We start from the raw sequence: 62,700 nt of genomic DNA, 5'->3' as shown, positions 1-62,700 counted from the left end.
CCAAAGAACAGATGTGCCAATACTATAAGGTATGTGACAATTGCAAGTTTGTTCTAGCCATGACAAGGATGTGTCGATATATTACACACAACTGCAGTAACCTGGGGTTGTATGGCTATCAGTATGTCTCAGTGATAAAGGTTCAAACAGAAAATCACTTTGTATTCTGGAACATATTCAGACATAATATCAAGTGCTTTTTAAAAAAGCAACATTGTCTTTGTGTCTGGAAGTATGTTGATGTTTGATGCAAACGTAATGTTTGTTTTAAAACAATAAATTCAATACTGAATAATATATTTAATATATTTACGAGAGGAGTGGAAGAAGAAACATTTTCTACACCAAGTTAAGATTCCTTGCAATATGAAAGTCAAAGCAATATGTACTAAGACAGCTGTTTGTTCTGACTCAACTATTTTATCACATGATCTATTACTGCAAAGATGTAACTGAATATTCTTGAGCTTGTTTTAGAATTAACACTAATGTAAAAATCAATTACTGAAGGTGTTTGTAAGTACTTGCAGAAACAGATAGCCCTTTCACTGACATTTCCACAAAAGCAACAAAGATATTAATCCAAATACTTCCAGTTATAAAATTACCTCCAGACCTTTTTTCAAGGCAATGATCCAACAATTATACTATTTCAGGATGGTAATACCCCCAAGGATGACCTCATGTCGCCAACATTTCCTGACGCAGAATTTCTGATGATACAAAGTGAAGAGACATTTTCATAATATTCCAGTCTCGGGGTAAGAGCTATAATTGAACATCAACATGATGCTTCGGAACTTGCCAACCTCCAAGAGAAGACCGATACATATGCATTCACCTTTCACAGGAGGTGCAACCACAAAATGAGAGAGTTTTAGCTATGTTTATGACTTTTGCCACTTGTATAAAATCAGTGGTGCAGTAAGTAGGATGTAATGTCAGCAATCTTTCTAAATCTCTAAATTTGTTTTGAAACATCTAACAAAACCTTAAACCTGACACTTTTAAAGTGGCAGAAAATGTATTCATCTAAATAGTTTTCTAAACATAACATTTCAATCAAAACAAATACTGAAATTTACAAAAAACAAGTTTGTGTTACAAAAGTCCTATCCCTGTTGAAGAATTGGGAACATCTTAGGTTCAAGTTTTGTATAACATACACACCTAGCCAACAGTCTTGGGGGAACAGTATACCAAACTGTAGTAACTACTGGATTGTTCACAAATACACCAAAAGCTTCATCCAGGTGTAGGAGAGATCCATACTAATGTCCTTACGTTCATCATTGTTAACACTGGTCAATAGTGAAGAGGGAAATAGTATTTCAAGTGATGTGCAATAAAATACTGATATGGGACAAGGTGTTACACAGGCTGGAATGAATAATTTCTTGTTCACTCATATGGTTGAAGCAGCTAGCAAAACAGTAAACAAGTTAGTCAATACTGTAACACGACTGTACAAATCAATAAATTTTGTATACGACAATGCAAAATTGTAGAGACATGATCAAGAACTGTTATAAAATCTGTTATATAGTTACTATTACCAAAAAGGTTAAATTCATTGTAAGGGATATGACAGGGCTTATTTCATTTACATGCCTACTGCAATATATCTCACCCAACATTAGGAGAAAATAGTCTCTTAGTTTTACTTACCCCACTAAAATTTATTGATTATATATCATGGATTCAACTTACATAAGTACAATATCAAATAATTCCACGACTAGATTTCTTCTTCTGATCAAGTGAGGATTATACACAACTAGCAAACAAATAATCACTTGAGAAAACAATAGGTCAAAGCAGTACCACTAGTTAGCTGTTGTGCTTGGAATGATCCCCTTACAGGTCCTGCCAGTAGTCAATTCCAAATGCCAATGAGTATTGTGAGGACATGTAAATGGACCACTATCCAAACAGCACATGGTTTCTGAACCAAAGTGAAGAGGGAACAATGAATGTGGTCCCAACATGTCAAGATAATGTCAAGTAAGAAATGTTTTCACTTGAGTGGTTAAGGACAGCATGTATTGATTCAGGTAAGTGAGGCTTTATGCTGCTTTCAGCAATATTCCAGCAATATCGTGGCAGGGGGACACCAGAAATGGGATTCACACATTGATCCCCTGTGGGGAACCAACGCTGGATCTTCGGAATGACAAGCGAACAATTTAACCACTGGGCTACCCCACCACCCCAAGATACGACCTTATAAACGAGGAACATGATCCTTCTGGTTTCACATAACATTCTGTCTGGTGGAGAACTTCTAAAGAGGGAATTTCTATTGAATATCCTTTGCTGGAGTCATACTCTAAAGACAGTTCTTTCTGTACTAGGGATTTCCTAACGAATGTTGCCTGACGAATTAAACAGAATCTACTCAGACAAGTTACAGGAAATGTGCAAAATGTTGTAAAATCCACCAACATACATTGCTTATATTATAGTCTGATCATCAAACTGGTTCCAGCAAATGTCTGATGTTAGTTTCATACCAACCTTCACTGCCCAGAATTCAGTAGCTCGTAACTCTCAAACCAGACAATGTACAATGAAACTGTATTAATCAAGATAACATGAATTCTGTACAACCCCTTTTCTCAGAGTCCATATGTTGAAAGGAACATCACACTGTTTGGTGAATTTTTTGATTTTTTGAACTTTTGATTAATGTTATCTGACTGGAAAGTACATTGTCCATATTAATAGAGTCTACTGTCCATGTTAACAGGTCTCACTGTCCAGAATAACAGTCTCTCACTGTCCAGATTAACAGGGTCTCACTGTCCAGATTAACAGGGTCTCACTGAGCAGATTAACAGTGTCTCACTGTTCAGATTAACAAGGTCTCACTGTGCAGATTAAGTGTCTCAATGTCCAGATCAACAAGGTCTCACTGTTCAGATTAACAGTGTCTCACTGTCCAGATTAACAAGGTCTCACTCATCCTCTTATCTCCAAGTCTCCACTATACCCTGGATGCATCTTAGCTGGCTTTTTATCCAGTCAGGTCTGTACGCTGGGAAATTGAGCAAACCAATCACAGCTCACTTTCGCTTTTTAAATTATCTAACCGATTAAACTTCGCAACACAAACCATGCACAGGTTCTCTGAAAGAGGCAGGAGGAGTTTTTTGCATATTTGTTTTTTAACTGTCGGACCTATCAATGTGTCTGTATGATTTCCCCCAACTCTGGGTCGCACTGCGAACAAACCTTCACAGCTGCAACCGCTATCTTTGTTGGCACTGGCAAGTTCAGTTGTAATGGCGGCATAGCTGATTGGCTACTGTGAGAATGCGGAGCCAGCAAAGGGAGGTAATATAATTTTCGGGCCGAGTTGTAGATGCATCCAGGGTATAGTGCAGATTCATCGGAACGTATACCCTGGAGATATCAAGGATGGGTCTCACTGTCCAGATTAACAGTGTCACAATGTCCAGATTAACAAGGTCTCACTGTGCAAATACACAGGGTCTCACAGTTCAGATTAACAGGGTCTCACTGTCCAGATTAACAGGGTCTCACTGTCCAGATTAACAGGGTCTCACTGTGCAAGATTGTGGATCCACAGCATAGTAATGTCAGTAGACAAACTGGTCCAGTTGGGTACAGGAAACTAAATTTACTTTCATCAAATCAGACAAAATTCATTGAAGAAATTCCCCACTTTTCTGATATCCCATAATTAATTGCAATTAGTTACTCCATGGCTGGCACATCGATGTTTGTTACCTCTGTTACAACAACATGGAGCTAAATGTTCATCAAAAGAAAATGAACATGTGTTTAAATGATACAGTTCATCACATCAGCACTATTTCCTGAGGAGGAGAAATGACTCCATATGCTGCCACGGTCTCATTACTCTGTCAAAAGCTGATGATAAAACAACAAACAAACATACAATGACAGACACAAAGAAGATGAATTTTACATATTTATCCTACAATGTAGCTGTAGCATCGTATCATCAGACTGATAGAAAATTACTCATTGGCATTTGCAAAATGGTTTCGTTGAGCAAATGTGACACTGCAGATCTGACTTGCAAAATGACACACAATAATCACACACGTCTACAGATTTGCCTCAGTTTGAATGCTACAGCTGGTGACTGACCGGGTAGAAACATTTTACAATGTGTCACTGAATTCAGATTTTGATTCTAACTAGGTCTTACTGAAGACTTCAGAACACTTCTACTCCAAGAGCAATGTGTTATTTTCCTCTTTGCAAAGTGAAAAAGTGATGAGAATTAAATGCTCGGTAAGAGTTCACACATTTGCATAATATTCACACTCTGGTCTTCAAAGAAAACTTCAGGTTCACACAAACATCCACACTGTAAAGTCTTCACACACAAGCACATTTGATTAATACCACACGGTAACCAGTTGGGCGTACATTATGGCAGTATTTTGAGCGAAGTATCCATATCATGCACCACTGTAAAGCACTTAGATGAAATGCCCTTCCATACATCAGTCTCCCATCAGACTAGCTCTGGCACGCGGTGTAAGTTTTCGTATACGTCCCCTACTACTCATAGTAGTCATGTCTGGAGATGACCGGTTCTCACTAGAGTCTGAGTCAGAATCCACCATTCCATTCCGACCATTTGCTCGCTCATTGTCACTCTCATCTTCTTGATACTGAACTGTCCTCCTCCCTTGATTTCTGGTCTTGATTCTGGATTTTCTTTGTTGTTCGTACACAAACATATTGTCTTGTACTTTCCGCCGTTCTCTCGCACTATGACGCACAATTTCCACTTGTTTTTGGATTGACCTGGTGGCAGGTTTTGCTGCTCCACGTTTGGAAGATCTGGTAGAGTTGGCATAGTCACTGTGCTGTTTGTCATCTTCATCATCATGATCCTCGGTGCCACTGTCACTGTTGTTGCTACAACTACTATCGGATGATGATGTTCTGCCACTGGGCGATGTGGTTGATGATGTGGTTGCAGAGTTTGATTCTGATTTAGATACTAATGAGCTACTTTCATCAGGCATGTACTTGGCAGGTTTAACTTTGCCCGTAGCTGCCCGCGTTCTGTAAGAAGGTTTGGAGTGGCCGTTTGAAACACCTCCTTTACCTGCAACAGAGAGAACAGAATTGGATGAAAGACTAACATCTGTATACTATCATCTCACATACTCACTGCCTCCCATGCAGACAACCACACAAAGAGTAAGCAAGAGAGAAAGAATGCTATAAAGCAATGCTTCTTAAATGTCATTTTATCAACATCACCAAGAGACATAAAGAAAAGAAGGCATCTGCTTAAGTTACTTTTTGTCTCAGGACTGACTTGCAAAGAAGCAATTTTGTTTTCATTATTTTGCTGTCTCACACAAAACCACCATACATGGCCTTAACATCTCAAATGTTCAAACATTCAAGCAAAACCCAGTTTCAACAACACTTCATACTCACATGCACACTCCAACAATCTATACTCACACACATAAGAAACTCAAGTTTTTTATCCAAAAAGGAAACAAACTCGAAAGCCTTAACTGACATGAGTTTCTCGCTTATAATGAAACCTGATGGTGATATCAATAATATCTGTTGCACTTTGGAAGACTTGACTAAAAACACATCAATAGAGGGAAGAATCAAAACGCACCATACAATGAACATTTGGGTATCATGCACACACTTCTCAAGAAATCGAACATGCACAAATTATCCAAAATGTTGCCACTCACATCAATATATACATAACCACGATTTACAGCCTCCAGCATTGATACAACGCTACACAAACTATCAATGACCTTCCTTGGAACAGTCGTTCAAGGGTTTAATCGCCACTTCTTGTCAACCCCTTTTCCTTTCAAAACCTTAATAATGTCATCAGTCTTGGTAGCCAATGAAATCTCTTCACAAATTTTTCTGTCTACCTGACCCTGTTTGTATTTCTTTTATTTAATATTGAAAATTACTTACATAGATTCTTTATATATGACCAGTGGTTACTTTTGCATGTGAGTATATTTTCTCTGAATCTGATACTTGTCTACTGATGGGCAACACAGAGTTACACCTGAGTATGTACAGCATCACTCACTTCTCCCACCTGATGCCCGGTTTGTGCTACGTTTTGGCTGGACCTTTCCCCGTGGTTTTGATGCTACCTCCTCCTCTTCATCCTCCTCCTCCTCCTCCTCAGATTCATCCTCAACCAGGACTTGGCGGCGAGACACTTTTCGTTTGGTTCGTCGCACCTTCCCAACTTCCTCTTCTTCTTCATCATCCTCCTCAACATTTACCTTCACTTCCTCCTCAACCTCGGTGTCTTCATCTTCCTCACTTTCTCCATCACTCCTAATCACCTTACGGGCTATCAACAAAACATTTTACTTTAGACTTGACAAGAAATGAAAAACACTTAATCACTGACTAAAACTCATTCACAACATAAATTGTCTTCAATACAGTAAACTAATCCTTCCTATCACTTGGTATCACACAAAACTTTACACCCATAAGTTCCCTACAGGATGTTCAGTTCCACTCTTTAACTGTCTTTCCATCAAAGCAGGAATGTTGCTGTATTTGCCAAATATATGAGTGCCTGAACTGCAAATCCTACCTGTAAGTATCGCCTAAAGATTATTAAACCAACTTTACTGTCAAGTCTTCTTTATGCTGATCACTATACATGGTTGCTAGATAACTGTTCAACTAGTGCCACCATGACCAGGTGAAACATGACACATAAGATCATAGTACCTCAATATGAATGCATGAGGTATTCCTCTGAACTGCTATCACCATTTGAAAGTATTTTCTTCCCCCAAAAGGTCTAAAAAGATTATTGTAAAGATATATATAATGATGTCAGAATAGGCTGCTGAAGCTGGAGTTTGAAGTACCTGACACACGTGAAGTGTGTGCAGTTCTCCGAGACCGGGGGTTGGGGGCTGGACCACTGCTGTAGCCATCCGCCGAACCCCGCTCACCCCCTCCCCCATGTGACCTCGTCACTCTGACCGGTGTGTTGCTGGAGCTGGCGCTGGATGACGGCTGGCTGCTGTCAGTTGATGATCCTGGGGCTCTGTCACGACGGCTTGCTGATGACAAGTTCCCATTTGTCTTGACACTCGTACGGGACAATTTGCTGTTACACAATTGAAATAAACTTTGAGAAACTTTTGAAATTTATCAAATTTATCAATTACCCCAATTAACTGCTGATATCATTTACCCTGTTACAAACTTGTCAATGACTCCATGTTTTACAAATACAATCTCTTAAAATACCTTTACCAACTGGATTCAATTCCTTCTATTACAGTTCCAACAACAAAACTAGTACAATGGAAAAACAAGAAGTGACAACTTTAAATAACCAATATATTTAGGAAATGTTCTTCATGTGGGCACACTTGAATCCTACAGGGCACACCTGAACAAGTGCTCTGAGGCACCCATGGCACAACTGTATTCTATTCCTAGCATTATTCTTCACAATGCATAAAACATGGTATCTCAATAGTTAACTATCACCATCCAGTTCCCTAACAATAATTCACATGTGCATACCTGCCAGATGGTTTAGGCAATTGTCTGGTTTTAGTGGCATACTTCCAATGGCTGGTAATCTCCCTGATCTGATCTTCAAACATGGCTGACAACCGTAAGGTCATTGCATATATCTGCAATCACAGGAAAAACTTGTGTATGTTGGAAAACAAATATCAGTCAAAGCGTTGTTGCTATTTCATTCAGTTCTTCTACCCTGAAACTTAATGGTATAATACATCTACTGTACAGCAAGTCATAACAGCAAGACACATGTTACAAAGATAGCAACCCATGGATTGAGATATTACATACTGCAGCACTTGGCAGTGTTGTACAAACCTATCTTAGATCTAGGGAAATTGTACCTCCTGTACTTAATAGATCCGTAGTGGCAAGGATGCTTTGAAGAAATGCATGTAAATCGTCCCACACATTAACTAAATCACACCAGATGACTTGGCCACTGTAATGCTGCTCATATTCGTTATCAACATAAATGTTGGGGATAAAATTAATTGAGTAAATATAAGACGACATTTGTACAATAAACAAGCCACAAATGGTAAGGCATCCAAATTCCTTCCACCAGTTCAGTTCCATCAAATTTGAGCAAGCTACTGATCACATCTGAGCATGCTACCTCGGCGCATCCCACAACCTGCCCAAATGTCATTAACATAACTTCCTACATCTTGGCAAGCAGGTAGACAAGACCGACATACTCGAGATTTCTTGTTGGTGTTGTACGACTTTGAATTGGTGAAGATGAGTCTGACGTCCCGACACAACTCAATGGGGTTTGTATACTGGTCAGAGTCCACCTTCTCCTGCACTTGACCAAAATCCATGGGGTTCTCAACAAACTTGTAGTAGTCCTGCATTGCAAGAAATTACAACATAGTTCACATTTCCTGTGGTAATCTTACAGTCTTACATCACAACAAATTACTCTTAGTACCTGTCTATACCTGGCATTATGCATTGCCATAAATAACTAAGAACAATTAGACCCACACACCTAAGTATTCCTTACTCTAAACAAGGCATCCTCTGTAATATCCAGTGGAATATGTTCTGATAAATCTCCACCAGTAACCTGGATGCATCCATGGGTCGGACCAATAACTGCATTACCTCCCTTGTGTATACCCTCGAGATTATCAAGGTGAGTGAGTTTAGTTTTACGCCGCACTCAGCAATATTCCAGCTATATGACGGCGGTCTGTAAATAATCGAGTCTGGACCAGACAATCCAGTGATCAACAGCATGAGCATCATTCTGCGCATTTGGGAACCGATGACATGTGTCAACCATGTCAGCGAGTCTGACCACCCGATCCCGTTAGCCGTCTCTTACAGATTATCAAGGATGACAAAAGGTAGCACATGGATTATGTGAGGTTTGACAATTTCTAATGTTCTCACTGGATATTCCTCAGGATCAACAGCAGTCCTGAATGGCTTGCTGTCCTCACACTCCAGGATCCTGCCAATCAGCTGCGAGCACTCAGACTTCCACTTGTTAGGGTCCAAAGGCTTTTCCAGACGTGACCTTTTGTTGGCCTTCACTGTATCTCCCTGCAGAAACACACAATCAAGAATATCCTTGTCTTACTGACAGGGAGATCTACTGCAGGAACTTCACAATAACAAATGTACACTCTTCACACCAAACAGAGACTCTTTCAAACACATGGTGCCAAAGAATACCTAAGAGGTTAAAAAGAAATATGAAGTTCACTTTGTAAATTTCTCCCTTTATATAAAATGAAGAATAAAATCTAAAAGAATCAATATAATGTAAGTATGAAATCAGATTTTAGTCCATTAAACTCTTTAATAATATTAACCTAATTACATGAGTGTCCTCTCTTGATGTTTTAAAGATAAAGATTTATTTGACAGATACACAGAAAAATACAGTACACACTGAAGCACAGAGTTGCTGACGTTGGGGGGGACATTTCTTACCCTTTTCCTCTTCCGACTGCTGGTGGCATCATCAGTGACTTCATCAGTATCAGATGAAGAACTGTTCATCTTCCTCTCCTTCATCTCCCGCGCCAGGAAAGGCATAGCATCCAAAGCACAAGCATCACTGGCAAACAGAAACAAATTGTTTTACTCATAAAAACTGATGTCTCCCCATTCCCCCAATTCAATGTTGAGTCCTCAAACAAATATTTCAATTACTTCAATTTAAAAAATTCTATGTATGAAAATAAGATAAGAGAACTTTGCAAAATATACAGAGAAAGTTCATTTTGTTTCATAGATTCATTGGTACAAGGTTAGAAAATTTGGTGAAGATAGGTAAATTAGTTTCAGATGTATGTTCCAGCAACATCCTTTACCCTTCAAAACTGTTGCCATGGAAACAGAAAAAAATAAATAAATAAAACAAAACAAAACAAAAAGGCACATCTACAAGATATGGAGAGGGAGTATACAAATTTGGTGAAGACGGTTCAAGTAGTTTTAGAGCTATGTTGACGCACACGGAAATAACCAAGAACAATATGTCTTCCAACACATCAGAGGGAGACATAATTATACAGATGTTTATCAGTTTAACTCAACCACTGACACAACAGCATAACTCAACCACTGACACAACAGCATAACTCAACCACTGACACAACAGCATAACTCAACCACTGACACAACAGCATAACTCAACCACTGACACAAAAGCATAACTCAACCACTGACACAGCAGCATAACTCAACCACTGACACAGCCGTTTTAGTAACTTCCACTGACACAGCAGTAAACTGCACCAGTGACACAACAGCATTAACTCAACCACTGACACAGCCGTTTTAGTAACTTCCACTGACACAGCAGTAAACTGCACCAGTGACACAACAGCATAACTCAACCACTGACACAGCCGTTTTAGTAACTTCCACTGACACAGCAGTAAACTGCACCAGTGACACAACAGCATAACTCAACCACTGACACAGCCGTTTTAGTAACTTCCACTGACACAGCAGTAAACTGCACCAGTGACACAACAATATTACTGAACCACTGATACCGCCGTATTACTGAACCAATGACACAACAGTATCTCTGAACCGACACAGCAGTATCACAGAACCACTGGTACGACAGTATTACTGAACTATCGACACAGCAGCATTACTGAATCACTGACACAGCAGTATTTACTGAACCATTGACAAAACAGTATTACTGAACCACTGACACAGCAGTATTACTGAACCACTGACACAGCAGTATTACTGAGCCACTGACACAACAATATTACTGAACCATTGACAGCAGTATTACTGAACCACTGACAACAATATTATTGAACCACTGACAGCAGTATTACTGAACCACTGACACAGCAGTATTACTGAGCCACTGAGATAACAATGAACCACATACAGCAGTATCACTAACCCACTGACACAACAGTATGTTTGAACCGACACAGCAGCATTACTGAACCACTGACACTGCAGTATTACTGAGCTACTGACACAATAACATTACTGAACCAATGACAATACTACTGAACCACTGACACAACAATATTACTGAATCACTGACATCAGTATTACTGAACCACTGACAGCAGTATTACTGAGCCACTGACATAACAATATTACTGAATCACTGACACAGCAGTATTTACTGAACCATTGACAAAACAGTATTACTGAGCCACTGACTAGCAGTATTACTGAACCAATGACACAACAGTATCACTAAACCACTGACACAGCAGTATCTCTGAACCGACACAGCAGTATCAGCGAACCACTGGTACGACAGTATTACTGTACCATCGACACAGCAGCATTACTGAACCACTGACACAGCAATATTACTGAGCCACTGACACAACAATATTACTGAACCACTGACACAGAGACACCGAGACAGCAGTATTACCTTAACACAACCACTTGCAGAACACTATTATATTAAAGGGCTAAATGAGGTTCCAACATACCTAATGAAGCTAAGCATTGTGTCTGTGATGATTCCTGCCTTCTGTACAATAGCACTTCCTGGCTCGTTGAATTTTGCCGTATTGGACTCGATATGTCTGATATCGAACTGGACAGCATTCACTCTCCTGCACAAAATAATACTGTTGGTCAAAACATATTTCATATGACCACTATCATCAATGCATATAAATTTGATAAAATACTTAAACACAAAGTGCATAAAACTCAAATAAAACTGCCAATAATGAAATGACTATGTGACACACTTGAAGCAGTAATACTATCCGAACTCACCTGTAGAACCTGTTCTCCAGTCTGGCCTTGATGGTGCTCAGGTCTACAGGATATTCAATTACATGGGCATACAGTGGAAAGGCATTCAGGTCGACTGGTGCATTGAAGGGCTCGGCCAGTGAATGCTGCATCACCTCCTCCAGTCCATGAACAATCCTGTCACACTCCTCATCACGGCCACATGGAGGCCACTCATTGGCCCCTGGGTTATACAGCAGCTTCTTCAACTCCTCCTTTTCAACCATCACTCCCCCACCAACGTCACCAGGTATACCTACACACACAAGGCATACTTATGACATGTTCTACATGAGTATGGACTTTATAACTTACCCTCAAATGTTCACTTTCACAGAATTTACCCACAGAAAAGCACCCACACGACCATCGCCAAGGGGGTGGTTTCTTCAGGGTCCCTTTGTGGATTATAACTTTATTCTTTTTGGACATATTGCTAAAATTTTGTCATAAACACTTTTGTTGCAATATCATTTATTATATTTGTAGCAAAAATTAGAGTAAAAATGCCTAACATCAGCCCGAGACATGGTGGAAATACTCTGTGCAATGTTCCAGAACAGTAAAACCAAATAGGGCTGAAAATCGTTTTGCACTAAGCGACAAATTGGGCTGTTCTTCAACCAATCACATCCCAATAGTTGAGCTAAAGTGAGTGAGTAAGTTGAGTTTTATGCCTCTCTTAGCAATGTTCCAGCACTACCATGGCAGGGGACACCTGGAATGGGCTCCACACATTGTACCCATGTGGGGATTTGTGCCTGGGCCTTCGCTGTGACAAGAGAATGCTTTAACCACTAGGCTACCCCACCACTCCCCTTGATAAAGGAGAGAGAGAGAGGCAAATAGTATAAGTCAGGATAAGTATTTAAAAGGGCAAAATCTTGAAAGACACAATGACATCAATGATGTGTCTGTTAGGAGCTGATGTTCTTGTTTATACTTACTTTCCTCGTCTATCAGTTCTAGATCCCATGGACTCAGCTTCTCATGTTCTCCATTGTCCCAGCTGGAAGGATGGAACATTGCACTTTTGTTACTCTGTAACCATGTGCATCAGTCTAAATTGTCCAAGAGACTGATGTAATGTTAGTGTTGCATGTTAGCTTCCCAAACTGATACTTTATCATTAGAAGATTGTAGTATTGTCTGAACATGAATTGATGCAATGACTATGTCATACACTCAATAGACAATGAACAAACATCCCACTATGTCTTGTTTTTGTGGACAAATATGGCTTGAAGTCCATTATTTTAAATGAGTGATGGAGTATGGTCTTATGCTGCTATTAGTTATATTCCAGCAAACTGGGGAACACAAGAAATGGGCTTCACACATCTCTGGCCTGACAAGCCATTGCTTTAACAACTAGGCTGCCCTAATGCACCCATTATTTTGAGAATGATATATGACATAGAGATTACTACCCTCATACATGAGGTATACATGCTGTATAACATGGTACTTACTGGACGTTGAAGCATTGGTACATGCTGTCTGTGAATTCTGCCTGGAAGGGTTCCTGGGATTGGATTGTGCCCATCCACCAGTGGTCATCTATCATGGCCCGGAACCGGTCATCTACACACAACTTTAGACATTAAAACCATGCACTACATGATAAACACGCAATAACCATTGAAGCAGAAGTTGTGAAACAAGACGCATAAGATGCAGCAAACAAACTTTCACAAAATATCAAAGTTTTCCTTTAACTTGTGTGGACATTTTGCTGAACAGATATTCAAGGGAAATTGTCCCCATCAAGATACGAGTCCGTATTAATGTAGCCTGTTACATGGAGCTGGCGCACAGTCCCTGAGTCCCACTTGACATCTGCAGGCTGTGCTAAGCAAGCAAGTTATCCTAGTTTATGCTGCATTCAGCAATATTTCAACTACATCACAGCAATCTGTAAATAAATCCAGAACAGACAATCCAGTGATCAACATCATGAGCACTGTTCCACATAACTGGGATACAAAGACATGTGTCAGCCAAGTCAGCAAGTCTGACCACCCAATCCTGTTAGTCGCCTCTTACAACAAGCATGGGTTGTTGAAGACCAATTCTAACTCAGATCTGCACAGGTAACATGCTGTCATGAAGACTTACTGGGTTTCCATTTTCTCTGCATGGCAATGTTGTAGGCCTGTTTGAGCACCAGGAAGTCAATGACATCAGGCATGTCGTGGTACCTGCAGGATGGTATATAGAGTCAATGTTGAAGGCTCAATCCCAGCAAATCATCTCAATACCTCTACCCTAACTCATTCAGGCAATGTTGGCATATGTTCACCATCACAATATCAGCACTGTTCATTACAGTATTCATCCCTTGCTTCTGGACTTATTCTATGCGAGACAATGTAAATTGTAACTGATTAATCAAGATGTGTTACAAGACTGTTGTTTGATGCTCAGTGCTATTAAGCACCGGATTGTTTGGTCCAGGAATAAGACACCACTGTACACACAAGTTGTGGAGTATATTCATGTCATTCAGTTTTAGTGAGGAAGTTTAGTCTTGCGCCACTTTTAGCAATATTCCACAATATCACAGCAGGGGACACCAGAAATGGGCTTCACACATTGTACCCATGAGGGGAATCGAACTCGAGTCTTTGGCATGACAACCAAACGCTTAAACCATTAACCTACCCCACAATCCCAAAACATTGTGAAGCAAGTTCTTTCCCTCTTGCTAAAAAAGAGTGTAAACTCTCCTCACAGAGAATTTAGTAGGTATGAATGAAGTATAACCTAACATGACACCTCTAGTGCTGACAATGTAACATCAGCAGTACTTACTTGATGGAGAATGTTCCGCCTGTCAGCTTCCCGCTCTCATGGTCAATGAATGCAAGCTTGAGGCAGCATAGTCTCGGTGGACGTATTTCATACTTGATGCCAACAATCTTCACCAGCTCTTGTTCCTGTGGAGATCATCAGGTCTTAATGTAACAAGACTTTTGTAACTTGGAAAAGGCATGTTTTGATTTAGTTAGGTGTATCCACAAGGACACTAGTTTTTCATAAACCAGCTTCATTCAACATTAGGTCACATGAAATACATTTCTTGCTTCTCATCACCTTTTAAAAAAAAAATTAGGTACGTAATCGGGGGTTTTATGTTTTTAAATTTTTTTTATTCTCTATGGACAGTTAGTCGAAAAGTTGGAATGCCAAAAGCTGAGACTGATTATGTCATTCTACAAGATTTGTACACACACATTTATACAAACCTGTAGAAGTTAAGAATTCTTTTAAGAAAGTCCTACTTGGTACATATAAGCATTTTTATGTCCATTAAAAATTCCTACGACAATTGTAACTATATTTGTAATTAAATATTTACAAAACCCAAAACTCCTTTTCTGTCTTGTGAGCACACCCTTAGAGGGTCCCCCTGCAGCCAAGAGCAGGTTACTCTGGCCATTGACCCAACACCTTACTTTTCATGCTGAGAGTATCAGACAGAATGAGGGGAGTCTGAATGGCCAGACACCGTCTGGAAAATGTAGAAAATGCTGCTCCAAAGGATGTTGCCCCAAAAAGGACCCTTGTGCACGGCTGAAATAGCCACAAAGTAGCCTCGGATAGTGGACGTGGCTAAAACGGATTTTAACCCAGACTGTAAAAACTCCAACAATTTGACTACAGACTAAGAATAATCTAACTGGAAGGCGTCTGAGGCGAGTGCTCCTCGATGCGGAATCAAGGAGTAAAACACCAGACTCGTCACCCCAGAGGCAAACAGATCCACCTTGAACAACCCGAACAACTGTGAGATAATCCCAAATATCTCCCGATCAAGCAACTACTTGTGAGGAGCTAGAGCATGCCATGAGAGCGCATCTGCAAGAATGTTGTTCATCCCTGGGATATAAACAGATATACCCCGTATGCTGAACTGATCGCAGCACCGAAGAAAATGCCACATCTTCTGAAGGAGTGACTGAGAAACCATGCTGCCTTGTTCAAGATGTAGGGCATCGCTGTCTGATTGTCCATCTCTTAGACAGGTTCTAAACCTGCTCCTCGAAGCGTCTTGTAATTAGTAACCTTGTCCAGTAACGACTGGATCTGAGCATGGAGGATTTCCACCTTTCATGGAGATTTCGCACCAGAGTGCAATCAATCTCGGTAAAAGGCGGAGGCTCTTGCTTCCACTGAGGCATGTGACCATCACTGAGTGTGGACAGGAGCCATGGATTTGATGTAACTCTATCCCATTCCCGAAGGAATAGCCGGAGTTGTCGGTGAACATCTGGCGACAGACAGACATAGCCTATGGAGGCCCACACAAATGATGCCTGTCGCATGCTAGTTGTGAGTGCACCTCCGTGAGGTGCCGCGCTAGTGTGGATGATGGCACTTCATCGTCCTCCTGTGCCACTAGCTGCCTCTGCAAGACCGCCAAGGTAGGCCGAGTGTACTGCAACGTTTAGTTGCTGATGGCATTGCAGTATTGTTTCTCAAGGGAGCAATACACCGAGAACAAAACCTGGTTGGGGGAGGTAAATGGAAGCAAGCAGCAGCCTTGCCAAGCTGATGCCTGACTGTGGCCAGATGACCCCACAGGCGCAGTCGAAGCATAAATGCACTCATCAACAAAAGGGTGATCAAACTGTGCCTCCTCTCCCATCGAATTCCGGGACATCAAACCGCGACTAGCTGTGTGACAGGAGAAGATTAATTACCTTGCTGATAAGTGACAGCAAAATGTGCAATAGAGTTTCTGTCACCTTGCACGGAGCAAAAGCATCACCGGGAAGGCAAAACTCTGCAGAGTCGGGGTGTCCGATGGGACGACAACCTGCGGCAATACAGTAGCAAAACCTGCTGCAGGGATGATCCGAGCGATAAGGGAACTTCCCACAACTGCTCGGTCCCGCATCCTCACCCATGACCTCCTCCCCACATTCATCCAGTCAGGAGCCCTCTGTAGTGAGAGACACACAGGGAGGACCCGCTGACAAGGACAATGGATCAGGAAGAGCTAGATTGCCTAGACCAATCAACCCTATGTTCGAGCAAGGACTTGGGTGCTGAAACCCTGTGGGATCACCTGCTGACGGGATGGAACCTGATGAACAGGGGCCGGCACAACAGATAACGACTGAACAAACAGATAAATGCAAACTAAAAGTGTTTACGTATAATAGAGTAATAAAGAGCTATCATCACCAACCTTTGTATACCGACTTACCAAAATTTCACTGAAAGCGAAAAAGGGTAATGCAAACTTAGCATGTGAAAAAACACAGACACAAACATACATCCAGCAGCAAGACGCAAAGCAAAATACGACCGGAGACAAATGTAAGCCATTCAGACAGTCATCTTGCCGGAAACATGGCTGGAGATGGGAAGCTGACTGGCAAAGTTACAATTTATGAAGGAAAAATTCAGCCTATAAATTCCATCTAACACCTGTATGAGGTATGAGGTTGATGGCCAGAGTTATCCACTCTTGGCTTTAGGAGGCCCGGGGGGTCCTCCAAGTTTTTTGTTTTGTAAATATTTTATTACAAAATATAGTTACAATTGTCATAGGAATTTTTAATGGACATAAAAATGTACCCAAAGGACATTCTCTTCCCAAAGAGGTTACTTGTCATATCTTCCTACCTAACCTCTGTTCTAATACGACCTTTTCATGGTGCGAGTGTTCAAGACTCGTGATTGGAGGCAATCAGATTTAGTTGTGCAATCAGCGACCTTGTTTCAAAAGTGATCGTTCACAAGATCTCAGTAATTTCCGGATGCATCGTGAACACTAGAACCTCTTCCCGAGCGCGATACTCAAATGTTTCTTCTAGACAGAACTCAGTCATGTCGTATTTGTTTTTCCACATTGCTTGCATTTGTCAAGTTGAATCTAGATCGATGTAATACGTGTTCTGATTGGCCAGAAAAACAGGGAGATAAATCTGCTGCCATTTTTTTGCCGCTAGGGGATTTTATGAGAACCGCGAAATATGGCTGTATTAGAACAGAGGTTCGTAGGAAGATATGACAAGTGACCTCTGGGGGAAGAGAATGTCCAAAGGAGGACTTCTTCTAAAAAAAGAATCACCAGTCCTAAAATTATTTTAAAAATTTAGGGTAAGGCAAAAATGAGAAACAAGAAATTATTTTCCTGTAGGCTTACTAGAATCTGTATCAAAGTCAATTTGCAATCAGCCATGCAAATACATTCTATCCATAGCTCTACCACAATAGATTAGTGGTCCACTTGCCAACATGGAGACAGCACAAACCATGTTACTATAATGTTCAACTGGTCCAGGTACTTGTAATAGCCTGTTCGACTGAAGCGATATGCTGGTATAATTGGCCCTTATGTACCCTTTACAGAGAGCAGTTGATGGGAGTCAAGAGCTGGACATACCCTGAGTTTTGGATTCTTGTGCCACGGCTGGTTGTTGTTGGGATTAACTTCATACACCTTGTGCTTGACCACTGCATTCAGGTAGAGCTCATGACCTTGGCGGAAGTACATGACCTCATCTCCCATCTGAGGGACAAATGGCGCCTTGCGTGGAATGGTATCAGTGAGCCATTCTGGTGGTCGGAATGCTTCAGAGAGTTCGGTAACACCTGATGGCATCTTGGGTTGCTGGTGCTGGGGACAGATCAAGCAGTCATATGCAGTTTCTGTCAATGGATGATGTTCTTAACTACTTTACCTTATTGTGTTTACAGCATGTTGATACATGCATGACATACCAGAAGGTCAGTCAATAAATATTAATCAAGTATGAAATTATGTACAAGTATTACTTGTGTCATTAGGGTAGCAGATACTGATTCTCCTTTCACAGAAAGAATACTGTACAGATATAAACGTGCCAGTGATCCACAGATAACTCAATGATGGCTAATCAGCCAATGTTTGAAGTAACAAGATGTAATCATCTTACATCACATTCCAGTATTATGTATTGTGGAAGATAATCAAAATGGTATTGATTCAACCAGAGACCATATAATAGAGGGACGGCCCTCAAGCCAATGCGCGAAACCATCCGCGCTATGGCTTGTACTGCGCAGCCTATCCGGAAGCTTCGAGGAACATGTGTTCACCTCAGTCATAGATTTTGCGTATTTTCATAACAAAGGTAAGATTTAGTTTTTCTCATTTATTCTCATGTACATACATATATTTGTAAGAGTGCATCTGAGGTTTTTAGTGGTGCTAAAGCGTATACATGTCTTTGTATTTGATGAATGCTGTCATGTGTGATCGTTGGTCTGTGAGGACAATGGCGGCGGTGCAAAATCGGCAAAAGTCCCGATTTTGATTTTCAATAACAGCTACTAATTTTCAATACCAATCCTTAGTTACCGGGATGTAATAAAAGCAGATTAGATTAAGTTTGGTTTAGTGGTATTTATAAATCTGTGGAGGACGTATAATTCCTTATTTTGACTTGTGCAATACGACGAAATGTGAATGTTTTCTGAAATATTTACTCCACAACACTTGATTTCCGCACGCTTTCACAATAACAGCTTACTACTAGCATTTTAAAAATAAGTATGTGAACATTTATGGCGAATTCCTCTTTTGCTTGGTACTAAATTTATATGGCTATGATCGGTAGTTTATTTTTTATGATTTTTTACGTAAACCCGCATTTGCATCATGTACTGCACATTTCAGATACCATGTAGCAGACGACACAACATTAATTTTGTTTGTTAATATGACCTGGATATATGTTTAATCCATTCTTCAAAAGTCTCATGCACTTATGGGTTGTAAATAATTGTACATATTTCCATTTTTGTTCATTGTGATGATTATGCTTGTAGCAAATATCCCTATTTTTCATGAAATAATACATTTTTCTGTTTTGATCATTTTTCTTCTTAATGAAGTTTAATTATGATTTAAAGTACCTTATTCAACTTTATACTCATATCATTACACCAATCATAGCATAAACTTATTATTTTGTCTTGTAGATGCCCAGGAAAAAGAAAGTTCAATGAACAGTTCTTGACTGCAGGTAAGTAATAATGGAAGTAATATTCAAAATGGTGTCTCTGTTAACTAAGGGTGCACACCAAAGAAATCATTTCATTGGATGAAAAATTGTTGATAAAAAGTTGATAATTTGTAGTTATTGGTATTTATTTATTCTATAGGTGTTTGTATTATCCGTTATCTGCAGAAAAAAAGTTTGAAATATCAAAACGTTTGCATAGTCAAGAATTAATTTTGCTTCTTTTCTTATGTAAGGAAAGATACAGTGTTAATTAAGTGCAATATTCCCATCTTGAGAGTAAGTAAACAGATCTTGTTTGAAAGAGCATTGACAACCAGCTATCATATAATTTCAACAAGTATTTAGAGCACTGAATTCATGTTATGTTTTCTTTAATATCAAAATTGTTCCTCTCCTTTTTTCAGTTCAATAGATGTACTGTGTGACAAACAGTGGAAGTCATTCTTCATTGACCTCACTGATGAACGCACTGACACCCCATGCCAGCAGGAACAGACAGATTATGATGGCTGTTCTGCCATTAATTCTGCGGTTTAGCAAAAACTGGGTGAAGATGTGAATAAGTCTGTGATGGCTGCTGACTTTTTCTATACAGGTGTGCATACTCTAAATAAAATCTTCCTGTATGCACATCTGATGATATATGATCCAAAGTACCTCTCGAGAGCTTGATAATGAGCTTCAGTGGCCAAACCCATTGAACACATAGTGTAACTGTATTGTCACAATAACTATGAAATAAAGAAATTGACTGTCCAGATAACTTGGTTTTGTCTTCAACTATAAAATCGTTTGTGACATGGGAATCTCTACTAAGGGCTTTTACAGTTTGAATCAGATCATGACCAAGTATTGAACCTGACTGTGATGCATCCATCATAGAGTTGCAAATACACTATCTTTCAGGCATCCATCATTTGAACGTCACTTGCAAGACGCAAGACCTTTGAACTGTGTTTTTCATCAGGTTTGAAACTGTGGTTTGATGGTTATTCTCTTAAAGATATCCTTGGACGAAGTTGTGTACAGATTTGATATTTTTCATTTACAATATCATGCTTTAATATTTAAAAAAATTAGTATATTCTTTAGTGTTAGTCTCAATTTCAAACAGTTGACATTCATATTTGTTTTTAATGAAAGCTTGAAAGAATATTTTCTAAATAGTTGTATTTAGCAATACATATACATGTATTGTTCTTTTATAAACCATATAACATAACATCACAATCACACCTGCACAGTCCCAGTCAGTTGCAATTCTGGTATTTTCGGAAAGGTATGTGACAAAGTTTTCATGGTAAGTGTCATGATAAAATTAAAGTTATGAACCCTATGAAAATAATTAATTTCATTGGGTGGTGTGTTTGGGGGGATGCCTCACGACCTTTATATCATGACAAGTTCAAGTTCTCAAGTCATTGCTTCATTCCCTCTCAATCTACTGTGAAAGAAACGGACAAATGGTCACAAAATCAACTATTCGCGGTTACTGTATGTAATGTTGTACATTGACGTTTGTGAAAATGGTCCTCGTGGCTTTAGTAGTTCTGAGTAGCTTTCCTTTGCAAAAAAAACATATTATAATGTGCGTATGTCTCCGTACGGCTCCGAAAGCGTTATCACTGTCAGCCCCAAACTGGCATTCAAACAAACATTACTGTAACGTTCGTGGATAACGTGAAATCGTGTTTCGTTGGGACTATCAGCTTCATAAAGTTACGCAAATTAATATGAAATCAAAATCAGAGACTAATAGCGTCATTTAGTGAACCACCAACCAGTGGCAGCGGATACTTAAAACAAAATCTAGAGGTTATGTGGTGAAGTTCAGCGAACATCGGGGATATTGACAACAGTACTGTTACGTGACTGGCCTAAAACGGCACGGATTTCGCGAACGATACACATTTTCAGCGATTTTGTCAGTTGACATGTGGGACAGTTGAAAAGTCTTGTGATATCTTGTGAGAGACAAGATAGAGATTACGATTATAGTAATCAGTTTATTGGAGCTGTTCATGTAATCTTTGACTGTCAGTCGCAACCGGTGAAATCCAGCTAAGGAATTAACTCTCGGTCCGGATACTACGCAATATTGTTTACGTGGTTACCAAAGTGTTCATTTGCGAATGTCTGTGCATCTTCTGCGCATGTGTTCCGGTAACCGGAAGTTAGCAGCAGGGTGTCGATGTGTATCAGTTACATGCCAGACCGTAGCGCTGATGTTTAATGATGAACTGTTGGAGAGGGCCGTCCCTCTATTATATGGTCTCTGATTCAACCAATTCAATTATTTTCAACAGGGATATTTTTGAGGTGCCTTACAATATTGTGCTGTTTTTTCTACATAAAGAATTAGATGACAAACAATTCTTCCACCATACAATCATTATTGGTTCCCGTGTCAACATGTGGTGCTTATGACCCATACTAACAGGTATCACTCTAAGGAATTCACCTTGACAACTTTCTTCTTCTTTTTCTTTGGAGGTGGTTTAGCTTTTTTAGGCTTCCTCTCCACGTTACTGCCACTGTCTTGGTCATTGTCTTTATCATTGTCATCATCATCATCATCATCATCATCATCATCTTCTTCATCATCTGGATCATCTTCTGTGGATGTGAAACGTTTTCGTTTTCTCTGCCGCTGAGAAGTACGTTTTGGAGGCTGCAGATTACTGCCTGTATCCCCCATCCAATCAGAATACTCATCAGAGTCACTGTAAGCAATCGACATCACTGTTAATGTTCCTCTAATCACATAGACATGATCAATTCACATCTACAACATTGGTGCTGCACTGAACACTTCCGTAAAAAAAGACATGAGTGTCTCTGAGATTCCATATTGTTCTACTTCACACAAACATTCAAACAACAGGTAATGCAGTGTAAGTACACTTACCCCGGTGTTATTTGTTACACTCATACACTGGGTCTAACATAACCTAGTAGGAGGTGTAGTCAGGTAACCTTTGATTGACCTATGACCATCCAATAAAATGTGAGACGGCTAAACAGATTTAACCAATCAGACAACAGCGAATGTTTAGGGTTTGGTGGGACTTACAAAATACACCTGTAACTGACACTGATCTCTCAACAAACGAAAATCCCCATATTACACAGATACTTAATCTGCAGTATATATGCTTTTTGGTTTCTGTTGACATGGTTCAGTATTGCTGACATCCTTCAGTATTGCCCAAAGCTCTATTTTCAGCGACTGTTTATTCACTGTTGTGGCATACTTCATGTGCATCACGCAGAAGCAGTTGTACAGACAATAGCATTCGGGATCATTCAGGTACAAACTTTTGCAAGGATAAAAGTTTAAAATTTATGCACGAAAGTCCACTTTTGAGATTTGGTAAGCTGTGCTCTGATTGGTCAATCTCAAAGGTTACCTGACGTGACCTCGAACTAGGTTTTGTTAGACCCCATGTAGGAGTGTAACAAATAACACTGGGGCTAAGATTACTTCAATACTTCAATTGACAGGTAATGCCTCTATGTCATGTTCTGGTTAGAACAGGGGGAGATAACTCTTCTAGCCTACACTGACATCTGTACAACAGTAATAAACACTTTTAAACATAATCCCCTCTGACTCTTAGAAACCAAAGTAAAATATTACTCCTACCTTTCATGCATGAAGTCAGACCCTGAGCTGTTACCTTCATCTTCCTGAAACAAAGTATTAATACTTTATCCATCACTTACACAGTACTCCAGCCTTTGGCATAATAACAACCATCATGCAAAAGACACAACAAAAATGATGTAGAGAGATAAGTTCAAAAGGCAGTAGCATAATCTCACCTCTTCCTCTTCAGTGTCATACAGTGCTCGGGTAAACAATCGATTTCTGGCTGTCTCCTCATTCTCCGCAGGTTTGGCACCTGTAGCTTGAGCCTGCTTGCGTTTATCCTTCGATGCAGCAGAGTGAGTCTGCAGAAACAGGTAATGACTTAACTTTAACACTGGATCATGACTCCTATATCACAATGCCAAATAACTGGAAACATAAGTTTAATTCTGACAGTGGCAAAATGAGTAGTGTTTCATCAAGATTACTGAACCCTCACATACGAACAGGTTTGTTTGAAAGACTGTACAACACATACCCCATGTGGAGAATTGGGTTTCTTTTTTCTCTCAAAGACAAATTTCTTAAACTCTTCATCAGCAAATGCTAGTCTCTTCTCCTCGTGTCGCCTGTAAATAACAATACCTTTATTGGCCAACTTGTACAAAACAGACTTTCCTGAACACTGAACATCTCTCAACAAGCACTTGAGTTACAATATGGAAAGTTCAAAGTTCAACATGAGTAGGTCCTTACCACATTACTTCTGGATCTAGTGGTTTTACGACAACTCTTCTCTTTAAGGCTGCTATATCACTCTTTGTGGCTCTGAGTGTGACATTACCAAGTGACTGCCTCACCCCCTCCGTCTCCCCACTGCGACGCATTCCAACACGACCTGGAGTCACAAACACATAACCAATAACATTTGACATTCCAATAGATTACCATGAGTAATTATATCACGCCATATTACCTGACCTGTCTTACATCAGCCCTGATGAGAAACTAGTGATACCCTCTCATCTGACATATGTACTGTTACATGCCAGTGTGACTCACCCTGATTGTTCCTGGTGGACCGTGGGGACACAAAGGGTGGGGGTGAGCCTACAGGTGGGGGTGAGGCCAGGGGTTCCCCTCCCTCCAGCGCAATCCGATGATCCTGCTCCAGCTGCAGCCTATGTATCATAGCATCCAGGCTGGGACGGGCTCTCTCTATAGCAGCTGGCTCGGGCATGGGCCCACCTAATGGTTCACCATCACCAATAACCTCAGATGATCCTGACCAAAACAAAAGCACTTTAACTATTGAAGTTGCCATTCATTTAGTCAGAAATGGAACGTATACATATACTGAAAAAAAAAAGATACAGGATGTTATGACAGCACATTCTACCATGAGGATGATCCACTGCCATAAGACCATAGATAATATATTCCATCATGTCACGAAGTGTGATCAACAACATCACACTTAGTCCAACCAAACTCTAATACTCTGTGCCTTCTTGGCTGAACTCAGTAATATTCCAGCCATATGACAGCAATCTGTAAATAATCAAATCTAGACCAGACAATCGAGAGACTGACATCAGGAGCTTTGATCTACACTACTGAGATATTATGACTACAATTATGCCAATCTGACCATCCAATCCAGTTAGCCACCTCTTAGAAGAATGAGCTGCTGAATACCAATGCTCCCAACTGCTTGGTTGTTAAATTCAGCTGCTATCAAAACGTTCAGGAGACTGGTACTGCAAGTTGTGAGTGTTCTCCAGTGTGAAAGATCATTCATTTCATCTACATGGTAGATACAGCATAATCTTACAATAAAATTATTAAAATGAAGGTTGGGTTCATTTGCCATGAAGCTTGCTAATCTGCTGCAAAGGCCATCAAGAACTTCCAGCACAGAGGCCTCTTAATAATAGCTATGACTACTGCCTGTGCTGTGTAACTAGGATTATTGCCAGTGACATGTTAAGTTTGAAAACTGCCATTTCTGCCTGTGGTATATAACCTGGAACTACTGCCATTACTGCCTGTGGTGTATAACTGGGATTACTGCCATTACTGCCTGTGGTGTATAACTGGGATTACTGCCATTACTGCCTGTGGTGTATAACTGGGATTACTGCCATTACTGCCTGTGGTGTATAACTGGGATTACTGCCATTACTGCCTGTGGTGTATAACTTGGACTACTGCCATTACGACCTGTGGTGTATAACTACTGCCATAATCCAGCCTCAACTCACCCTCCTCATTGACAGCCACCTCTGGAATCAGCATTTCATCCTTACAGTTCTCTCTGCCAGGGACAAGGCGCTGGATGATGGGGCGGTAGGGATTACCATCAATGTCCACTAGGAAGGGAGGTGGCATCAGGTGGGGAGGCTGCTGAGTTTGTTCATCAAGCACATAGTTATTGGCATCACGGATCAGCGGACGGTAATCTGTGTGAAAAAATACTTCTTTCGGTACCTGAAGAGGAAAAAAATGCACACAAAGTCATATACTGTAGACTATAGTGTGAGGTCTCAGGTCTGCAGTTAGCATGATATAAAGAACTCAAGACTGCTCGCCACTATGCAGAAGAAGGGCATTGTGTTGTGTCTGAACCAACACGATGTCATAGTGGTTACGTCACGCAAAAATAATGCTGTCTTTTTCAAGCAAGTGCACAAACTTAATAAAAACTAAATATTTTTTAGATTTGTATACTTATCCTGCACTGCTTATTTCCTGCACTAATTGCTTACGACTTCAAAAGACGTGGCTTGCCAGACAATGTGAAAACACATAGACTGTATTCACAGATTATTGCCAGAAATCCCAAAGATGACAAATAAAGCGGGAAGGTAGCTGATAGCGCAGGGTTTATCAGAAGCAGTTCAGGATAAATATACAAACATAAAAAAAAAAATCAATTTTTAACTAGTCCTGCACTACTTATTTCCAAAACTTTATCCAACAGGCTGGAAGGTGGGCATGTCATCTGTGGAGATCACATCGTTCAAAAAATATAGCAGCCAGCTCAATCCTCAAATCCATTGCGCAGTACATTGCACATCAATAGCGTGCCCGGAACTGAGAGCAAAAGAGTGAATGATGATCAGGCAGTGATAGTTCACAAATAAGACCAAGTCTAAGATGAAAAGAAACCACAGGGTTTTAAAGCATGAGGAGCTTTAGGAATGCAGTGGAAAGCCATGAAGGTAGGGCGTTCTCCCCTCTGAAATGCCTTTAGAGCAGCCTCTCCTCTTTCGAAGTCACAGACACACATCCTGAATGGCAAAAATCGTCAATGACGACCTGGGCTGATGAAAGTACTTCCTTTGAAACTCAGGTGAAAAACCCTGTGGATGAATTACACACGTACTGGCAAGCGCAGAAGCGAAGGTGTTCTTGACAGTTGGTTATCACCTAGCCTGCACATCGTCATGGTTGGTAAATCATCCATACGATCAGGATTCACCTCCGTTAAGTCTTGTGTAATAGCATCAGTCGCCAATGGCAGCACTGAAATAGGACGGAGCATACATTTGAGTTCCAAATCCAGCGCTGCCTTTCTGGAATCATGCACTTTATAGGGTGAAATGGATGAAGATCTTGTCAACCACTTTATCTCTTTATCCTCGTTCATAGCATTATGGCTGAAGTCCAAACCATGAATTGGGTAGTCCTCACCACGGGATCTCGGCACTCTGATAGTTAGATTTAGGGACATTCCCGCAAAGTCCTTGACCGCTGCATGTGTCGGTCACATGAGTGTAGGTGAATCCCAGATAGTAAGTGACTTATCAATATCAATACAAGCAATCGGCAATCCAAACATACATGTGGTCAAAACCGAGGTGATTAGATTCAACATCCTCCCCATAGTCTGGTCCCCAAGTCTCTTTCTGACGAGGGTGAACGAAACAGCAGATGGGAATGGCTACTTTCAGATGACACCTTAGAAGAAGACACCTTGCTCTGAGGTCGTGACCTATGGCCACATGTCGAGGATGTAGAAGCAACAGAAGACATAGGTGTAGGTGAAGACGCAGACACATGAGACTGGGGGTGCCAGTGTTAAAGGCATAGGCGCTGTAAACGTCGGAGGTGGTAATGGTGGCAAAGGCATCGTGAGCTTGCTGTGTAGGAGGGAGAGGTTGCTGGATGTACAAACGGCAAAAGCATGAAAGTACCGGTCTGGCTGCAGAAGAAAGTCAGAAAAGTATTGAGCATTGAGACATCAAACTGTTGCTGGCTGTTAGATCGCTGCATCAAAGATGCCTGAGGTACTTAAAAATCTGTAGGTGTGGGACACGCATACGGAACCTACCCTGGGAACACTGGAAGAGACACAGTATTCATTACAGACAATAGTAATGAATACAAGAGGATAATTAGAACAAAGGCTCAAATGACCGGATAATAAAGAGACCATAATACAGACAAATGGAATATAACTCTTGCTACATTATAAGAGATAAATCTGAACAAAATAAACACCATGAATACAAGTATGGTAAAGTGTCACGCGGAAGTGATATAGTGATGACAGGACAGTGGAAGGAACAAACTACACCATTGAACAGTTCTGCTAACTCCAAAAACTAAAAAAGAGAAATACCTGCACTTCTCATAGAAGAAAAGGAGTATAAACAGAAAAATACAACAGAAACATACACAAATCAGTTTATTAACTGCTATAGAATCCCAATAGGATACTCTATCCGCTAGCAACCATGTGTTGCAAGGCGTGGGAAAAGCAATAATCTGAGGTGGCAGACATCATTCTCCAGAGACACATATGTAGACAAGAGGCAGCCAAGACCAGGAAGTGATTACAGTCTACATCTTTTTACATATCTGGCAAGCCATGCTTTTCCAAGCCGTAAGCAATAAGTGAAGGAAGCAAGTGGTGCAGGATTAGTAATAATATAACATTACAGATACAGATTACAGTTGTGTCTGCAGACATTAGACTGTAGATGCTTACCTTCTGATACTTCTCATTTGATCCAAATCCAAACAAGAGCAGATGTCCATGAGAGTCAACAGCTGCAAAACTCAGACCGTCTGGAGCAAATTTACAATCAAACACTGCACCATGCCCTTGACCTTCAATCTGTCAACAAACCACAAGATGGTCATTTGGGCAGCTGAGCATGTGCTTGGGCTTCAAATGGACATGATATATGCACAATACATGCATGTATCGAAAATATTCAGTTTCATTTTGTCAAAATCTACTGGAGCTGAAGTAAATGTTATATGTCTGTGGAAAACTAAACTGACTGAGTTGAGTATTATGCCACATTTAGCAATATTCCTGCAATATTATAATGGGGACACCAGAAATGGGCTTCACACATTGTAACCATGTCGGGAATCTAACTCGGACCTTTGAAATGACAAGTGAGCACTTTAACCACTAAGCTATCCCACAGTCCTAGAAAACTAAACAGCCAAGATAAACTAGCCAAACAGTTCACCAAAACAGGCAAAGCTTCTCTCCATCCCTGACATAAGCATTTTCTAGGATGATGGAAGACTTACCATGTTAAAGAATGTTTTGATCTTATTTCCTGTCTGCAAGTTCCAGATGACAATGTTGCCATCATGGCCAGCACTGAGGAGGATGCGGGCATCAATGGGACTTGGCTCCAGCACAAATACTTCATCTTGGTGACTCTGCAGCGACAACAGGGAACAATTTCTTGAATATTTCATGGACTACCATTCATTAAGGTAACAATTACTAGAATTTTGTATATCTTCTATACTGTCATTTGGGGTTTCTCTGATCCAGCGCAGATAGTATTTACTTCTCAACTGACCTAAGCAGTAAAGTTTAAGGAATGGATTATACATGTAATTTGGTTTGTATATAATGAGAGTGAGTGAGTTTAGTTTTGTGCCACTTTTAGCAATATTCCAACTATATCACAGTTAGGGGAAATGGGTTTCATACATGTGCAAAGTCAAACCCGGGCCTTCAGGGTGACAAACAAACATTTCAAACACTAGGCTACCCAACCTCCCCTCACGGTGATAATTGGTACGATCATTTACTTGTAGTTACGCTATCTTTAAAAAAACATTCCAAACAGCTTTATCCTTTGGAAGATTCACAATCTCTTGACTTTCTACAATGATCAACTGACTCATTATTCAATCAACGGGTTCAAAACCACTACTTGGTATTACTGTAAGAGATCACTCACTTCCAGGACATGTACAAGTCTGCCTGTATGGGAGTCCCACACTTTAAGAGAATAATCACTGACAGCTGTCACAACGTGCTCATCATCCATCATCCACGCCACCATGGTCACACGGTACTTGTCCTTCTTGCTGTCATCAGTTGGAGTTGGATCAACACTGGCGGGGGCAGATTTGCTGGGAGATCAACAATATAGACAGGTGAATATTCACAAGTTATCTGTGGCAATAATTACACATTTTGTTGTTTTAAGCGGCTCTCAGCAATATTACAGCTTTATGGTAGCCAAGTCAAGACAAATTTGGACCAGATAATCAACTAATTCTTGATATGAGTTGGTTAAGGCTTAAAGTCATATCAGGAATATTCAGCGACATCGTGACTAGATCTCTGCTATGAGCAGTGATCCAAACCAACAAGATGACCAGATAGTAACTAATTCACCGACAACTGACATTGAAGTAATTTATCACCAGTGTAGTGCAACAAGCACAGGACGCCGTGATCCTGTGTAACCTAAACTCGGACAAACCTGTACAGGTTGCAGATTCTGGTCTCATGAAGTAAAAGGTTTTTTAATTTATTAATTATTTTATTCAAAATATTGTTATAACTGTTGTAGGGATTTTAAATGGGCATTAAAATGCATGTATGTACCCCAAGGAGGAATATATGAAAAAAAATATTAGGCTCATCCACTTTCTGTACTATTGTCTTTAATCAAGGCCTAAATGGCAACCATCATATATTTGACAAATGGCAAATTATCACTTTCAGAGAGTTTTCAAACATTAACATTTTGAAATATCCTGCTTCATGCGATGAACCACCATCTGACCCCGAACATGGGCAATCCAAACACCCCTTTGGGAAGTATTGTGGTACCGACCTTGGCAGCTTGGTGGCCATGTTAAGCACCAACGCCTTCCACTCCTGTCTCTCATAGCGCCAGATCCTGGCAGTGCCGTCCTTGCTGCCACTGACGAACCTCATCCCCTGGTTACTGTAGGTGATGCTATCCACTCGGTCCTGTGGAGGACAACATAAAACACATGACTTGTTCTGGTTAACTCAAATGGATTTACTCCTGTTACAAAAGCATCTTTACAGCACAGGTCACCAGAGAACAAATACAGTTCGTGTAATAAATACTGATATAAATACAACAATTTCTTTCTTGGACATGTTTGTAAGTAACATGGCGGAGTAGTGTTCTAATCTAACTCTTCAAGTCGTTCTTAGGATAAAGATATTTAAGCTAGAGGACTCATCACTTTTTGAGCTTTTTCAAATGTGGTTGGTTGTTTAATGCCAAAGCTCGGCAATATGCCAGCAGCCTAAGAAGAATTAAGTCTGGATCAGACAATGCAGTAATTAACAGCATGAGCATCGATCTAGCAGTTAGTCACTGAATGTGATCATCATCACCCGATCATGTTAATCACCTCTTACAAGGCAAAAATAATTCTAATCCAAATTTTCAATTCTTTTCAAATATGGCCAAACATGGTTCTACATAAGGTGATCTTCTCTCCAGATTGATTACAGGCACTGGCACTTTCAGATATTAAGAAGATTGTACATTTATTTCCTGTGCCTCATTTAAGATAGCTACCCAGGAACAACACTGTAATTTGAATAACTGAAGGCAAAAACGAAACCCTTTACAGCAACAAACAACATTAAATTTCACTTGAATTCATGAAGCCATTTAGTCTCATGCCACACTCAGCAATATTCCTGCAAATATTAGAGCATAAAGTGTGGACCAGTCCGGTGATCAACGGGATCAGCATCAATCTACACAACTGAGATATAATGACATCTGTCAATCAAGTCAGCAAGCGTGGCCACCTGATCCTGTTAGTCCCTTCTTACCACAAGCATTGCTTACTAAAGATCAATCCTAACCCGTATCTTCCCGGGTCCATTTCTGATCTGAAGTCGTAAGTGTATTAAGTTTGTGAATATTGACAGCTGAAGAAAAGCAACAACAAAATCCCATTATCCGTTCATATGAAAAATAAATATAGTCATAAAAAATATATAATATTTGCACATAACTTTAACTTTTTTTACAACAAACGCTGCAATATTCAGAAGTACTCTAAGGAAACAACATGCCAACCTTATGTGCTTCAAGTTCACAGATCTTCTCTGGGTTGGTGTTGTGGAAGAAGTAGACACGTATGACATTATCTGAGTTCCCTGTGGCCAGGAACAGGCCTCCCGGACTGAAGGATGAACACAGCATTTGAGCTCCTGCTCGAGAACGCTCAACAAACTTGATAGGCTTAGTGCTGTAAACAAAATTTATTTGCAATGAAACATCAGACGTGTTTTGGAAAATACATATCTTTCATGAAATATCTTTGCTATCAATATTATCCATAACTATCTACAGATATATAACATCATTAAGGGGAAGTAATTTACCAGTTGTTAAGACTTATCTACCTTTAACTTGGTTTCTCCATGCACTTAATTTGGACACAGTTCAAACCATGATAAATTGTACAATAAACACTTTCTACTTGAAAAGTAACAGTTGGTTTAACATTTCTTAATCCCTAAATGAAACAAGCTCTAGGAACTTTAAAGGTCACATGCAACCAAAAAAATCAAACATAATTACAACACAGAAACAAGGCAGCCACGATACTGAACCCAGTCAGAGCCCTGGCTGTGCACTCAAGTGTAATGCAGCTCTTTCATTGGCCACTTCTTCATTTGCTCTTCGCTTATGGCATACAAACCCGTTAGGTGTTAATTGCAAGTGGTCAGTGATTGAAGTTGTGCATTGCACATTGTCATTAGCATATAGACAGGCAGACATGTAAGTGTAAAAAAACAGAAACTGAGTTTCTTCTGTGACAGAGTCTGCTTACAACAATCCACATGCTTTTTTTCAATGTAACTTGTAGATTATTTACTTATTTGTGTACACAACCAAGATTAGACTACTGCCCATGACCTCATACTCCAGACAGGCATACTGTTTCAGCTCCATGTACCTGTCCACTGCGCATGCTGTTCAAACCAGTTTTTCCTCCAGCACTGGGGGAAAATTAGTGAATCGTTTAAACTCCAAATTTGCAGGCCTTTTTTCATTGAGTATTTTTTCAACTTTATAGGTTGAATTGGCATTTTTGATGATTTGTTTTGGTAAGTGACCACCGAAAGGTATCAGAATCTGCAAAGTTGTTTTACATTGCATGTGACCTTTAAACACTGCATGAAATCCACACCAATTTCCACATTACAAAACTCACTTGCAATTGCTTTAACCTCTAGGCTACCTCACCACCCCTGTATACATTTAAGAACAGTGAGTGAGTTTACTTTTAAGCTGCACTCAGCAATATTCCAGCTATATGGCGGCAGTCTGTAAATAATCGAGTCTGGACCAGACAATCCAGTGATCAACAACAGACGAATCAATCTGCACAATTGGGAACCGATGACATGTGTCAACCAAGTCAGCAAGTGTGACCACCCGATCCCGTTAGTTGCCTCTTACAACAAGCATAGTCGCCTTTTAGGGCAAGCATGGGTTGCTGAAGGCCTGTTCTATCCCGGGACCTTCGTGGGTCACAAAACTCACTTGAACTTAAGGGTGTTTACATTCCACTGCCAGAAACAAACACAACCATCAGCTCCTGTTGTGGCAAGGTAGCGAGTGTCGCCTTTGGCTTGGGGGCAGAACTGAAATAAGTATTTGTTGAAGATGTGTACTATTCCCTGTGTTTTGAACATTTACCTTTTACAAGGCACACAACATACATAATCATTAAATGATTTATTTTTAATACGTTTAAATGTATTTGTGTGTGTTCTAAGAGGAACTTTGGTATGAAAGATATATTACAGTATGAAAAAGACTTGGAACATTTCTTTAAATGAATGTCAACCACCAATCTGTAAATATTTGGTCATGATCTCATGAAACTGTTGCCATGGTTACCTGCACAGATGTGATCATGCCAGTGTGGCCCTGTAGAACAATGACTGGTGCCTTAGTTCGTAGACACCACACACGAATAATCTTGTCACAACTGCCACATGCAAGCAATGTATTCTCAAAGTTGACAGCCAGGTCAGTGATCTCTGCTGCGTGACCTCGAAAAGTGGCAAGAAGACGGCCAGCTGAGGCACTCCAGATTTTCACCAAGTGGTCATCGGCACCCTGCAGCCACAAAACACAACCAGTGTCACTTTTGTGATATCAGCCGTGACGCCCACACTGTTAGTAACATCAATGAGTCCAAGTTTAATCGCCAGTGATGCATCAGGTAAACATGATTACCATATGTGGCACTAGTAGGTGAAAAACAACTTAGCAATTTGTTTCCTATATGGTAACTAAGAGCTTTCACAATTACTTTGTCGCATGACATTATCATGAGAGGAGACTGTTCTCTGTGAATTCTTTTTTGGTATCGGTAATCATAATTTCAGGAAGCACCTACTTCTAAAGTCTACCTTGTTTCTGGTTTTTATCCTTTCTCAGCGGGAATATTTCTTAGAGTTTAATATTAATGACAAGTAAATTATTGTGACAATTCAATACTGTAACAATGAAGTTCTAACTTAACACTCTTCCAATTCACCTATGGGATGATAATGTTATTCCACATACTGTGAAGATGTATTGCCCAGTCCTGTCAAAGGACACACAATACACGGCTGAGAGGTGTCCCAGTTTCCGGTCATGAAGTGACACATGGGTATACTGGTGGCCGGGGAAAATCAAATCCCGCCGACTGCGGCCAGTCAGCTCTCTGCCTTTCACCATGGAACCTGCAAGAACACATTCACATGAAATCTCACTGATGAAAAAGATGTGCAAAGTCCAGCGGTGTAACCATAAACAAGACATGATAGATAGCGACCTAGATTAACTAGAAGACCCTAGGACAACAGCCCTCACTACCACCACTCCCACTGCGCTTGTTCTCACTCAACAAGTACAACTACACCTTGCAAAAATGACTTGGTAGTTATTCAGCATATCCAAAATAAACCACTTAATTCACTTCATACAGCTGCAAAACCTCAGCCTCATTCCTATGATTCAACAAAAGAATGATGATTAGAAATCATTATTAATGATTTTGTCTCATTTGGATGTCTGTTGGAAGCTCACATCTGTACTTACAAAGTGAGAAATGTGCAATGTTCCGCGGAGGCTGCAATGGTTCTGCATGATGCAGAACAGCAAGCTGAGACGGTGCCCATTTTGTCTGTCTAGAATCTGGTAGTGTAAACAATGCAATAATCAATAACAAATAAACATGAAAACATTTTGTGACCTTCAAAGTGAGAACTGCATTCTCTTGTTGTAAGTACTTTGTTGCTACAATGTGAAATCAGGGATCCATCCAAGATTCTGAACTAAGGTCATGTGGCTGCTAAATCAGAACAAATGGAGATGTTTCAGACAGGAACATTTAAATGTTCAAATTCTCTTTTAATTCTGAGGAATCTGGGTCTTTTTCAATACAAACTGACAATTTCCTCTGTTTTTTCTTTGCTACTCATGATTCCATGTATTGAGCATTTATATATACAACTCCTAAATATAGAAAAACAATAAGAAACAATCATATATTCATACAAATGGTTCAGATTACGACAGATAACTAACACTTTCTGACAATGCTACCACAAATACCTTTGTCAGCGCTAATGGTATGTATCTAAGTGATGCTGTTACGCTAATGCCATACTTTGTTTATCAAGAAATTGGAAAAAACACAATTTGTCAGGATGTTGCAAAATTCTCATATTCTAGTACTGTCAGAAACAGAAAAAAATTTGTTTCCATGATTATCTCTACAATTTATGTGGTTGATAAACAAAAAAGTGACATATCTGTTAAAATAAGTAATAGTTTGGCATGAAATGCATGTGGGCCGTTTTATGTAAACATCTCTTCATCCAATGATCCAATCAATCTCAAACTTTGCAAGTGGATGTTTTATCAGACAACCTAATCACGTAAATCACCGATTTTATGCATTTGTATGAAAGAATCTGTCGATGTAACTGTCAACAAAATAAACAGCAGAATGCAGACTGCTTGCAGAACAGTGGCAGATCGTTCTTTGAAATCTGTCACTCTTCAATAAATAATCCAGTAAACATTAACATCATTGTGTCATAAAATTGGGACAAGTGGAAAATCAGTCAGGACAAGTTACTTTACTGAGCCACGTAATTGCCATCTATAATCTGATCTATTGTTTTCAGCAGCTATTCATATATGCCCGATTTAAGAGTGAACATGCTTTTTGGGATATACTCTTATGCATCCCACTGAATGCCCTGTTAGGCTGAAGCAAGTTATTTTGACATATCCTACCTACAGCTGTGCAAATCTGAGTGATACAGAGTAACAACCTAAACAGTTTTTTTCAATTTTTTTTTATTTTGTTTTTTTTTTCCCCCAACAATACTTCAAATCAAAATGTAAGGAATCATGAAACATGTTACATACAGTGCACCTGCCACACATTCAGACAAACTCTTGTTGTAATATCAAAACATCTATCCAAATACATGTATATTTATGATGCTTAACTTTTGTACTGCGCAACAACGTCTTGTTTTGTCTGAGACAATGAGACTCACTTTCTACAGTTCGAAGAAGTGAGAGGCTTCCCGCACCAAGTAGGGAGCGCACTCCTGTGATACTTGGTGGAACTTCTTTATCCAACAATGGCCCAAGCCTCTCACAAATACTTAGCAGGTGGCCACATGATATGTGACGAAATAAATCAATCTGAAAAATTATGTCAATTGTTTTTATTTGATTTTTCACTAAAGCAAAGAAAATAAGCAAATAAGAACTTCAGTTGTCAGAACAAAACATGCAGTTCATAGTATCTATGAGTATTTTCATATGTAAATGCATGTTACAGGAGGCCACAATTAATTTCAAAATGACCATGTCATAAAATTTGTCACTAAAGATCTTGTTGAACAATTGTGCTTAACAATACAGATAGAGACACCTGGGTCAGAAAAACCAGGGGTATTCTATAAAGAATGTGACTGGTAAAATAGGTAACACAACACAAAATCAATCATTTATCAGCAATAATTTAGGTCCCAATCTCAAATTATGTATGATACAACGTCCAACCATTCTGTACTGTTAACATTTTATATGTTAGGGGAAAAAATGGTCAAGAAGAAATCTCGCAACTTTCCATTCTTTCCATGATATGGAATAATTCCTGGTACAAATGTTTGGGTTTTTTTCACAACATAAAATAAGCAAACATGAAAAATGTAATTCATTTCAATGTAAATCAAATTACTATGAATCTGCTAATTGACCAAAATAAAGCAATAGCAAAATAATAACACTGTTCATTGAAAAAAAAGTATTCAATTAAAAACTGGATTATAGCAATTCGAAAAATGACATACTGAAGAAAATGCTGACTGAATCACTACCAACAGAATAAATTTTACCTGACAAAATTTTAATCTTGAATAGTTGTTCATAAATCAATAAAGCATATATTATTAATCTATAAGTACGATTTGCTCGAACTGGTGATTACCCACGTGATACAGACAAATAGGGTCTATTTTTAGAATATGACCTAGTTCACCACTGATCCAACCAATGAGAGCGCGCAAGAACAGTAATGGCCTTGATATTTGCATAATAGACCCAGCTTTGAAAAGCGAGTGATCCCATTGGTTGGCTTTGTGCCAGGTCCCTGACATCATTCTCCATGGCTAAGGACATTTGATATTATAAGTGCATAGCAAATTCTGAGTTTTCTTTTGCAAAATACAATAAAACTACGAATTGTCACGCAGATGTGTTTGCAATACCTTATAGTTCGTACAAAATGCTACCCAAATATGTCAAGATCTCAAATTAGTCATGTTAAGGTTCATTTTAATAATTTGCTAAAAGTTTGGTCTATTTCAACCCAATAGCAAGTTTTTCCGTGACTTACCAAGTTGGAATAACTTCTGTAGTGGTCTCTGCCTTCCCAGTCGATTCTTTTAGGTAAAAGCTGCAAAATTGAAATTTGGATTTTTTTTCATAGGGCAGGCATTCTTACAAGAAACGATTCCCCATTCATCAAAATCATCATCTGACACCATGAATTTGATGAAATTAATCTACAAAATCACAAATATCGGACGAAAAGCGCGAAACTCGAAAGAGAAGTTCTTCACATGGACTGTCGATTACTAACCTTGTGTTCTTTCAGCTCCCCAAGCAGCACCTGCAAATATAAAGAAGTCAGATGATTCACTGATGTCACAAGAGTCATACCTGATCAAAATTAAGAATTTTACTTACTTCTGATGCCTTCTTACACGGCCCCGAAGACAGGAATCGAGCGATGAGGAAATACAATTCTGAAAAGATATGGAAAATTTGTCAATGGTTGGTCGACCCGCTTGGAGTTTTCAGCGCTCATATAGCAGTGAAAAAACTTCTACCTGACTCTATCGTCGAGACAGAAGCGACTGTTGATTCTGGTGTAGGCATTTTAGCCTTTTCACATTCTCACTGAACTCAATTTTCAAGAATTCAAGACGTAATTAGCGATTAGCCTCAGTCGCCATTTTGAGCTATTTTTGTCCATACGTGTGTAAGGCATTTGTCAGGCGGACTATTTTGGCGTAGTCATTCCTGATTCACGAGTTGGCAGTAACGGTCAACATTGCGTTTGAGCCACATATGAGGAACTATCATAAGTACATAACACGTACCAGGATGAATTACATGAACAGGTAACAAGAAACAAACACAATTTATCCAGTTCATGCGAAACTACTTTCTTTCGCGGAGGCAGACCGCTCGCTGAAGTAAGTGCGCTGACGTCACAAGCCGGGGTTGCCCTCAGTCGAATGTGAAACGTGAACTGGGAGTGATTATACTGGGAGGGACACGTTGTTGACAATATTTAGGGTGAGAACGTAAGTCTTCTAACAGAAGTTGTGCTTTTGTAATTATCATACTATTACCCCGATCAGACTGTCATTTCGTATATATTGTTTATTTTGCGGCGTTGCATCATGCTGATGACCTGCGACAGGAGGTTTCTGAATCTTGCTACATGTGACACATGTCATATGAGGATATTGTATCCCGATCTCCGCGAAATACAACCCAACTTCGCTTCCTTATGCATGCGACAAATCTCGCTTCTAACATTCACGCTACACAGCTGAAAATCGACCGGCTTAATAAATTCAACGTAAGACTCCGCAAAGATCTTTTAATGGAGGTCGATCATTAACTGTGATTCTTAAACTATTAGATCAATAGCCTTTGGTTAATTTTAAATACAGAAATAGAGATGTTCCCCAGTCAGTCTCAACATCAAAGTTCAGAGACAATGATAACCTTTGGCGAAAATATGAAGATCTGTTTATCTTTGCGTGGCATTTTAGAAGCTTTGAAGTACAAAATAGACAGACTATATGGATATAACAGCTGCATGCATGTTTGTCAATGGTATAAGAATCTGTATGGATGCATCACACCCTTGTAATGAAGAAGTTATTATCCATAAGTTTGTCTATTTTGAATAATAATCTGTTCATACAGTTTGTGTCCTTGAACTGTTTGCAGATGTGTCAAGTTGTAGAAAATGCTACAGTACCTACAAGGACATTGTTTGTTTCAGACGGATACTTTTAGAAAGTTATCAATAAGATTTGTATGTGAAGACTACAACTATGCAAAAAAATTCTTTTGATAACAAGTGTGTGGAAAGCAGTAAAGTTAATGCATACAATTATTTATTATGATTCAGAGTGGTACATCTAGTACATGTTTGATGGACCCGTGAAGGTCCTTAGGTAGAATAGGCCCTCAGCAACCCATGCTTGCCATAAAAGGCGACTCTGCTTGTCGTAAGTGGCAACTAACAGGATTGTGTGGTCAGACCAGGTGATTTGGCTGACACGTCATCGGTTCCCAAATGTGCAGATCGGTGCTATTGTTGATCACTCGATTGTGTGGTCCAGACTCGATTATTTACAGATCGACGCCATATAGCTGGAATATTGCTGAGTGCGGCTTAAAACTAAAGGTTTTGGTTTTTGGTTTCGGTTACTAATCTCTGAGTTTAAATCCTTATGTGTCTACACAGGTTTGATAAATTTAGATTTTAAGTTTTTGTATGCACAGTTTCTTTATGTGCCCAGTATAGATTTGTGTTGTTGCATTATACTTCAATAAGGGGTATCACTAAGAGTGGCATTCTTCATTTACCTCACCTTTTTCAGTAGGAAAACTACATTTACAAAATGCATTGCCTCTATCAGTCCTTCCAACCCTGAAATTTGTTCTAAATGTATCTTGTTGGTTATTATATGTGTTGCAAATATTATGGTGATTTTCATTGATATATATGGCATGTGCTCTGCTTTCTGTTGGATAACGCAGTTGGTTTCTAGACTGTACTCATTTAACATGCTGGATGAAAATCACCACCTTAAGTAGTCAGCATTCTTTATCTTCGAAACACCCATAAATGATGCTGATAAGAATGTTTATAAATTTTGTTATTTATAGCAAAGCATAGTTAATCAGCTACAGTTCCCATGGTTCGTTTAAAATTTTTCATGATGCGAAGTGTAATTTTGCATTAAGTGAGGACTTTGTTGTCATGCATACCTTGATATGTATGGATAGCAAACACTTCTATGTTTGTATCATGTTATACAGATGTCGTGGTTCCCTGAGCGGCAGAACCGGTCATGGTTGCAGAGAGTGTGTGCATCTGTGTTAAAGGCTGGTCCAGTACCCAAGCATGTTGGTATTATCATGGATGGTAACCGGCGCTTTGCTGTCAAGAACAGCATGGAGAAGGCTGAGGGACATCTGAAGGGATTTGACAAGCTTGCTGAGGTAGGATGCTTAAATTAAGGTAAAACGATTATCAGAAGTTTCAAACTCATTTTCCTAAAATGTACAGCCATACAAAAAAAACTTACTCAATTACATTTTAGCAAAGAGGCTAATAGTGCAGACTTGACTGACTGTCTGAATATATGATGACTGTTTCTTGCAGACACTGGACTGGTGTCTTGACCTGGGCATCTGTGAAGTGACAGTGTATGCCTTCAGCATTGAGAACTTCAAAAGATCCAAGGAGGAGGTTGACTGTCTCATGGAGCTGGCCAGGAAGAAGTTTGCCCGTCTGCTTGAGGAGAAGTAAGTACGTAGAAAGTATTCACAAACAAAGTAATCTGAATATTTAAATCCTAAAACAATAAATAGCAAGTTTATTATTCACTTTAATCACACAATACATAACTCAAAAAATGCCTGTTGATTGTACAATGCTGCTCACAAGGCACAGCACATCAACAGTCTCAAATGATGTGGTGGTAACTCGTGGCTGTAGTAATGGGAGATGAAGTCAGTTTGTTTTATTGTCATTGTGTAAGGAAATACAGGGCTCAATACAGCTGATATGATCTTAGGGAATAACAGCAAGAGTACTTTAGACCTTAGATGATCATCTGTGAACCACCTTGAAAGTACTCCTCATTACAAAATATCGTTAGATTGTTTTTATAAGAAATTTATGGTAAATGAAATTTTGGAACTTGTGTTGTGACTTCAGTTCACAAGAAGTGTGTTACATTGGTCAGGTGACTGAAGATAACCAACTTAGATCCATCATTTTCCTTGGGTATAGGTCTGAAATCACAGGTTCCCTAATCAGCTTCCCAAATCAGTGTATTTGGGGAGCACAGTCTACCAATGGTCTTAAGGCAACAGTTCGTCAGTGCCAGTTTTTATCTGCTGCTATGTGATTCTGTGCTGTAACACATTCTGCTGTTAAGATAGCTATGCCTGCAAACAACTGTGTTGCATACATTGCTGAATGTGTGAAAAGTCAGCATACATTTTGAAGTGATTCAGGATTGTAATGAAAATTTCACGCACAAAAGATTTGGACTATATATTTACTATATTATTTCTGCACACATTCTTACAAAACCTACTGCGAACACTGCATACTACTTTCCAGTGGATAGCCAAGTTAATAGCATGTTACATTCAAAGAGTTTGTTTATCACACCAAAGACCTGTGTACGAGCTGTTAAACATGTTAAATGACTAGAAGTCAGTTGACAGGAATGTGTTTTTTATGTCTTGTCTCTAGAATTACCACTGTCCCAGCATGTCATCAAATATCCAGTTCATAAACTGGTTTTTGAAAGAAATTTAGTTGTTTCATTAAAAATAATTGCTCCACTCATCCCTAATCCTTTTTGTCAATAGCTCCGTAATCCATTACAGACAAGTGGATACATATACTCTCACACAAAGTAGGACATATGACACTTACAGGACTTGGTGATTGCTGTACTTCTATCATATTTGTGGGAAACCTGATGTCAGATTTCCATGAAATCACTAGTAATATTTCTGAGAGATTACAGAGGATCCAAGAATTGGTTTGGATTTTTTTTAAAATATACTGATGTTGGATACAAAATCTAGTTTCTTGAAAGCCACTATGGAGAGGCCAATTTCATCACGTATATATCATATTCAGCTGCAGCAAATGCATCACTGAATTCCCAATACATTTTAGAATCGTATTACAAATGATCTTTGTCACCGATACCAACTAGCAAGATAAAATGAAATGGAAGATATTGGATGTGAAAACGAATGCTTTTCTCGAAAGACTGTGCTTATTTGAAATGTAAACAAAGAAAAATATCAGGTTTACACTGTAGTGTGTAGCATTTTTTTATATTCAGCCATCTATTCATCGTTTGCTTTGGCTTAATACAATAGAATATGCATTGAAAGAGTATCAGCAGGAAACAGGAAATTGAGAATAGATACTATAAAATGATTTTCATAATAATAATTCATAATAATTCATAATAAATTGTCAGAGTTTCTGTGCAGCATGATGCCGTGATTGATGCAAAATTATGCAGAACGACAACAGAAATTATCATCATATCTGGCTGGCTTACAATGAAAACAAATATAACATATTACAATACACACATAGTTACTAAGTCAGAATCATTCTGTTTACTTGTACCTGATATTTATGTACAAATGATGAATCAAAGGAAGGGTCCTCGCAAAATCCTGTGTACCTTTGGCAGCAAAGCTGCCATTTTGAAAGAAATCAGTCATCAGTAGTGATGTCATGCGTCAGTATTATGATGTATATTTTGTGTTGAGATTTCTATTTGTCATGTAACTAATTTCAGTATCTATATTCATCCTTGTTCAATATCTTATTATATGTGTATACAGGGTCTGCATTTTTATGCCCCCACCATAATATGCCAGGGGACATTTATGGTTAACCTCCATGTCCATCCATCTGTCCGTCCGTACAAAACAGGGAATTTACTCATCCTCTCCTCAGAAATCACTTCCTGGAGTTTAACATGGGTTTTCTTGGGACTCTAATGGTGTGCATCTCACATCTTGTTTTTGTGCTTGTTTTTTTTTTTTTGTAAGTTTAGAGACATTTTAACTTGGGTACATTTTGCAAAATTTCTCTATGAGAATAGTGTAATAGGGGATGAAGTGGGGGTGTATGTTATCCACTTCTTAAAAACTACTTTATGGAATTCATTGAGATTACATATATGGTTTATAGGGACTCTAAAGGTGTGCATCTCATATTTTGATTTTGTATTTTATTTCAGTTTTCAGTTTTAATGCTGTTTGAACTTACATGAATTTTGATGAATCTTGTTGTGGGAATCTTGTTGTGGGTAAAGTGTTATCCGAAGCCCCAGGTTTTCTTCCCACATGGTTACAATGTGTGAAACCCATTTCTGGTGTAGTCAGTACAACCATCCTCACTCACTTGCTAATTTCACAACATAGGGATTCCTCGTTTGAGTAGGTTTTACAGGATATATTGTCTCTAATAATGGCTTGGAACAAGTTGATGTGAAGATATTTCTGGTTTCAGGGAGCTCATCGAGAAGCATGGTGTGTGTATACGAGTCTTGGGTAACCTCCGTCTGCTGCCGACTGATGTACAGAAGACTATTGCAGAGGCAGTGGAGCTGACGAAACACAACAATAGGTAGGCCCCACACACTCACACACATATTCACACATTGTGCACTCTGGGTAATGGGCGAAATGAAGATCAAATCCTCATTATACACATGTTGTATGCAATATATCAGGGCTCCAGATACCTCTTCAACATCTGGAGTACATACTCATTGTTTCAACAGGACAATACTGGACAAGGCAGCCATCGAGGTGGTTCCTGAACGTCAACAAGAAGACCATGTACTTTCTTGTGACCAAGAAGGACGGAGGGTTCAGACCCATTCTGAATCTCAGACAGCTGAACAAGCTCATTGAGGTTCCATCCTTCAGAATGGAGACACTCCACTCGGTGATCTCCTCCGTAGAGACAGGGGATTGGCTCATGTCAGCTCATACACCCTGAGTTCAAGAAATACCTTCAGTTTGCTTTCAACGGGAGTTGTTTCGGGTTCTGCCCTTCGGCATCTCTACGGCGCCGGGGGTGTTCACCAAACTTATCTTGATCCCAGCTCAGCTATCCAGGTCACGGGGCAGATGTTGTCTTCTGTACCTGGACGATTGGCTCTTGAGTTCCCTTGTCACACGATTCCACACAGCAAGTGATGGACATCCTGTTGAAGCTCGGCTGGATCATCAATCTCAAGAAATCAGACCTGGCCCCTCCGCAGGATCGGGTGTTCTTGGGAGCATGGTTCAATACAGCGCAGGGGATTGTTTCCCCAGCTGAAGACCAAATTGTGAAAGTCCAGAGGACTGTTTCTCAGTTCCTTGAGTCCCCCAGGGTCACAGCGAGAACTTGGCTTCATCTGCTGGGCAATATGGCAGCTACAGTGGATGTGGTCAGGCGTGCAAGGTTGAGGATGTGACCCATTCAACAGGGGCACTAGCCCAGTTATGGTCCCACTCGGAGAGCTACGAGAAGGTACTTGAGACTCCTGATTGGTTGATTCCTCACCTACGGTTGATTTCTCACTCCCCTTAGAAACCCCGACACCTTCCCTCTCGATTCATACGGACGCTTCATTCACAGGCTGGGGGGGGCGTCGTGGGCGAACTATCAGTCTCAAACAGGAAGTCACCCTTCACATCAGTGTGTTGGAATTAAGAGCAGTCCACCAGGTGTACGAGAGCTTCGTGGAGTCAATATGGGGTCAACTGGTTCGTCTGGAGATGGACAACCAGACCGCTATGACATATATCCTGAAGCAAGGCGGCACAGTGTCTCCATCTCTCCTTCAGGAGGCTTGGCAGTTTCTGCTGTGGTGCGACCAAGTCGACATTCCCCGTTTAACTCCCGGGCATAAACAACTTTCGTGCAGATGCGCTCTCACGACATATACTAGCCTCATTCAAGTGGATGTTGCATTGGGGGATATTCAGCTCCTGGATACCGGATCCGAGGGCGATATCCAACGACGCCTTTCTGCTCAACTGGACAGAGTTCTGTGGGCATTCCCACCAGTTCCTCTGATCTCACGAGTCCTCTCGCAGCTGGCCGCACAACCAGCTTGACTACTTGTGCTTCTGGCACCCTTTGGTCGGCCCAAAGCTGGTTTCCGGTAATCATTAGGTTTCTGGCTCAGATTCCTGTACTGTTACCCTTTCGACCGGACCTTCTATCCCAGAACGGAACGCCACACCTGAATCCCAGGATTCATTATGACATGTCACAAATGGAAAAACTCATTTTGCTTCTTTTGAGGTTTATCTGGACATTAAAAATGTAAACTTGCAATTTCCTTAAAAGTAAATTTATTTGAAAGGTCACCTGCGACACAAAACACAACATTGTAGATTCCGATAGCTTTCGGTATGGACTTTCAGGAACAAATTATCAAAAATGCCAATTCAACTTATAATGATGGATATAAGCCTGTGAAGTTGCAGTTCAAACAATTCACAAATTTTCTCCCAGCACGGTGGGGGGAAAAGTAGTTTCACCAGCTGTGCTGCACATGCAAACTATGAAAACTTTAAATATATGAAAATTATGCTGATTGTGATGAACTGTCACTGACAAAATTCAATGTCTGTTTTATTGACACCTGTGTGTCGGCCTGTCTTTCTGCTAATGACAATATGCAATACACAACTTCAATCATTGACCACACGTAACCCCTATCAGCCTAAACACCCTAAACAAAATACGTTGATTCATGGCACAAGCAGCTGGGTTCTGTCCATGTGACATTATGTAATTACACAGACGGGCAGTAGTGATACTTATACACATGACCATGTCTGTGGGTTGCAAACAAACTGCATCCATTTTTCCCCCAATGACTGGATCAGACAGAAACCAGTCTTAACTGAAGAGCTCTGACTCTGATCCCACCACACCCTTGACTTGTGCTTTTGTTGCGTTTATTTGGGCATTTCGCGTACACCATTGGCAATTGTCATAGATACAACAATTAACCAACATGGTTTGTATCAAGAATGTCATGTGCAAGCTGGACATTGATATTCACAATTATGCATAAACACTCAAATGTGCTCCAAAAACGTTGATAATGAAGAAGCCACAAAATATTTCTGTTCAATGGATGTTTATTGAGTTATGAATTGTGATGTAAACATTAAACCATTGTTACTTATAAAACTAAAAGTTAAGTTTGGAAAATTTATATAGATGTATAGCCAGTGAGTTTGATTCTGTCTTTTCAAACTTCTGAGCACCTTATCTGCCAAATTACACCCTCTATCTTTGTTATCTAAGTCTCATTTGTAGGTAAATCTGTCGGCTTGACTGGCATGTATGGTTTTATAGACATGTAGGTATAGATTGGTGTATAGTTGAATTTGTCCAGAAACAAGCATGGTGTGCTGATTGTTTTGTTGACACGTTCCTTTCATATAGTGTTAAGATTGTTCTAGTGACAGTTCATACCTTTATGCCATTTTTTTGTGTTACAAGTGATCATATACTACCTTGCTTATTTCATGTTCATTTAGATTCAAATGGATAAATGTTCTGTGAGTGTTCACCACAAGCTGTGAAATGTTGCAATATTGTAAATACATGTAATTAGCTCAAATATACTCTCGCAGTTACTTCCCTTAACACGCACACTTTCGCTTGTGCCATGACAGTAGTAGGAGATTTTGAGTATATCATGTGGTAGACAGTATCCTAATTTAAAAAGGCATTACACACTGTTCATGTCAGAGAAAGGTGGTGAATTTTTTGGTTCCCACATGAATTTGCAAAAACAACATAAAAAATATTGAATGAAATCTTGACTATGTTCAATACATTTGATTCCAAATGTTTCCCACATGAACATGTCTCTGTCATACAGATCCTGAAACAAATACGGTGGAAGCTGTCCAAACCGGCACTCATTTGGACTGAAGAAATTATCTGGTTAAGATAGTATGCCAGATTGTAGAGCTGATGATAAATGTACAAGCCACCGATGGGACTGAGATTTTATGACAACTTGCCGGACTGGACAGCTTCCACTGTATGTCCAAGAAAGCCCATGCAAGTCTGAAATGTATGGCATGTCTAAATTTTGAAAGTTTGAAGAAAATTAAGTATGTCTCGGGTCTCCCTTTCATTATGCATTACCTTTTTATCATGCCAGACTAATTTATGGTCAGAAGTGCTGACTCATGAGCACTGTTAGCTCTCAAAGAGAAAACTCACAGACCCCCTCACAGGTGTCAGTGGACAAGTCAAGGCAGCTATGGATATGATTGTGAGAAGGTTATGTTGAACTAGAGGTTGCAAGTAGGACAGTGCATTCCACAACTCTCAAAGGTTTAAATTTAAAGGTGTCAGAAACTTTTGAGAAACACTTGACTTTTTTGTGGTAAGTTATGGTAGGAACCTTGTCAGGTATCTCATGGCTTGTAACTAACTTCAGCATAAACTGGTGTGCAGCTATTTGCCAGAATGGGCTTTAGCCTTTGGTGGTGTTTTCTTTCCCATGGGTATCTGGATGAGATCAAAAAGAAAATCTGAACTGGTTTGTGACTTGAGCTGCATCAGCAGGAAGGACATTTGCTGCTTTTATCTGAAATATGCTTGCAAATCATCACATTGGTAGAATTTAAATACAGTTTGTTATCTGGAAAAACACATCCTTTGAGGTTTGTTAATGATAATAAGTTTTGATAAGGTGCTTGTTTGGTCACATTCATCATTTTTGATTAGTAACACAAATCACTGATTTCTCCTGAGCATTGTTAATCGTAGGGTGTTCATGTGTTAGTCATTGAGCAAAAGATCTGAAAGTATGTAAGGCCTAAATTGTGTCAGATCTGTTCATTTCTAAATTACAGTATGGTAAAAATGTTTAGATGTTTATCATACATCATGTACAGTGCACTCTGTTTGATTCAGACATGTTGGGACTGACTGAAAAAGTTTGAATTAGACAGCACTACGAGTTACACAGAAATTTTCACATAACATACATGGTCTTCTCAGTTGTGGTACATCTATACAACTTTGTCAGTCTATGTAAACTTATCCTCAGTACTTTTCGTTACACTCCACTACTGAGTCTAACAAAACCTAGTAGGAGGTCGAGTCATGTAACCTTTGAGATTGACCAGTCAAAACACAGCGTACCAAATCAGGAAAGTGGACATTCGCACATAGCTTTTGAACTTTTTAATCAATCAATGGCTTGTTCGTTCAAGTTTTATTGGCCAAGATGACTTAGTGCTCAGTCCAGATTATAAAATAATGTTTTTACATGTTACTACATTTACTGGCCAATACTTTGGTCCGAAATCTGAAATAATGCGAGTCCTAAATACGAGTTTTCTTCCATTATGACAACAAAGAAGGATTACGTTGGGACCATAAGTTCAGTCTGGTAAAAACAGCAGTCCGAGTTCAAGTTGGACAGAGTGCACTGAGCATTTATCCCAGTAGAAGTAGACTCAGAAACCAGTCTAAGATTGAATAATTACCACAGCCACAAAAACATCAAATGGTCAACTTTGTCAGGTAATCTGAATAATGCGACCACTGATAGTACCAGTAATAAATTCTGTACAGAGGATCAAGTGAATGATGATAAATACAGATCTCCATCAGGGGACTGTCTTCTTGTTACTGGTTAGGTGAGGTGGAAGAATTTTACAAACATGTGTCCTTTGTAACATGGAAGTATTTTAAGATCACCTATCAGACAACCAGACAGTGTGAGCGATGCATATACATACTGCCTCAGAGTTTATTATCTGCAGTCCATCGTGGCACTAAGCAGGGAAATTGAATCACAGCAGCTGCAATAACAAGTGAGAAGCTGGACTTCTGAGTGGAAGCTAAAGATCAGTGTCCAGTTATGTATCAGTTATATAACAGAAATCTGCTATAATTTGCCAAAATGGAAGTCAAGGTACACCATTGAGAGCCTAGTCTATTTATCAGAAGTTCACAAGCATAGTCAGGTGCATTGAACCCAATGGCATCGGACCTCCATGGAAGGGAGGAATGTAGCAGCTATTTATACTGCAGTCTTTTTCAGTGCATTGGTCAGTAGTTGCAACAATTTGAATGTGGAGACTTCAGATTCGTATTTTAAATTGGCCAGTGATGCATGTCTTCTCACACTTGCATCCAATACAAAGCATATATGTGGGCATGTTATGATGGAATCAAGAACAAAGTGGAAATACTGTTTGTTCAGCTTGAGGTATATTTAGCCATGTTAGATGCCACCTCATTCAGCTGCTCTCCGCCATTGAGGCTGTGGCCAGTGCTATTTATAGCACAGCTCTGCTCTGCTGAGCATTATCTGAAATGCATGGGGTTCGTGAAGATATTGACTACAATGCAATTAAATACAATTTCTCACTGCATCGTACATTGATACCAACAGTTTGATTAGAGTTTTTATTTGATTTTGTGTTATGTTCTTAATTGTATTGGAGATCTAGTTCAGCTTTTGCCCTTGCCATTATCAGTGTGGTAAATTGATCCTTGCTGGAGTGTGTTATTGATTTTTAACAGTGCATAGCTGAACATAAGTCTCATGTTTGTATCTTTGACAGTTGCCATGGTAATTCTGAGATCTGAGTTGAAGTACTTAAAAAAAATTGTTCATCACATCTTTCTTTCCTTTGTATTTGATGTGTATAAGGCAGGGATCCTTTTTTCCATGCTTAAAGGGATCGAAATAACACGTAATTCGTGTGCCATGGCATGGTAAAAATATAAAGTGGCACTCTTGAAAGACATTCAATTTCCGCAGGGGGCTCGATTAAAATCAGGTGATACCTTATTTTTGTGGGTTAGTTTATAGATCCAGGACAAAAGAAGCAGAATTATTCCTGCAGTCATGACAGCGTTTCGTAAATCCAGGTCTCAACTTTACAGGTTTACATGAGGTTTACTGGTTTATTTAACAATGAATGGTATGGGCACGCCTATTTTCACAAAGGCATATCTGAATTGCATTTCTGTTTTAGCCATGAAGTATATGGTACTCCTCAAGCATCTTTGGTATTCTTTTTCTGGGTACGTCCTTGTGTATGGGAATACCCTATATTACCTGTAAGGGTAACTATCTCATCACTACTGGCCACCATACGTTATCAGACAAATCAAATTGCTGTGTATCTGATTTTCAAAGTGACATTTAGAATGAATTTTCTTACTATTTAACCACAAATATGCTTACACTGCCCATTCCCAGTGATAGTTACAGACTCAAGAACTTACTGACTGACATCAGAATCATGGTCCATCTCTCACTTCAGTGGTAAACATTTGAAATATAACTCACTGTTGCCAGCCTGAAGATACAATCTCAATCATCTCCGGGATTTTCCAGAATTTTCTTTTGATCAGGTTGCACTTTTTCAATCAAACAGTTTGTTATATTGTTTTAAAACATATGCACAAAATGAAGTTGTCAGTGAGAAACTGATGATATAATGGTAGAGAAAGCTGTTTTGCTATTGGACAATATTAACTTAAGGTGAATCATTTCCGTGTTAGGTAAAAAATAACAAAAGATCATTCTTGACCTGTAATTAGGTTTACATGTAGTGAGCTCCAACGAAAGATTTAATGCATTTCACAGGCACAAACTGCAGATATACCTTCAGCAGTAACCCATAGATGTAGGACATCCACCAAAGGTACAGGTATTCCGTTACTGGGTCTGTCCCTAATGCCGCCAGTATCCCATAGATGTAGGACAACCACCAAAGGTACAGGTATTCCGTTACTGGGTCTGTCCCTAATACCGCCAGTATCCCATAGATGTAGGACAACCACCAAAGGTACAGGTATTCCGTTACTGGGTCTGTCCCTAATGCCGCCAGTATCCCATAGATGTAGGACAACCACCAAAGGTACAGGTATTCCGTTACTGGGTCTGTCCCTAATACCGCCAGTATCCCATAGATGTAGGACAACCACCAAAGGTACAGGTATTCCGTTACTGGGTCTGTCCCTAATACCGCCAGTATCCCATAGATGTAGGACAACTGCCAAAGGTACAGGTATTCCGTTACTGGGTCTGTCCCTAATACCGCCAGTATCCCATAGATGTAGGACAGCCACTGACTGTTGTACATTGTGGGAGTGTTGTGAAGGTACATGAATGGCTTGATGCAGACATTGATACATTGTGTGCTGATGGCTTTCCCAATGTTTCAGAGCCATCCTGAATGTCTGTTTTGCGTACACCGCCCGAGATGACATGTGTACAGCCATGAGGGAGATGGTTGAGGGAGTCAGTAAAGGGCTACTCAAGCACAGGTCAGTTGATGAGGACGATAACATTCCATTGCTATCATTGTGAAGATTCCATAAATTTCCAAATCCCAGAAAGTGATTCCAACTACAGAACCTCTGATCCTGAGTCAGTTAGAGCACTGTCCACATGTCCAAAGAGGTTAATCCCATCAGCAAGCTGACATGGCTTGGATGTCATCTGCAGGATGACACCAAACATGTCCTGCAGCACTCACAAGAATTGCTCAGAGACCACCTACATTTTACTCAGTTTGATGATTGGAAGACTTATCATAGTAATAATTAAAATACTGTTTAAATTACCCAGTATCCATCTTAATTTAGTGAAATATGCCTTGTTTGATGTCGGTTATCAGGCTCACTTTGCCCTACTTAATGTTGTAGAAAATGCTAGACTTGGGTAGCATGTATGGATATGTACTGCATGGCATGACATGTTTCAGTGACATCTCTGAAGATCTGTTAGGGAAGTGCCTGTACACATCCCAGTCACGTCACCTAGATCTGCTCATCCGTACTTCCGGTGAAGTCCGACTCAGTGACTTTCTACTGTGGGAGGTCAGTGAAAAACCGTTAATCTTCCCATGAACATGATGGGAATGTACCTATCAAACATCTGTCTGTCTGTTAATATATTGCATATATTGGCACAAGGCGTGGTGATACCATGCCTGTATCTATTTTGTATATTATTTGCCGACTTTATGCAATGAGAACCCATTATGATCACAGATTATGGACCATATCCAAAGCAGTGAAGATTATCCATGTCAAAGAACAAAATTAATATACTCAAATTTGTTGCACTCTTTTAACCATTACATATGAAAGACTTATGGTTAGTCTTAAGCAGAACACCAAGTTCATTCTTAAAAAAGGTGTGGTTAATTCATACCGAGCAATTAAAAGTTGCCAAAAAGCCATCTGCTTCACGCTCATCCGTGAACGAAACCACAGACAGGTTACTTAACTATGTCACCAGAGCCCTGCAGCCACATCATCTGAGGTAGGATTTTCAGTTAGTTTTATATAAAACGTGTAAAAAGATCGCCAATTTGCTGGTTTCTCAGTGTCAACAAAGACATGTCGAATCGTTGTGTTGCCGTCGAATGCTCCCAGGTGTCAGGTGATGATGTCACTATGAACAGATTCCACTGGACACCTCAGTTTGTGCTAAATATGTATTTTTTGAGTGCAAAGCGCGTGTTTTGGAAGCCTGTACATATTAAATAGGGTGGTTCATACCAACCTCGTTTCCAAGATAGAAGATGCTATTTAGATTTCTTTTCATCGTGTTAGAAAAATCAAAACTACTTACTAGTTGTAGTATATGATTTGTTGACCAAAAGGATTTTCCAAGACAGACTTGTAACATAATGATATCTTCATTCAGCGAGATTTTGGTAGAAGTGACAATAATATTGTAAGTAGTATCATACTGACTCCCATCTTGCTTCCAAGAGTGAACTTGTTATGTTGTATCCATTTTAATGCAAAATCCTATTGTCCATCAATCAAATACATATTTTGCCACCAGTTGAAAGTAGTTTCGATTTTGTAACTCTGTGAAAACAATCCTGAATAGTATGTGAAAACAATCCTAAATAGTATGTATCCTCAGACTGGCTGATGTTTGTGAAAGGGTGCCACCATTTTTTTAAATCGTGGTGTCACAGTCTGAAGTCTGTTTGAGAATCAATTAGATTATGGTTTGTTTTCATCAAGTTACAAGATCAGAACTACTTCCTGCTGGTAGTTAAATCTTTTTGAATCATGAGTAAAAAAAACTCTTCTAACAGAGGTACAAGAATGATTTATGATCATTATGACAACATGCGATTTTGACAGAATCGTCCATGAAAATAAGTTGTGTCTCAGAAAGTAAGCAGAGCAGGCAACAAGATTAAATGCTAGTAGATTGTGAAAACATAGAGCTTTCATTTTCCAGAAAAGTTGTCATGTTTGCAGGTTTAGGCAAACCTATAAGATAATCTACCCCTGGAAATGTGCATGAATACTACAACAACCAACACACTTATGTCTCACATTCCGTCATGAAGGCACGCCACTCTGATTGGTTGAAATTTTGTTCGCGGGAGAGAATTGTGCACTGTTGTAAAAGAGGTTGATCTAAAGCAATCAAATGTGTAAGTGAGTCGTGTTAATGATGGGGTTTCATTTATAGCAATGTCAGTAAATGATTTGTGTATTTGTACCCCCTAGAGTATATGTGATCTTTAAGATATCTACGGTCACCTTGATTATCATTAGATAATGGTTATGTAAACCATCGTTAACTCACTGTCCCCACCATGCATATGTTTCAGAGTAGCTATAGTTGCTTGGCCTTTGTGAAGGTATTGTGGCCAGAGTTCAGCATTTGGCACCTCTATGGTGCCGTCCTCCACTACCAAAGAAGTTACCAAGCAATCCAGGTGGGTGCAGAGTTCCATAACCACCTAGTTACAATGTACTCGGACAAAGAGAGATTCAAGCACCTTGACAGTAATTACAGTACAGTGTATAATTGATTTGACTGGTCTATTTGCTGATGTGCTAAGATTGTGCTAACATTGGTTAGTTTGTGTGTCAGTTAAATACTGCCACACTTCCTCTGTGTATTAATGGTGGTTCGGATTGGGCAAAGTTCAGTGTAGACAGGAAATCCTTATTGTGCAGAACTCTGGTTCATATTGTAATAGATGTGTATTTTGACAGAAGTCAGAAAGATCATCTTTAGAGTTATCACAGCTTAACACACTCATCATAAGTCAATCAAATATAGAAAAGTGAACAAATCATCAAGTTACTGTGCTAACCTGTGTGTGATCGAGATGCAACATGTGTAACATAAAACTAAACGCACTGACTCACTTCACATCCTTGGCATTGTAAGTGGTTGGGTGCCGCACTAAATGAGAAGTACTAGCCCAGCATGTTCTCTGTTCAAGTGGTATCTCAACTATAACCATAGGCATAGTCTGGTGGCTACTCCAACATTGGCTCCGTATTTGTCATCATCATACTTTTTAGAACTCCCACAAAGAAAGTCAATTCTTTTGAGGATATGAACCGTCATATATTGGGTCAAACTGTCATTGCCTTGTCCTTCATGTCTCTGAGATACTAACATACTTAACAATAAACAAATACATTCCCAAAAGAATGATCTAGAGTGATACACTGTTACCATGTACATTACTGTAAATAAACATAGTGCATCTCCATGAGAATCAAATACATTCCCGTAATATGTTACAGACTGGTGAAAAGGTCATCTTGCTTTCACACCCCACAAATGGTTGATATTAGTGACTAGTATTCAGGTGAAATTCTGTGTGTTGGGTTAGTATTTTGCACAAAGTAAATCAGGCATATGTCAACTAAACAAAGATCTACATCAGATCATTTATGAAAACTATGTGGTTGAGGTTATTCAGAAGATGTCAGTGCTGTAGAATACAACAGCTGTTTAAGCAACACAATAAAAGGTCAGGAAATGGTTCTTCTATAATATATAAAATTTGAAGATGCAGTATGTAACACATCTGTTTTGTTTTCACAGAATGCAAAGCTGAACAGCGCCATAGAACAAGAGCGCATCCTGCGGGAGTCTGACTACCAGTCCACAATGCAGCAGCTATCCTCACTGGGTAATGCCAGTGGCGTCACATCCCAGGGTCTTGTCCACCAGTACACAGCAGAGAGACAGACTAGAATAGAAGCATTCCTCCATACACTGCAGAAGAAACGTGACTCTTACTTCCATTCCCTGGTCAACCAGACTGCAGTGCCCTGTGGGTCATAACGCCACAGACATGTAGGACTGAGACAGTAGCTGGTGGGGGCAAGGCTCATTTATAGGGTGCTTCATCTCTGGCTTCATACAACATTTCAGTGTTCTATGAAAGTGGCCCTGACTGGGAAGACTTTTTATAGTAACTAAGTGAGTACTGAAACTGATTCAGAGGTGAATTGAACCTTTTACTAAGGTTAACCATAAGTCTGTGACATTGCTCTAAGGTTACCTTAGTGACTTATGATCACCTCAGTGCTTTGTGAAAGGATGCCCAGGAATGTGATGTTAAGGCTGATGTACAAGGGAGATCACTCTGGGTTAGCATTTTTTGTCAGCCTTAGTGTTGACCTCTCTTGGGGGGATCTTAAAACTGACTGTGAAATGGTTTGTGACAGGCAGAACAGCTGAGAATGCATTTGTTTGTGACATTCAGGACATCTTGTGATGCTATGTTTACCCTTTATGTAAGTGTCCTGGATATTTATTGTATTTAGTCATATGTTAACAAGAACTACTGTGAGAGTGCTTTCTACAAATGAACTATTTTATGGTGTTCACTAGCAAATTGTGAAATAAATAGGTTTGCTTTTGCAGAAGCCAGACAGGTTGTTTGGTTGTTGTTTATCACCACACTCAGCAATATGTGTGCTATATTGTGGCGATCTGTAAATAATCACGTCTGAACCAGGCAACCCAGTGATCAGCATCCTGTACATTGATCTACACAATTGGGATGTGAGTCTGTTCTTGTTGTATATAAAGATAAATGGTGGTGTGAGGAGGTAGTGTTTGCAATGAGTCTCTGTATCATAAATATTACATCAATAAACATGGTGACCTGTATGTGAAATCTGTGTGGTACTTGCCATTAGCTGCTGCTGTTGCCGACATCTCATGAAAGTGATAATAGTTTGGCTTGAGCACTGTTTGGAGGGACTGGAGAACTGTTTGAACGTACAGGCTTTGGAACACAGGGTTTGTGAGGATTACAGATTTAAAAGATATATGTATAAATTTAAGAAAACCCCTGACTCAAAGCGGTTCCTAGTACAGTACATCAGGACATCACAATGTTTGTACAGGAAGTATTTCCAGGCAGGGGTCATCTAAAGAGAAACATTTGTAATCTTTATCCTCATAAAGACATGAAGTCCTGTGCCCTGGAACACTAAACCTTATTCTTTGTGTTGTGAGGAAAATGTAGCTGTCATCTTCAATGACAACTACACAGGTATTAGTGTGGACACTCACAAAGTGACATGATTAGGGCCAGGTGTCATGAAGTTTGGAAGATAAACAAGTGTCTGCAAGATATGCCATCAACCAAGATAGTGAAGTCAGGTTTCTAATTTGTTATGACACTACGAAGATTCTTGCATTCTGCAAGAGTAATTAAACAGCACAAAGTATTAAAAACGAAAACATCTCCAAGTACTCGATAAACATGAAAAAGCATTTGAAGAACGTTGACACTTTTGACTTTTCTCTATGACTATTTTGACATTTTTAGTGGCCATTTTGGCCTGTTCCTTAACAGAGTAGCCTATATTCCAACAGTACCACAACGGGTTGGATGTGACACAGGAGCCAATATTCCGGCAATTCTCCCTAGTTATGTATAACTGTAAATCATTTCACCCCACCCATTTATGGGATCAGGTGTAACAATAACTACATTTTATGGGCGCTTCATGTTTTCAACGAATAAAGTGAAATTGAGATTGTTGAAGTTTAGATTTCCAAATGAACGTTTAAATCTCAGAACTGAATAGTATTCAACTTGAAATAACATTTGTTTACAAACGATCCTAGATTCAAGTCGCGATTACCACCATGTGATAACAACCCAGTACTAGCGATTTGAATCTATGGTTGTTAAACAAGTATATCTGGACTAATCTACAGTCCCATTGATATCCGATATCGTATTTTCCACGTGGAGGACCTTGTTTAGCTACACATTTTGTTTGGTCTGTTTTGTGAACCTTTGTTCCAGCCCGAAAGGCAAAGTCAAAAATACCTTTAAAATTATAATGAATACGGCAACTGTTCATGAACCCAACTGGCGCTTCAGCAACCCATGCTTGCCATAAAAGGTGACTATGCTTGTCGTAAGAGGCGACTAACGGGATCGGGTGGTCAGGCTCGCTGACTTGGTTGACACATGTCATCGGTTCCCAGTTGTACAGATCGATGCTATTGTTGTTGGTCACTGGATTGTCTGGTCCAGACTAGATTATTTACAGACCGCCGCCATATAGCTGGAATATTGCTGTGTGCGGTGTAAAACTAAACTTACTCACTCCCAACTGGCGTTCTTGTTAGGCATCAACATGGTGACATATCTCAGTTGTCACATCTCCGGCAGTACCAGATTGAGTAAAACCTGCTCGTCTCGTCAACGTACGGTTTCATCCGTATGGAATATTACAATATATGAATTATTTCACGGGATTCATTACACAGTAGCGTTTTGCAGTACGAATATTTTATCAAAATGTATTAATGACTGCATAAGACCGCATATTGTGTTAGATGAGCATATTTCGCTAATACATCTTCCTGCATGACATGTATACCTTGATTCCTGATCAGAAAAGTCAAACATTACCTCACACTTTTACTCGTACCAAAATAATTCATTGTGCTCGAAGTATTTCCTTTGTTTGTCACAGTGGCCCTCTCTGCAATGTTAAATCCCTAAATACATTTATGGATTTCCTCATGGCCAGGAATCTGACTCTCTTTTCTCTGGGTCTCCCTTTTCAGTTGAAAACGAATTGCTCGTTCCTTACAGAATTAAATGTGTTCAGAGACTATGGCAAGGGTGCTCTGCGGTACATTAGATATATGTACCCATTCATTGTTATTCTTGCAAAAGCACAATTCTCCCTGACTATGGAAAAATTTGTTTTTTCCTGTCATTTCTATACCAGCTCCACGACACGTTATCATTAGTTGCGCATAAACACGTGTAGCTGTGTATTTAAACTAGACACGAGAATGGAGACTGTTGGGGTCGACCATGAGTCTGTACTTTTAACTGATGTTTTTTATAAACGATGTCACTTGATATTGATGAATTCATGAATACAAGATTGAACTCGTATGCACAGTTTAAACCTTTATATTACCATTGAGTACTCACATGCATGTGTCTGAAAGTGTATTTATGTACCACAACACTCCACATCTGAACCATGGAGGTATATATGTACGTGCATGTGTATACATTAACGGGAGGGTTATCAAGTAAACCTGACGTAGTTCTCAACAGGGAGAGGTTAACAACCACAACTAATAATCCATGATTTCTGTCCGATACACGTTATCAGAATTCAGAATTAAGTGAAATTGTGACGCCATATATTTCGATGCTTTGAAACAAACTACTGTAATTATGAACAAAAGATAATATCACAAATGCATCATGTTCTGAAGATGATTGTATTATTGTCTCCCTAATATAAATAGATAGCTGTTCCGCCGCTAGGGTCGCGTTGATCTTTTAGCGCGAGGGTCTTACAGAGAACATCGAGTCAACAGCAGCCGTCATCGTGGGTGTCTGTGTCCTCTGTGCCCTCTATACTTAACATGGACATCGCGGCAGGGATTTTGATGACTCCTGAGTCCGGGCTGTCCCGTGGGGTAGGGTCGTGTTTCCAGATGGTGGGGTTTCCACTCTCGTCCAGCTGGATGGTGACGGGTTCGGGGAAGATGTCCTCCTCCTCCTCGCGACGGTTGGCCAGTTCCTCTGCCGGGATGCTTACACCACTGTGACCACTTACTCCCGACTTGGTGGACGTTTTGGATCTTTCGCGGCGTTTGTGTGTAATCACTTCTTTCTTGGGGCTGAAAGTCACCACGGTTTTTTCTGAATAATCAAAGTCTGATGCTTTTGATTTGCTCAACTTAGGTGGGACAATGGTGGACCCCCGAACATCCAGCCCTATACTTAGGGGGTCATGCGAGTGTCTGGATGCTGGCCTCAACTCCGAATCGTGAGACATTCCACTTGTTGTTTTAGAGTCACTGTCTGGCATGTTGCTATCTGCCACTGACTGAACCACTTGGGACTCGACATCAAAATACGTAGATGCCGCGGTGTTGTTACGGGCCACAACCCCACTGGCGACAGTACCTGCTGACCTTGACCCGCTCATCCTGGTTTGAAGTGCTTTCGTTATGACGTAATTTCGATACGTGTCAGCTGAATCTTGCTCCTTGTACGTGTAGCGTGGTTGTGGAGAGACACATGGGGTGCGGATCCGGGTTGTGGAGAATGGTCTGTATTTGCCTGTCTCAGACTTCATCGGACGTTCAGTCCTTTTCCTGAATGTGACATCATGATTCCTTACCAGTCTTATACACTGACGAACCTGCGAGTACAGGCACGCCTCCTGTCCCCGGGATCGACTGTTCTGAGCTGACACATGCTTCACTTCAAAATACTGCTCACCGTCCTCCTTGGTACTGGTAGCATGGAACGCCTTCCTGGACCGGTGCAATGACGTACCTTGAACCCTGGTTTTACTTGTCATCTGGCCAGCACTCTTCCTTTCATTTCTCACCCTCACAAATCGTTTTGAAGGATTAGATTCCCCCACCGACCATGGTCTGCCCTTGGATATCCGCGGGAATGACGTTTCCTTGAAGCGAAGCGGTCTTTCATCTGGACAGTATGTATTGATATACATAGGATCTCGGACGTCTTTCTTCTTCAGCATCTGTGACCAATGGTATGACCGGAGGTTGCATGACAAAGCTTCAGATTTGCTCTGGGATGACCGGTGGGTGTCAGGCGGGCTTTCCTTGCCTTTCCGCAGGGCGAGCACCTTCGGGCCTGCCCCAGGCAGAGACTCCGGCGCTATTACCCTCCTGGGAGTTTCTCTGGCGTTTTCAAGTCGACTGATGGGTCCACACTTCTGCTGCAGCTCCTCCAGAGCAGGCGCCCTGACCCCAGTGGGAAACAGGGTAGCAGACAGTAGATAGTCAGACTTGCTTGTTGTGTCACGGCCAAAGCGGTCTCTCCGGCGTCGGGGCACAAGTGTCTGGAAGATGACAGAATTGGCGTTGGTGTCTGGTGACTTCTCCAGATACTCGTTTGAGAACATCACCTTCTTCTCCACGGCCACCGGCATTGTTGTGGGCAAAGAGTGACGAGGGTGATACGTTGAGCCGGAACCACGTCTCGTCAACACTTCATCAGGTACACCTTGTTGTATGCGTGAAGGGAGAGTATCACGATATTGGGCTACCTGCAATAAAGAAAATTAAATTAACAATTTTACCAGGAAATATCACCAACATCATGGATTCCTTCACCTGCAGTACCACACACTAGGAACGATTTAAAATATTAAATACACATTATCTTTCATCTGCAATTCGAACGATTTATACAATGAAAAATACTTACCCTAAAGCGTTAAGCTGTATATAATTTGGTACATATGCCACTTCTTTTATACAACATGTGTAGTGTATATAAGGGATGTGAAGAAGTAATATAACTTTCGATCATCGCTGCCGTTTAACCCTTCATATTGCTAGGTTTTGTGTTGTTAACATACCAGTTCTACAAACGGTCACTGGGCGATCTCACTTTCATTTCAGACATCTTTTATCTGATTGAAACATTCGCGTGCCTGGCAACAATTATACATAGCAATATTGTAATTAGTGAGATATTATCGTCGAGGTTACCGGAACATGGGTTAATCCATCTACTCTCAAATGTAGTTTCTTACATGGCACTCGCACAAAAACCTCTTGACAAACGGCAAAGGAATTAACCCTAATCCGATATTGAGATTTCACCCCTTGCCTACAGCCATTCTGCCCAGTGTTTGACATAATATAGTACGTCTGGCCAGCCATGAAAGGGCTTCACAAAGCAACCCACCACTGATAAAGTACCTCCGTGAAAAGCGTGTTGGCTGAAAAGGGTTTACATATTTAAAATCTTTGAATGAAACTCAACACCTCCAGGACACATCCAAGTGTAGGGACGTTGGGTTTTTTTATCACGCGGGTTTACTTACATACGTGTTTGTGTGTTTGGGGGGAGTTGTTTGTTTGTTTGTTTGATGGGTGGCTGGCAATTTAAGTGCGGTGAATTGCAATAATAAACTACACTGGTTTGGGGGCTCTTTTATTATCTTGAAGCTTAACTCTTATCCACAATCAGAGATTCCAGTACCAAGACCAATGTTCACACCCGCCTTATAAAGAAGTTCTGCTACTGAAATAAGGGGCAGCTAACAAAGACAATTACTAGTCACGAAGATTGGGTGTGTGACGAATTAGCCGGTTCTTGATCTGTTAAACAACAGAACTGTATATGTCATATACAAAGGCTCTGGTGTACCTCAAACCGTTACAGCGTCAGCTACAACTGATCAATGTATTACAACATGTAAATCTGTAAGGCAGATATGTATTCGCAGTAAACACGCACATCCTAGTATAGGACATGTTTAAACCAACAGTATTCCGATAAAAGCTCTGTACTCACCTGACTGTCGGCCACCAAGAAGAATGTTGTTCTGGGCAGCTGGATGATAAGTTGAGTCCTGAAGTTAGGGTACAATTAGTACATGAAATATGGGTTGTTTGTTTAGTGTGGTAAGCACACTTTTGACATACGAACACTGAAAGGCCTCCACCAAGACGCCAGTGATATATGCCTCGGCAGTCAATACCCGAACTGTGCTATAATCCTGACTCCGGATTACCAGCCACTCTCGTCAGAGTAGGATGATCTGTGGTGGATGTCTGGGACTCCGACTCGTTCCCGCCACAGAACTGGTGGATATAGCGTGCACTAATCGGGTTATCCGCCCCCGGCCGGGTGACTGTATACTGATCCCCACCACTCTTGATGCATTGTGAATGTTCAGGCACAATCAATTGTAGTGTGTGTGATCCTCTATTGTTTCCCAGAGCCTAGAGAGCGTGTCAAAGTGGCTCTACGTTGGTAAGAGGGTGTCATTTTATTTTCAAAACAAACAGGTAAACATTCTATAGGTTGGTTCACCAGAAAGCTGATATGACTCTAAACAATCCGTGCATGCACTTCTGCTGTAGAAGCTTGAAATCTGAGGTTAGGTGACAAATAAAGTGCAATACCTAGCACCTAATCCCTGATATCTTTCCCTTCTGTAACACCGACGATGTATATTCCGCATGTGAATGATTTCTTATCATGTACAGGTGACCCGTATTGACCAGTCTGGCTTCGACACAACATCAATCAGAGTACTAAGACCCGTACTCACAAGGGCTCCCTATACTGGCGCATGATCGGACAATTAACTCGCCGTTGTTGTATATCACAGGGGAGAAAACAATCTGTTATGTGGAGAGTGTGGCTGCCCTCCTTCTGTGATATTTGACGCGTGTGGTCTGGTTGGAACTACGTGATCACTACC

General features: G+C 40.0%; 3 protein-coding genes across 4 annotated transcripts; 1 reads left to right on the top strand and 2 right to left on the bottom strand.

The window, feature by feature from the left end:
* Positions 1–3,159: 3,159 nt before the first annotated feature.
* Positions 3,160–38,315, bottom strand: LOC137287482 (bromodomain and WD repeat-containing protein 3-like). Its single transcript, XM_067819815.1, has 35 exons — positions 38,162–38,315; positions 38,019–38,077; positions 37,912–37,941; positions 37,666–37,725; positions 36,317–36,467; positions 34,842–34,937; positions 34,323–34,483; positions 33,648–33,869; positions 33,288–33,388; positions 31,812–31,983; positions 30,573–30,712; positions 29,685–29,859; positions 29,017–29,151; positions 28,457–28,585; positions 25,725–25,950; positions 24,523–24,744; positions 24,217–24,358; positions 23,999–24,089; positions 23,694–23,822; positions 23,515–23,558; positions 22,330–22,591; positions 18,245–18,478; positions 14,659–14,783; positions 13,963–14,045; positions 13,317–13,428; positions 12,792–12,853; positions 11,827–12,100; positions 11,532–11,657; positions 9,529–9,655; positions 8,983–9,135; positions 8,280–8,432; positions 7,576–7,688; positions 6,906–7,150; positions 6,098–6,370; positions 3,160–5,116 (listed from the first exon to the last, which is right to left on the bottom strand). Exons 1-35 carry the CDS (start codon positions 38,208–38,210, stop codon positions 4,503–4,505), a joined length of 5,490 nt encoding a protein of 1,829 aa, XP_067675916.1. The 5' UTR covers positions 38,211–38,315; the 3' UTR covers positions 3,160–4,502.
* LOC137287484 (dehydrodolichyl diphosphate synthase complex subunit DHDDS-like) lies at positions 37,884–56,109 on the top strand. Of its 2 annotated transcripts, none has more exons than XM_067819818.1 (8): positions 37,884–38,633; positions 40,401–40,583; positions 40,747–40,889; positions 43,648–43,764; positions 51,370–51,471; positions 51,912–52,026; positions 53,796–53,903; positions 55,034–56,109. In XM_067819818.1, exons 2-8 carry the CDS (start codon positions 40,401–40,403, stop codon positions 55,274–55,276), a joined length of 1,011 nt encoding a protein of 336 aa, XP_067675919.1. In that variant the 5' UTR covers positions 37,884–38,633; the 3' UTR covers positions 55,277–56,109. The 2 variants fall into 2 exon arrangements, with proteins under 2 accessions (XP_067675919.1, XP_067675918.1); XM_067819817.1 differs by having other exon boundaries at positions 38,516–38,641.
* Positions 56,110–58,698: 2,589 nt separating this feature from the next.
* On the bottom strand, positions 58,699–62,157 carry LOC137287459 (uncharacterized). Its single transcript, XM_067819768.1, has 2 exons — positions 61,785–62,157; positions 58,699–60,525 (listed from the first exon to the last, which is right to left on the bottom strand). The coding sequence occupies exon 2, from the start codon at positions 60,406–60,408 to the stop codon at positions 58,807–58,809; it is 1,602 nt and encodes a 533-aa protein (XP_067675869.1). The 5' UTR covers positions 60,409–60,525; positions 61,785–62,157; the 3' UTR covers positions 58,699–58,806.
* Positions 62,158–62,700: the final 543 nt, after the last annotated feature.

The sequence above is a fragment of the Haliotis asinina genome, chromosome 6 (assembly GCF_037392515.1).
Source record: "Haliotis asinina isolate JCU_RB_2024 chromosome 6, JCU_Hal_asi_v2, whole genome shotgun sequence".
NCBI classification, from domain to species: Eukaryota; Metazoa; Mollusca; class Gastropoda; order Lepetellida; family Haliotidae; genus Haliotis; species Haliotis asinina.
Note: the sequence above shows the minus strand (reverse complement) of the source record. Positions and strands in the feature narration are given on the sequence as shown.

Coding starts and splice junctions, on each gene's coding strand:
- LOC137287482 (XM_067819815.1), bottom strand. CDS start 38,210: ATGCCTACACCAGAATCAACAGTCGCTTCTGTCTCGACGATAGAGTCA. Junction 31,984..33,287: donor GTAAACACCCTTAAGTTCAA/GTGAGTTTTGTG, acceptor TTTTGTTTACAG/CACTAAGCCTATCAAGTTTG. Junction 12,854..13,316: donor TACCAATGCTTCAACGTCCA/GTAAGTACCATG, acceptor CCATCCTTCCAG/CTGGGACAATGGAGAACATG.
- LOC137287459 (XM_067819768.1), bottom strand. CDS start 60,408: ATGCCGGTGGCCGTGGAGAAGAAGGTGATGTTCTCAAACGAGTATCTG.
- LOC137287484 (XM_067819818.1), top strand. CDS start 40,401: ATGTCGTGGTTCCCTGAGCGGCAGAACCGGTCATGGTTGCAGAGAGTG. Junction 40,584..40,746: donor GATTTGACAAGCTTGCTGAG/GTAGGATGCTTA, acceptor TGTTTCTTGCAG/ACACTGGACTGGTGTCTTGA. Junction 40,890..43,647: donor GCCCGTCTGCTTGAGGAGAA/GTAAGTACGTAG, acceptor TTCTGGTTTCAG/GGAGCTCATCGAGAAGCATG.